Source organism: Corythoichthys intestinalis, chromosome 8 (genome assembly GCF_030265065.1).
Source record: "Corythoichthys intestinalis isolate RoL2023-P3 chromosome 8, ASM3026506v1, whole genome shotgun sequence".
In the NCBI taxonomy this organism is placed as follows: domain Eukaryota; kingdom Metazoa; phylum Chordata; class Actinopteri; order Syngnathiformes; family Syngnathidae; genus Corythoichthys; species Corythoichthys intestinalis.
In genome coordinates, this window is record NC_080402.1 from 14,638,116 (window position 1) to 14,710,204 (window position 72,089).

Consider the following 72,089-nt stretch of genomic DNA (forward strand, 5'->3'; position numbering starts at 1 on the left):
TTGATATATCTTCTCTGCGTTGGGAAATAACATAAGGTGTTAGGAAAAAGATCAATTGCTACCTTGCTTCCCCAAATTGCTTCCTATGATATTTCTAATCGTAGGGAGAGGGATTGTAAGGCTTTAGCCATTTAAAAAAAGGCTCCACAGCCTGCCAAAATTCACTCTACTCATTTTACGCTGCCTTTTAGCTTTATATACTGTATGGGTTTAATGGCGCCATTATAGATTGAACGCGACAATGCGTGAGTGGGTCGTGCAGCGCATGCGTTTCTTTAACGTGATGAATGTAAAAAATATTAAATCTCGCTGTTAACGCGATAAATTTGATAACCCTACCTTAAACTTAAACTAAAGACTCTGGAAGAGTGTAACACATTATGTCTGTAACGTTAAATACAATTAGAAAACGATTTCATTAAAATATGTATATATATATATATATATATATATATATATATATATATATATATACATATACAGTATATTTTTAAAAAAGCATGTCCGATATTTTTTTGCCGATTCTGATACTTTGAAAATGACGTGATCGGACCCGATCGATCGGGATGCCGATTGATCGGGACATCTCTAGTGTTTACAATAATTGGTCTAATCGCAACAACGTAATTGCATGTAAAAGGGTTGCCAATTTTATACTTATGTTAGCTTTCTCTTGGTAGAGACTAGCTCTCTAGCGATACACTTAAAAAATATTACAGTGCACTACAATAAATAAAATACTGGTTTCTGACGTTGAATATCAGGTTAGTTAAAGCTTAACGTCATTACATCCTCAACTGTAATTGACGTGCAACCATATCACACATTGTTTTTGTTCTATACAAGGGTGTAGGTTTGGTCACAATATTGGTAGGGACGATATAACAGCACAACCTGCATGTACAACCCCTAGCAAAAAGTATGGAATCACCAGTCTCGGACGAGCACTTACTCAGACATTTTATCATGTAGAACAAACGCAGATAAAAAGCTGGAAAAAATAATGAATTAGTTCAAAAGCACAACTCTTTAGCATTCAGAAACACTAAAAGAAATGAATTAAAAACATTGTGGCGGTCAGTAAAGATACCTTAATAGAGCAAGTGCAGGGAAATATATATATGGAATCACTCCATTCTGAGAAAAAAATATGGAACCATGAGAAACAAACAAAGAAATAACAATCAAAACACATCTCTAGTAATTAGTAGCACCACCTCTGACTTTTATGACAGATTGCAGTCTCTAAGGCATGACTTAATTACTATTCTTCATCAATTTGGTGCCAACTCTCTTTGATTGCAGTTGCCAGATCATCCTTGCAGGTGGAAGCCTTGCTGTGGGCATTTTTTTCAATTTCCACCACAGATTTTCAGTAGAGTTGAGATCTGGGCTATTTGTAGGCCATGACATTGACTGCATGAGTCTTTCTCCAAGGATTTTTTTAACAGTTTTAGCTCTGTGGCAAAATGCATTGTCATCTTGGAAAATGACAAACATGTTTTCAATTCAAGGGATAAGAAAGCGGTCCAAAATTTCAATGTAAATTTGTGCATTTATTGAAGATTTAACCACATCCATCTCCCCAGTGCCTTTGCCTGACATGCAGCCCCATATCATCAAGGACTGGGGGAATTTTGATGTTTTCTTCAGAGAGTCATCTTTGTAAATCTCACTGGAACAGCACCAAACCAAAAGTTCCAGCATCATCACCTTGTCCAATGCAGATTCTTGACTCTTGACACCTTGTCCAATGCAGATTCTTGACAAGGGTGAGAGCTTGTCCGAGACTGGTGATTCCAGTCTTCAGAATCTAGGGGTTGTACACTTTTACTGGGGACGAGACATTTATAAGAGCAAACAGACTGAGTAAACGGCGGCCAGGGCTATATTTCTCACCAATAAGAACCTTATTAATTGATAGGCTAAATGATTAATGCAAAATAAATCTGTATTGATTTATACTAACTTTCACACTGCAAATTTACAGTATAATGTCTTAATCTGATAATGTTTCTTAAATCTAGTCAAATAATTTTCTTTCTCTTGTTTTGAGTTTTAGAGGCTAGTTAACAGATTAATGTGTCTGATTCTTCCATTTACCTTTAGTAAATATTACAATTTGTTCTTATTAATCCCAAAAATGTTAAAGTCTTATTTTTTCACCTAAATCAAGAAGAAAATGCTTTTAAATAATGTTTTGAACAATGTCTGTTCTTGATTTAAGAACATTTCTTACTTTTTTGTTTTGTTTTGTTTTTGTCAGATTAAACATACTAACTTTTTGCCTAAAATACAGTGCCCTCCATAATTATTGGCACCCCTGAAAAAGATAGTGTTTGTTGCCAAAAAACTCAATCTTGGTCTCATCTGACCAAAGCACACGGTCCCAGTTGAAGCCTGGGACAGTGTGTATTTTTGTGTGAGACCAAGATTGAGCTTTTTGGCAACAAACACTCTAAGTGGGTCTGGCTTGCCACGAAAGATGCGCATGCTGAAAAACACCTCATACCCACTGTGTGTGGGGGTGGGTCAGTGATGCTGTGGAGCGGTTTCGCTTCCAAAGGCCCCTGGGAACCTTGTTAGGGTGCATGGCATCATGAATGCTTTAAAATACCAGGACATTTTAAATCAAAATCTGTTGCCCTCTGCCCGAAAGCTGAAGATGGGTCGTCACTGGGTCTTTCAGCAAGACAATGACCCTAAATATATGGACGTCACTGGGTCTTTCAGCAAGACAATGACCCTAAACATATGGACAAATCTACACAGAAATGGTTCACCAGACCCAAAATCAAGCTCCTCCCATGGCCATCTCAGTCCCCAGACCTTGTTTTGTTGGCAAAATGGGGTTGTACAAAGTATTAACACCAGGGGTGCTAATAATTGTGACACACATTATTTGATGTCAAACATTTTTTTCTTTATGTGGGATTTTTTTCCCCACTGAATGAATGCACTTGTATTGAAGGTTGGATTTTCCCCTTTTTTCCATTAAGGTCCCATATTATTTGAATTTTTTTTTAAATTATTAGAAGCTAAAAAACATCTTTTTCAGGGGTGCCAATAATTATGGAGGGCACTGTAAGTCTGTCAAGCTTATTTTCAGCTACAGTGGGGAGAACAAGTATTTGATACACTGCCAATGGGAAAACCCATTGGCAGTGTATCAAATACTTGTTCTACCCACTACCTATTTTTCTTATTTCAACGAATCTAAAAGAGTAAAATTTACTTGAAGCACTGGGGGATCATTTCACTTATTTCTAGTCGATTGACACTGAAAACCAAGGAATTTAAGTTTTTCTTTTTTTCAGTTTTAAGGAGATAGATTTTTGCAGTGCAAATGTATAGCTTCAGGTGATACACCGTTCGATTCAAACCTTTGTTTTCAAAAACTACTAAAGAAACATTTTGAAAACTTCCATAATAAATGGATTTTATTTGCAAATTTAAATTGCAATATTTGAACACAAATGTGTGTATTAACATACAAAGAAATACAAAATTGTTAATCATATCTTAACTATCCAGGAATGCAAAAAAATAAACATTTGTCTTCATACCACTTCAAATTGTCTGTCTTAATAGATTAAATATAACAAAAAACATCTTAGGGAATAACAAAAATAAATAAAAATGGAGCCTTCCTTCAGGAACAACACTACTGCTTTTGTCCACAAGCACAGCCAAACAAAAAAAATGAAAGCTCCTTTGGGCTGCTTTAAGACCACATAAGCAAATTAAAAATGAAAACTGGGAAGAAGGGGGTAAACCTTGGTTCACTATATTTCTTACAGCTGAGCAGAGTTCTCTATATTCACTATATAAATATGAAAACTAGACAAAGTACATAAATTTGCTCTGCCCGTTTTTTGGGCAAACATTTTGATGATGTCAAAACCAGATATCATGTGATTTACTGCCTTCGTCTTTTTCCACCATGTTCAAAATGTTACATTAACAGGGTTGCGTGCTTGTTGTGGAACATAGTTTGCACAAATAAGAATTCATATTCTCTATTGTTTTTTTTGTTTTTTGTTTGCTTTTTTTTTAGACATCTCAAAACAAGTACAATTACACAAAAACTGCATGTTTGAGTAAAATGAAGATATATCATCCATTCATAGTGCTAAGACTGACCTGTGAGAGGCTGTAACCTGCTACGGGGCACACACACGGACCAGTATTTCCCTGTCAATACAGTAAAAATATTTTTTACCTCTAAACTTTTATCTAAAATTAAAAAATAAAAGAAACATATATATACAGAAAATCCCTTGGGAGAATCACTATGTGTTGATTAATGTATGTTTACATTACACGTTTTGTGCGCCCTGTACAGACCTGAGGGTGATTGTGAACTACTGTTTATCTTAGCACAGAGGAGGAAAAGCCTTCATGGGCCATGCCACCATAAAACAAAATACAGCACCAGACTCAAACACAATAAACTGCAGACTACAGAGCAATCGCCTGACAGAGATCACAACTTAACTGCTGTTGAGAGAGATTACTGAAAAGATTAGTCTGTGTTTGTTTGAGTTCATTTTTACATGGAATGGAATTAATATTGTGTTTGTGTAAGGCCGCTTTAACGCTTTAAGTGCTATATCATATATGCTGATGAAAGATGGTTTGGATGAAAGTCAGCAGTATGCATATCATGTGATCTTAAGATAAAGGAACAGAATTTGTCATCAGCACATATGTCTCGTTGGTGGACTTTATTCTACAACGTACAAAGATTAACTCCAGAGATTAATTCATAATGCAGAAATATTTCAACCACAGCAAGAAACTGCGGGAAAATAAATGATGTTTTTTGACTACCTCAGAAGTTTAAATGTAACCACAAGTGTTGATGTAATCAGATATCGCTTGTAGCTTTATAATGGGCACAGCGCCATATCTTGTATCGTTGCAATAGTTAAAAGAGTAAAGCCAGCCAATCAGTTAGAGAAATAGAAAAATCCACAAATGATCTTACAAGTAACTGTGTAAGTCAAGCCTCGACTTTAAACATTTGATTTATGTAGGATAGTGTAGTAAGTATCATACGGGCAACACAGAACACTCACCCTAACCAAATAATCGTCTGCTCTCAATCATATCCGTCATCAAGGTAGCCATTTGTACGAATTTTGTCAATCAAGACAGGTCCAGAACAAAGACCAGGCAGTCTAATTACATGTAACCCTACACAGGTACATGACCCCACGAGCGATAAAAGTGACAGTTTTGACCCACAGCTCAGTGGGAAAGGTGCTAAATATTGTCCAAGACTGCGTTTGTCGCTGTGGTATGGTAAAATAAAAGTGGTTGGTTGTTTTTTTAAGGTAGCATCGGCATGTAATCATGTATTTTTCGTTGTTGTTTGCTCTTCTCTTCTGTCTGCTTCCTTCCTTTCTGTCCCCCCATGACTCCTTCTTGTTTGCTGCTTTCTCCTAATAATTACAGTGATCACTCTCTACTTCGTGCTTCAAACTTCGAGCTCTCAGTTTATTGCAGATTTTTTTTCCCGATTAAAAAATAAATAAAAACAGATGAGCTGTCCCGAGCCGATCGCGTAGTCTCCCTCTCCCTTCCTTCCACCCTGCTCTTTGTTGATCAGGCAGTGCACTGGAGTTGCTTATTAAAGTTAACAATGATTGACAGACGTTTGGGTTTGATCTTGTGGGAGATGCGAACCTTAAAGCGCCGCATGCGTCAATCATCGTTTAACTCATTCACTCCCAGGCATTTTCACAGGAGCAAGGCCCTTCGCTCCCGGCCGTTTTACTGGATTTTGACTGATTTTGCAAGGCCCACAGAAAATTCTATTCTATTGCTAAATAAACATGGAACCCACCAAAAGAAAGATTAGACTCTCTTCTTTCAGCAGAAAAAAAGTTAGTTCATATCTTTTTTCATTCTTTAGAAATTAGCATTAGAAAATAGCTTAGTTTGAGCAATTTTCCAATTTCTGATGAAAAAAAACAGAAATTGAGCTTTTTGTGAAAGCATACATTTCAAACATAACTTTGACTTTAACACAGCTATTTTTTGCTTTAGTTACATCCCAAACATCTGAATAATGTTTTCCTTTTACAAAATACCATAAACAACTAGACAAATAGAGCTTTTGATCGCAAAGTAACAATTTATTTATACATAACAAAACTATTGAACTGTTGAACTATTTGCGCACATAACAACGGGGAAGGCTCTCGGCTGCTCCCGGTTGAATGAGGTGGCTCCCAGTAATCTGATGAGTCCGGATCAGATCGGTTTCACTTTTTTCATCATCTTCATCGTTGGTTTCAACGTCGGGCTCAGGAGTAACGCAACGTGAGCTCCGCAGAACACGTGTAGAACCTGATGCTGTTGTGGCCATCACCGTCTGTCTCATCAAGATATTTTTTTTAAATCCTTCTTTGAGGATGGTTTCGTTTTCTTTTCAAAACACTCCTTCAGTGTCGTTTCCCTTTTTTTTCCCGATCGTTCTCCACATTTTTCTCACGCGTCTTTACAAGATCCCTCCAAGTTCCGTTTTCTGACAATTTTTCTTCACTTCCTTTCTTGGCCCGAGATGAGTTCTTACAAAATGCGCTACTGCCCTCCAGTGGCCAGTTTTATTTCTTTAAAATTGGGTTTTGAGCTTTGTGCAACGCAGTTTAGGTGCATCAGATCCTATAGATGTCTCATAAAAAAAAAAACAATTTTTAAAAACCTTAAAAAAACTTATAAATACGTTTTTGGGACACTGAAACAACTAAAAGTAGAACGTATTTATACGTTCTTGGGAGCAAATAAGTTAACTTGTTAAACAGTTGCTGTGGCAACTCATTGTGTGTAAATGAGCAGCTTGAGTGGATTTGTGTGGACTCACTCAATGAAGCATTTAATAAAGCTAAGCATTTTTCTACTTCATTCTTGTCTGAAAATAATTCGGTGGGACAGTAACATGTAAAACCTATCATAACTATTACATTTAAAGTGCTTAAAAACGATTTATTAAAATATATATATACATAGTATACATAGTGATCCCTCGTTACTTCTCGTTTCAAAATCCGCGGCCTCAGTCCATCTCAAACTTTTTTTCAATTAAAAAAAATAAATAAATACAGATGAGCTGTCCCGGGCCGATCTCCCTGCTCTTTGTTCGTCAGAGAGTGATCTGGAGTTGCTTAATAAAGTAAACGATGATTGACGGACGGTTCAGCTTTGATCTTGCCAGAGACTTGACCTTCAAAGTGCCTCATGCGTCAATCATCTTTTAACTTGGGCAACAGTTGCTGTGGGAACTCATTGTGTGTAAGTGAGCAGCTGGAGCTTTTTTTTTTTTTACTTTTTTTTTTTTTTAAATGGATTGAGCATTTTCATGTTTGAAAATAAGAAAATAATTCTGTCAGACAGTAACATGTTTCTTATAATAATTATTACATTTAAAGTGCTTAAAACACATTAGCTAATAATATATATGTGTGCGTGTTTTTTTTTTTTTTTTTAAATTCTACTTTGGGGAAAAAGGTAAAGAAAAAAGAGAAAAAAAAACATGGCTTATATGTATTTCTTTCCAGTGATAGATCTGAATAAATACATTGAACAAAACAAAAACAAACCAAAAAAATTATTTATTTATTTATTTTTGGTGGGGGTCGCTACTTTGCAGTTTTTCTCTCATCGCGATTCTGGTCCTCGTTAGCCGCAAAAAAAAAAAAAAACGAGGGATCAGATATATAGCATATATATACAGTATAAATATATATATATATATATATATACATATACACATATATATATGGTTTTGTTTTTTTTTAATTATACTTTGAGAAAAAAAGCTGAAAAAAATGTCTTATATGTATCTCTTTCCAATGCAATGCTAAATCAGAATAAATACATTGAACACACACAAAAAAAAAAGATTTTTTTTCTTTGGGGGGTGGGGGCACTACTTCGTGGTTTTTCACTTATCGCGATGGGTTTTGGTCCCCATTAACCGCGAAAAATGAGGGATCGCTGTAAAACATAACGAACAACCACAATGGAGTATATCAAACTCCAACGTGATACATAAAATTGTTCAGACCATAATGACACTCAGATTCTTTTTCTCCGCATATAAGCAGCTGAACAGGTAAAAAATATAAATAATAATAATAATATAAATACATAAATAAATAAAATACATCAAGTGTGAATGTAAAAAAAAATTAAGTGATTTTTTTTTCATGTGTCAGTAACTTTGTGTTGATGGTCTTAACAATGACAAAAGAATTTGGATTTTATCATTTAATTAAATACTGTAATTTTGAGATTCACTGAAGTCCAAAATATGTGGACTGATTTGGTTTTTCTTGACCACACAAGTGTGTCTGCATACAACCGCCATAACTTGTTCAATATTTAAAATTGTATATCCTTTTGTTTGTGGTCGACAACGACATTGGCTTGAACCACATACACCGACTGTGAGGTAAAACAGAACGTTAGCCAACTAGAAAATGACGTGAAGCTCTCTGCGACCAGCACAAACACGGTAACAACTGCTTGTGATTATTTTCTGTATAAAATCTCTTTCACAAGTCATTCATTAAAATAAAGAAAATTAGCATAAAAAAACTAGCATTTTACCAAATGCACCAACAGTTAGCCTAGCTTAATCATCCATCCATCCACTATAGAACTACTGCCTTCTAATTTATATTTAGCAACTTTTACTTTTACTTCTTAAATTAAACAAATACTTTTAGAGCAATAAATAACTCCTAATTGTATTGTAATAGAGGTCTGCAGACCTAATGGCTTAATGTTTTTTTCCCCTCATCTTGTTTACTAAGGCAATAAAGCACTAAATTTGTATTGTTTGTGTCATTAGAGGAAGTCAATTCAAACCAGCTCATTTCAATTTTGCCTCCTGACAGCTCAGTTTAATCTCAGTACTCTCGGTGGCAGTTTTAGTGCTGCCCTCTTTGGTTCACTGTAAACACCCTCTCAGGTTTATGGCTTACAACAGGGCCTGCCACTAGTCCTTCAGCACCGGCAATACTGGCCTATAAAGGGGTTTGGTGTATGAATCGACAATCACTCTTAAGCGCTTGTATGGTTTTATTGGCCGTGGAGGTGCTGGTGGGGGGTTTATTTAGAAAACGGGCATCATGTTCTGGCAGGAAGGCTGGTTTACGTTTCAGGAACGACAGGGACATATATGCATTTTAAAACTCACATTCGCACTTGAGGTGTGCTGCCAGGAGTTTTCTATCTTATGACCTGCACAGCAGGGGTTCAAATCACTAATTTCATGACAATATGATACGATATGGGCGACGATATGAAGTTTGTCAATTTTAGAAAGTCTGCCACAATTCTGATTCTATTAAAGCTATTTCAAGGGCCTTCAATCCAATGAATACAATTGTATTTAAACATTTAACAATTTCGTTTCACCTTCAGCAATAAAAAAATACAAACAATTTTTGACAATTTTGTTCCCGAAACAGTTCACATATTTTGTTGAAAAGCATTCTTTTTTTTGTGTTTTGATCCATTTTGTTTCGATTGTGCTGAGCAAATCAATATATTGATCAAATAATCGTACCACATCTACTGTACAGCACTTTGTTTAAGCTTGGTTTTTTTAAATTGCTTATGAATAAAGTTGGTACTGTATGGTTGGGTATTTACTTACTTACTAAATTAATCCCAAAATGTGATGTCCGTGTATGTGGACTGTACGTCTTTTTTACATACATTCTTACGTATATATTTTACTGTATATATATACAGTGGGGAGAACAAGTATTTGATACACTGCCAATGGGTTTTCCCATTGTGAGTGTATCAAATACTTGTTCTCCCCACTGTATATATATAGAGTATATGTATATATATATATATATATATATACTGTATATATATATGTATATATATATATACATACATACAGTGGGGCAAATAAGTATTTTGTCAACTACCAATTGTTCAAGTTCTCCTACTTGAAAAGATTAGAGAGGCCTGTAATTGTCAACATGGGTAAACCTCAACCATGAGAGACAGAATGTGAAAAAAAAACAACAGAAAATCACAATGTTTGATTTTTAAAGAATGTATTCCCAAATTAGAGTGGAAAATAATGATTTGGTCACCTACAAACAAGCAAGATTTCTGGTTGTCAAAGAGGTATAACGTCTTCTAACGAGGTTTCACTCGTTACCTGTATTAAAGGCACCTGTTTTAAATCATTATCGGTGTAAAAGACACCTGTCCACAACCTCAGTCATTCACACTCCAAACTCCACTATGGCCAAGACCAATGAGCTGTTGAAGAACACCAGAGACAAAATTGTAGACCTGCACCAGGCTGGGAAGACTGAATCTGCAATAGGTAAAACGCTTGGTGTAAAGAAATCAACTTTGGGAGCAATTATTAGAAAATGAAATCTCCAGAATGAGAATCTCCAGATCTCAACCCCATAGAAAATCTGTGAAGGGAGTTGAAAATCTGTGTGTTAGGGCCTCGGCCCCTCCCTCCTGAGCCCTGGCCCTCCCTAGGCAGGTGTGAGTGTTTTTATTGGTTGCAGGTTGGACGCCAGACGGGTGGAGCGGCCACAGCTGCTGGCAATGACAATCAGCCATCTTCATAAGCCAATGGACGCCACCACCTCGTCGCCCGATCAACTAGTCTGTTTACCACGTCAGTTGCATCTCGCGTACTTAATTATTTATCTGATCCCCGGCTCACGACTTTTATCTTTTCGCCCCAGGTCCTGACTTTGCGCGCCCCTGTCGGATTCCACGCCTGCCTTCCTGCCGAGCTTCCACGCCCCACGTCGGCTCAGCTATCCCGCGCAGAACGATCTACGCCCGCCACGTTATTGTTTGTGCTCGCCAATAAAATATTTCTCGCCAAATGTCTGCATTTGGATCCCCTCTCGTCGCACACCCTAACACTGTGTTGCCCAACGAAAGCCCCAAAACATCACTGCTCTAGAGGAGATCTGCATGGATGAATGTGCCAAAATACCAGCAACAGTGTGTGAAAAGCTTGTGAAGAGTTACAGAAAATCTTTGGCCTGCGTTATTGCCAACAAAGGGTACATAACAAATTATTGAGATTAATTTTTGGTATTGACCAAATACTTATTCTCCACCATGATTTGCAAATAAATTCTTTAAAAATCAAACAATGTGATTTTCTGGGTTTTTTTTCCACATTCTGTCTCTCATGGTTGAAGTTTACCCATGTTGACAATTACAGGCCTCTCTAATATTTTAAAGTGGGAGAACTTGCACAATTAAGCCTGAGTTATACTCCCGCGTTGCGGTGACGGCGTAGCGACTACGGCGTCATTCGACATTCGATAGTTCTGCGGTGAGGGAACGCGTTGCTCTGTAATTCACCGCCAAGCCACTAGAGGGATGTGGCGTTATGTTTGTACGGTTTTGGGGCATGCTTGTTTACTTCCGCTAGTCGGAGAAAAAATAAACAATGCAAGATGGAACTCTTGAAAGTAAATATTCTGCTCATCAACACTGAATAAATATTGAACATACAAATGTTGACGGGCAGGCGACGCAGAAGACGGTTTCGAGGGGGTCTGGCCGACTTTTGATGCCGCACAGAGAGTTTTAGACTCGGGTGGAGAGAGCTAGCTGTGGCGGCTAGCTTCAAACTGGCGTCGAGCACTGCGTTCAAGGTCTGCAAAGCCCTCCAGCCTGATTTGTTTGCCGTGTCCAAACCCCCCAGCCAGTGGGAAGCCATAGCAGATTTCTGGCGTCTAGGGAACTTCCCAAACTGCGTTGGGAGGCTTGATTTTAAGGTTATCATAAAAAGCACCGAGGCACTCTCAATCAGTGATGATGTATTGTGTGTGTGAACTGTCTGTTATTGAAAATTAAAGATCAAAACAACTCTTTTGACACCAAATCTGTGCTTTATTCTTCATATACTTGAAACATATGTACACAGTAAATGATGAAGTGCACCAACCAAAAATACGACATTAAGTGATAAAAAGTTGGCAGTTTTTGGCCGACTGTGTCACCGCTTCGTGTGGCCACTCGATTCCGACCACCCACGTCTCGGTGGTTCTTCCATTTATTTATTTTTTCGATCGCCGACCTTGCCATTTGGCAGTCACAATAATAATTTCTTGACGAGACTTGCTCTTCGATGATACTCCCGTCGGCTTGGTGCATTTTTGCGTGTAGAAAATAATGTTTGATTCTATTCTACAATGGCGGTGTTTTCGCCCGGAAACAACAGTCTGAGCGGACCAATCACAGTCCGTTTTCGCTACGTCTACGCGTCTACGCGACGCGAAGGTTAGAAAAATCGAGAGGTGCGCGTCAGGCTACGGCGTAGGGTCGTAACTCGATTCTTCCTTGACGGCGTAGGTCTGACGCGGAAGTATAACTCGGCCTTTAGACTACTAAGGTTCTTCACACTTTTCACTGGTAACCTTTCAGCCTTTTAACCGAAAATGCCCTTTTAAGCTTTTTTCGGCCAAAAGATTTCAGCGCCAAATTTTCGGTCACATCACTAATATACAGTATATATATATATATTCATTGGCTGTCATTGACGGCATTCGCCGTCCAATCAATTACCGAATAATTACTACCAGACACTGGCAGCCAATTAGTCAAATGAGTCCCCTATCAAGGGTTAAAGTTATGATTGTTCTTATGGTTAATGTTGTGTTGTTGTTATACTAATCAATGAATATTAACGGCGCAAAAACATAACTAAAACATTGCGTGCAGTTACTAAATTTTACAATGGCCACCTTAAAGGTTTCATTCAAGATGATAAATTCTAAAAAGTTGGCCATTGTATTTCAATGCAATGGGTCCCTGTAGTCTCACATAAAGAGGTTTTGAGCAATACAATGAAGTGTAATGGTTTGCAGTTTCCACACATTCCTAATCCAACAACTGCACTTTCACTCTTTGGCCGTTATTGTTGTCATTTGCATTTTGAGTACTGAACATGCGTACTTTCCATGAAAAGAGGGAACTGACAGACAGTAACACTCAGCTGTTATGCACAATAAAATGATGTTAGGCCAACACCAGGAGCTTGGGGGGGAGCTCATCCAAACGTGTGTGCAGCAGATGGTGAGAAGAGTCAAAGGTGCTTCATAATATAAAAGGGGGAAATGAACATAAATCAAGGTAAGACTAGACAGATTTCGGTGTAATGGTAGAAGAATGTGATTGGTTAATTTTGTAATCTAGACACTCTAATTGTTAGCTGTTGTGCACACTTTTGCAACCATAGTATGCTGTTTTTTGTGCCTAAATTCCCATGTATTGATTATTGTCTTATTGATTCTTCATGCAGTCCATGTCACATTACGTAATTTACTTCCACTGACATCCAGTCCATTTAAACTTGAAGTTCAAATCCCAGTTCAAATGGCTTGCACATCTATAACCATCGGCGGCAGTTCATAAATTAATCTAGAAAAGATTTTGAAATGAGCTATAGTACATTCAAAAGCCTTTCTTTAAATTGTTTTATTTAAAAAGACAATTCTTCAAAACGGAAGACTTTGCAATACATTTTCATCTTTACTTTTGACATCATGGGACCAAGACTAAACTGTAAAATAAAATTTTTAAAAAATTAAAAATAATAATAAAAAACTTGAGTCCAGTGATCAATAGATACTGGCACATGGTACAGAGCTACCAAGTTTCAAGACAATTGGTTCACAAATATTGGAGAAGTAGGACTTCAAAGTTAGTGTCCACAATAACAACATCTTCTTGAGTAGACCGTCACAGGCCTTCAGGCGGTTAAAAAAAAAACACAAAAAAAAAGAGCAGAAGATAGGCGTAACCTTAGTTCAAGACCTCATTTGAAAACCTAACCCTAGATTGAAAACCCCATTTAATACTCTAAACCTAGTTTAAAACCCAAATTACAAACCCTAAACCGTGTTTTAAACCCTGCTTTGAATGTTGGCTTTTCTAACTTCTCACATAACTACCACAGTCAAATACGAATTCAAACCTAGGTAGAGAGGGAGAAGGGCAAAGAAACTACGTCTACAGTGGGGCAAATAAGTATTTAATCAACCACCAATTGAAAAGATTAGAGAGGCCTGTAATTGTCAACATGGGTAAACCTCAACCATGAGAGACAGAATGTGGAGAAAAAAAAAAAAGAAAATCACATTGTTTGATTTTTAAAGAATTTATTTGCAAATTAGAGTGGAAAATAAGTATTTGGTCACCTACAAACAAGCAAGATTTCTGGCTTTCAAAAAAGTCTAACTTTGAACGAGGTCTAATGAGGCTCCACTTGTTACGTGTATTAATGGCACCTGTTTTAACTCATTATCGGTATAAAAGACACCTGTCAGTCACACTCCAAACTCCACTACGGCCAAGAAGGACACCAGAGACAAAATTGTAGACCTGCACCAGGCTGGGAAGACTGAATCTGCAATAGGTAAAACGCTTGGTGTAAAGAAATCAACCGTGGGAGCAATTATTAGAAAAATGGAAGACATACAAGACCACTGATAATCTCCCTCGATCTGGGGCTCCATGCAAGATCTCATCCCGTGGCGTCAAAATGATAACAAGAACGGTGAGCAAAAATCCCAGAACCACATGTGGGGACCTAGTAAATGACCTACAGAGAGCTGGGACCACAGTAAGAAGGCTACTATCAGTAACACAATGTGCCGCCAGGGACTCAAATCCTACACTGCCAGACGTGTCCCCCTGCTGAAGAATGTACACGTCCAGGCCCGTCTGCGGTTCGCTAGAGAGCATTTGGATGATCCAGAAGAGGACTGGGAGAATGTGTTGTGGTCAGATGAAACCAAAATAGAACTTTATGGTAGAAGCACAGGTTCTCGTGTTTGGAGGAGAAGGAATACTGAATTGCATCCGAAGAACACCATACCCACTCTGAAGCAAGGGGGTGGAAACATCATGCTTTGGGGCTGTTTTTCTGCAAAGGGACAAGGACGACTGATCTGTGTAAAGGAAAGAATGAATGGGGCCATGTATCAAGAGATTTTGAGTGAAAATCTCCATCCATCAACAAGGGCATTGAAGATGAGACGTGGCTGGGTCTTTCAGCACGACAATGATCCCAAACACACAGCCAGGGCAACAAAGGAGTGGCTTCGTAAGAAGCATTTCAAGGTCCTGGAGTGGCCTAGCCAGTCTCCAGATCTCAACCCCATAGAAAATCTGTGGAGGGAATTGAAAGTCCGTGTTGCCCAACAACAGCCCCAAAACATCACTGCTCTAGAGGAGATCTGCATGGAGGAATGGGCCAAAATACCAGCAACAGTGTGTGAAAAGCTTGTGAAGAGTTACAGAAAACGTTTGTCCTCCGTTATTGTCAACAAAGGGTACTTTGTTATACTTATTTTCCACCATGATTTGCAAATAAATTCTTTAAAAATCAAACAATGTGATTTTCTGGGGGGGTTTTCACATTCTGTCCCTCATGGTTGACGTTTACCCATGTTGACAATTACAGGCCTCTCTAATATTTTCAAGTGGGAGAACTTGCAAAATTAGTGGTTGACTAAATACTTATTTGCCCCACTGTATTACCTTGAATGTTTGACCAAATCACTCTTGAGGCACTCCTGCCAGCTTGTATGCAGTAAAACATTCGTCGTTTTTCCACCTAAATCCGGCGTTGGAATGCAGCATGTGTTTGACATTATCACAGTGAAAGCAAACCGCTTTGCCTGTGTCGGCCCCCAATGGGAAGGTGTGGCGCAATGTTTGTGGGAGCTGTCTTGTCAACTGACGGTGAAGTCTATGTTTGTTGTTAGTTTGACATCAAACCTATTACTGTTTTTCTGTTTTTTGTCTGTTTTTTTCAACAGTACAATTCTGGCAAGCACAACTTCCAGTATTTTTACTGTAAATGTAATGTCTTTTCACTTCTAACACCCATTTCAAGGTCATACTGAAGACCCTCCTGAAAGCCAAGTGGTCTTTATTTTTTGGAAGTGGTGTGACGAAAGTAAAAGGAGCGAACAAATTTCCATCAGTCTTTCTCCTCGTCTCCCTGCCAGTTCTTTTGCAAGCGAGGAAGTTTCCCTCTGAACTCTCCGCTGTTACCTCCTCCCTGCCTACCTCTCACCTCCTCTCCTCCCATGCTGGGACACCCCCTCTGCCCTCCCCCAGCTGAGAAAGTGGGACTCCCTCCGTCCCCTCTAGCTCTCTCTAATGCAGGATTTTAAACACAATACAGCGCCGGCGGCCTCAGTCGTGCCCTGGACTGTAGCGGAGGGAGCAGCTTGAGCGAGCACAGACATGGATGTCAAACTGCTGCCACTGTTACTTCTGTTGGCCGTGATCATACATGGACCTACAAGTACCGGTGAGTCTGAATGACAAAGTCTGGGTTTGATTTCATTTATTTAGGTGGACTGTAAAGCCTTTATAAATGGGAGGTAAGAAAACATTGTTAATCTGGATATTAAGGTTTTTTTTTTTTTTTTTGAACATATACAGTATGTGTCAATAATAATAATAATGTTGTTGTTATCCAAACATGATTTGATTTGATTTGATTGCGAAGCCTCACAAAAATGTCACAGAATCTCAAATGTGAAATGTTTTGGTTAATTCAACTTGTGAATGTTGATAGTTAATTCACTACTGCATGTGTTACAAGTACATCAATACCATCTGATGAAAAGCAATTACATTGAGGAACACAATTAATGTTGAGTTACTAATTTTGAGGTGCGGAATCCAAATCTACCGGGTTTTTTTTTAATCGCCTTTTGTTTTTAAACTAGATAGCTATACTATAACTATATATCCCTGTTTGCTTTAAAAACACACACATGCACACACTCAAAAACAGCATGCTTAACATGTGTTTATTCAATTAAAATGTTCAAATGTTGAAATACAATGAAAATGTGAAAGAAACAGGGATGACTGTAATGTTTTTTAGCATTAGCACTATTTTGTTGTGTACAAATAACAGTATAGTGAGTAGGTAAACTGTGGAGGAAAATAAACTTGACATTATATATATATATATATATTTTTTTTTTAATCAGCCTAAAAATGTATCTTCTATTTTAATTATTCCAGTTTTTTAAAGGTTTTTGCACATACAAGATTTACATGAAATGTGTTTTTAATAACAAAATATACTTTTCTAGTAACAATTCCTGAAATCAAATTTGTGTCCCCACTTTAGCGTTTTATGTTCTTTGCCAGGTGTCAAGTCAGACTGTTGAGCTGGCTGGCCTGCACTATGTTAAGCTTGTTTTTTCTGCCCTGCTAGCACCCCCAGATTGCATATTAAAGACTTGTGTGCATTTGGCTTTTCTCTTTGCTTTCTTTTAATTAGTTTCTAATTAGGGATAAACAACGCGCTGGTGATAGCAGCGGATGCTCGCTCCGGGCTTCAGTGTGCGTGCTGCATAATGATCCCCTAGTTTGCATTAGAATGGGGCATAGTCATTAGGCTGATATTACTTGGGACTTAGCCATATGTTTTGGCACATTTGGTGTTGAGTTATAAACATACTAGGAGGGTCTTAGTTTGATTAGGAAGACTAGTTTTTTACATAATTAAATACAGTTGTATTAGTATTGTATAGAGCCTTCATTTAAGTCATTGTCTGCCATTAACGGCACTAGACGTCCAATCGATTTGATTGACATAAATTGGTGGCGTTCGCCAAGCAATCATAAATACTGTAATTTCAGTAAAATAGTGTAATTTCTTTTGTTTGACCATGTTTATTACAAATAATCAATACATAAGTACCAATAACCAGTGACAATAATCAAATAAAAGAAAAGAAGAACAAAATGAGTATTCGGAAAGGAGTGAGAAGAAGTAAAACTTATTTACTCCCACCTCTTGTCCTTAAGTTCTGACATATCAGTTCCAGTCCATACATTTAAACATCTAAATTCTTATTTAAAACATATACAATCACACCATATAACCCTCCATGTCACCTATACACAAGTGTCACAAAGCCCAGTCCATAAATCAAGCCCAGAAAACATAACTAAATAACCCGAATATCCCACATCACAATATGTGTCACAATTACACCCTAGTTGTTATCCATATCTCCCTCATCCTTATATTTTTTGAAAATCATACCTTTATACAGTTTCTTAAATTGACCAATATTTGTAAATTCTTTCAAATCCACACTTTTCACAAAAACTTTTCCTTGTTGTCCGATATCTGGGTTCTTTGAAGTCCCAATATCCCTGTAAATTGTAACTTTTTTCATAGTTTGTAAACACCTGCTGAATATTCTGAGGTAATCATTTTTTCTAGCTTTGAACATTATTTGTGGTGTTTGGTATTGTACGATGACAGGAAACGAGCAATTTTGACTTAAAAAATTTGTGTGTTTGTATTATCCTGATAACCAGCTTTGTGAATGAGCTGTAATGCCCTTTTTTGAAGTATATTTAGTAAATATAGCGAAGTTTTGAAATTTTTGCCCCAAACCTCGGCAACATATTGCAAATAAGGAAAGACTAGTAGTAACCTGTATAGCGTATGGAGTGATTTTTATCTACTACTTTATTTATTATTACAATGTTTTTTGAGATTTTGCCCCGTGTATATTTGATATGTTGTTTCCAGTTAAGTTTTTCATCTATTTGTATCAACATTGTATTAATTTATAGTTGTATTTCATTACAAATGAATGAAAAATAATACCAAAAATATGATAATGAATTATAATTACCCAATTTAGAGTGAGCCCTGCTTCTACTGCCTATAATTAGCTGGGGTAGGCTCCAGCACCCCAGTGAATCTCTTGAGGAAGGTCGCCACAGATTATTAGGATAGACTATAAATAGATTATAAAGGATAGACTATAAAATACTACTGCTCGTCTACAAAACACTTAATGGCCTTGGACCAAAATACATGCTTGACTTGTTAGATTCCTATGAGACATCTAGACCCCTAAGGTCGTCTGGAACGGGTCTTCTGCATATTCCAAGAACAAGAACCAAGCAGGGTGAGGCAGCATTTAGTTATTATGCTCCTCACCTCTGGAAAAAGTTACCTGAACGTCTGAAGTATGCTCAAACTGTTAGCTCTTTTAAATCAGGGCTAAAAACGCTTTTGTTTAGCACTGCATATCCATAACTGGCTATATATTTCAATCTACCTGCTTTCTATTCCTCTTGTGCTTATCTCCATTGCTGATTTCAATTATTATTAGTAGTAGTAGTTTTTGTTATATTTTTGTTTTATTTTTATTTATTTATTTTTATTGTATTTGTGATTAAATGCGATCTTTTGTCTTGGTTCTTACGTTGTATTGATTTAAATGTGATTTTTATGATCTTCATGTGATGTAAAGCACTTTGAATTTCCTTGTGTTGAATTGTGCTATATAAATAAATGTGCCTTGCCTTGCCTATTATTTTACTGATTTTTTTTTTTTAAAGTACTAATATTACTACAATTAAGATCTGGCAACCATATATGTTGACATCACATTTTAGGTCACGTACACGGGCGTAAGTTTGCATAGGGACAGTAGGGACTTAACACTACCAACTTTTCAGGATGCTCCAATTGTCCCCACCAACTTTTAAGCAAACTTTTTTGCATTATATAAAGACTTCAGTTATCTAGGTAATTTAGATAGTCTTCCCAAATGTTGTCAGGATAGAATTAACCCTACCATTATTAAGCGAAATATTTATGTTATGTTTGGACTGACATTTGCCCCTTGTCACTTGCTGAATGCGACAGTCCATTTTTTTCTTAAACGCACATTTGATTGGCTGATGACTTGACCACCCGCACACTCACAGCCCCGACAGAAATACAAAATGTCGACAACATGCCTCTGCCCCCTTCGAAGACGAGGAATATTAGAAGTTTTTTTCAGGCAGCAGCAGTAGCTGCTGTAAGTAATGTAAAAAGACGTCAATGTTGTGTGGAGGTGGGGAACACACCACTAATTTTGCTACTGAAAGTCTGACGTCCATCAGAGTTAGAACAACATTAAACTGTGTGAATTTGCTAACCTGCAAAACTCGAGTAGGAAGCTGCTTAGAGAGAAGTGTATTCTGCATGTGTTTTCTAATGTTAACGTTAATTAAATGGTGAGAAAAGTAATGAACTGAGGTTAACCCCCTTTTCTCCGATTTTTATTGTATCTATGTGGTCTTAAGGAGCTTTCAATTATTGTTGAGTTTGGCTGTGCTTGTGGACAAAAGCAGTACTATTTTACCTGAAGGAAGGCTCCATTTTTATTTATCTTTGTTATTCCCTGACTAAAGCTTTTCAGTTAAATTTAATTTCTTTATTTAGATTGACGATGTTGAGTGGTCTGAAGACAAATGTTGATTATTTAGCATTCCTACATCGCTAAGAGATTACTAACAAGTTTGTATTTATTGTAAGGCTGCAGCTATCGATTATGTCAGTAGTCGATTCATCGATGAACTAGTTAGTTCGAATAATCGATTAATCGGATAAGGAACATGAAAAGTTAAAATACCTGAGCTGAGCCTCAAACGGTATTAAAATAAATAAATCAATCAATAAATCAATAAATAAGGATCTATGTACAACAAAAGAACAATTGGCTAACTTATATAGCAAAAGTCCGCTAGCTTAAATGCTATAAAATGCTAACTTTTTTTTTTTTTTTTACAATGCTCTTAACAAATGGTTCAGACACATTCCCACAAAAAACTGTCTAAATATGCCTATGAAATAAATTATGAATGCATAAAAAACATTACCTCACACAAAAACTCAGCTTACGTTGGTCTTACCAGGTAGCAGTTGGATTCAGCCATGTGAAATGAGGTGGACGAGAGGGCAGTGTATCCACCCTAATCAATAAAACGAAATGCAAACACTTTCAAAATAAACCATTACAACGGCACTTTAATTAAACAAATACGCGAAGCAATAAAATTTAATTCGAATATTTTTTTCTATTTGAATACTCAGGTTAATCGATTAATTGTTGCAGCACTAATTAATTTTGTGTGTTGATATAAGTTATGTTCAAATATTGCAATTTAAATTTGCTAATTAAATCCAGACATTTATTCTGGAAGTTTTAAAAATGTTTCTTTAGCAGTTTTGGGGGAAAAAAAGGGTTAGGTTAGTCAGGTTGTGCTGTTTTATTGTCCCTACCAATTTTGAAATAAAACCTATGCCCTTGGTCACGTAGATGGCCTACATAAATAGCCAAATAAATCACATACTGTAGATGTGATGTCCACATACTGTAGATGTGATGTCCATGTAGTTGGACACCAGGTTGTTATGATTTGTTTTTTAGTTAGCAAAAAATAGTAACTTGCCCTTTGAAGGGTTAAAGTGCAAAGGCAAATGCTCACTTTAAAAAAAGTTTGATCGTAAGGCCTTTTTAGAACCCGGCCGCAAGCTGTCTTATGGAATGTGCTTATCATACTTTGATGTCTGGCGTTATCAGATTGCATCTGCATTACTGCGCGGGGCCCCGCGAGCCTCCATGCTGGTGGCACACGGGTGATTTGTAATCATTTTAAGAATGTTCTTTGGGTGATTTCCACTCAGGCCGCGTTAGCCGCGGAGGGCTCTTTTATGAAAGAGGGCGACATTAGAAATGGGGTGTTGAGGACCCTTTAGTGGGAGAGTGGTCAGGCTGAATACGTTCTGAGTGAAAAGCTAAAATTCTTGTGTGGAAAAAAAGAGCGTGGGCAAAAAAAAAAAGGACTAATCTCTTTTTAATGAATATGTTTTCAAGAGCAATCGCAGATAAAGTTGTATGTTCCCATGCTTTGGAAAGATGTTACAGTGGATTAAACACGCTTTTAGTACGTCTAATGAGGGAATTCAGGGGTGTAATCGCCTGTTGTATAATTCGATAAAAAGTTCTATCCTCAACTGAGTGGTCTGATAAGAATTTCATTCATCAATCTTTTGATTTTCATAGTATAAAGTAAGTAAGATTGACACACACCATTTTTTGTCATTGGTATTTCACATAATGCAGTGCAATTTTGTTTTTAGGGACGGATATTACAAAGTGGTGTGTGTGATGGTCTAGAACACTCCTCCTCAAACTTTGAAGAAAAAAATACCACTTGTAGAGTAATTGGCTCTTACACTAAAACAACATTAAAATACAGAAGTACAGAAGGCCCAAGTGGTCATCAAAACAAGACAGATTAAAGATCATAGACTAAAGTTGTAATGTTACAAAAATTATGACATTTTACATAGAAAAGAAATATAATTAAGGTACTCATTAAGTCATGTTATAAGGTAAAACATAAAATAATGAAATTAATTGTGACATAAGGAGAAAATAAGCACTGTATAAAAAATTAAAGAAGATCATAGACTAAAGTTGTAATGTTACAAAAAATTATGTCATTTTGCATAGGAAAGAAATATAATTTTGGTACTCATTAAGTCATATTATAAGATAAAAAAAAATAAAATAAACAATGAAAATAACTGTGACATTTTGAGAAAATGAGCACTGTATAAAAATATCCAAGACAAGACAGAAGACAACCTTATTATCCGTATACAACAAAATTTTATATTTAAAATATTTATAAGAATAAAATTATAATATGTGAGAATAATCATTTCACAGGAATAAAGACAAAATATTTGAAGTTAAAGCAACACTAGGTAGCCTTTCAACCTTTATAAAATATTTTCATAACATTTGTGATAATATGTCGACTGACAGCTAGTTAAATGACACTTTTATATTTTGAGGGGGTCTGTATTGCTTTCACCGGCACTAACTTTGAGGAGGGTGGCAAGAACCCTGCCACACAAAAAAAACCTACAAATATGCTGACTGCTTTACGGCGTACATCACTTCCTCCTTTCCCCATTCATTATAAAGACTGAAGTCAATGCCAATGCTTTCACGAAAATTCTGCAAAGATGGCAGAGCAACGAAAGAGACAAAAAGTTTTGTCTGAGGAGGAAAAAAATAAAGCCTCACCCCAACCCAACTCACCAGCACTGACAAGTTCGGGTAGGGTGGGGTAGCTACACTAAACCACACAGTTATTAACTGTCATATGCTATTATTTAGCCAGAACTGGATTCATTGTCTTATTACTATTCATCCTTCACACAGCTGCTGGAAACAGAAATGTTGTTTGTTCCATGTGCAGGTGACCGGGAGATTGATTTTGGGTGGGGTGGGGTGGGTTGGGTTGGGTTGGTTGGTTGGTTGATGATTTTACGTCACTTTGCGCTTGTGCGCTTGTCCTTATGGGAAACACAGCGCTGGGCCTTATGGAAACCAAGGCAAGGTTTGCCTTAAGGCAAAACACTACCGCTTTTGTCCACCGGTGTCGCTAAAATCGACAAACGGAAAAATTATCAAGTGTTTCTTAAAATCGTTAGCATCGTAGGAGAAAACTAATGTTTGCACCTAAGCTAAATAAACATGTTCAGATAAAAGTGTCAAAACAAGCAATACAAAACAAAATGCAATGCAAATGTGTTGAACTTAAAAGTTAAATACAACAAAACTGTACTCATACCTCCAGTGCTTCCTGTACTACACTTTGAGAATCACTCGTCTAGGTACAGGCGTGTTATTTTTATAGTTGTATTTTGTCGTTCTGAAATAACTTTTTGTTTTTTTGGTAAAACTTTTGTTGTTTTTGCAGCAAAACCCATCAGTCTTGTGGAAAGATGCTGGTGTCGTTCAACGCTAAACACGGTTCCTCAGCGCTCCATCAAAGAGCTCAAGTTCCTCCACACGCCTAACTGTCCCTTTCAAGTCATGTGAGTACAAAGAATAGAAGATTAGCACCTGAAATAAATGTATGCTGATGGTTTGTCTGATATGGGTATTTCAGGCAAGATAACTGACTTGGCCAAATATTGCTAGTGACATTTAAATCATGTCAAGGTTGTGCAGTCTATTGAACTTTAGTTTTGGCAAACTTCTTTGCAAAGAGCAGGTCCAGTAAAAGGCTGAAGCAGCTAGGCAACAACGCAAGCAAACAAGACATGTTTTATTCATTACTTTGATTAGATTTTCATGTGTTCACATAAAATACTCTGCCAAGTTCTGACGACATGAAGGGGTATCTAGCCATCAGGACAAGCTGGATTTCACAAATTCCAATACAATTCAAGTGAGTGCTAAATCACAGGTTGCCAAGTGGTACAACACTTTTGTACTAACTCAAAGAAAAGTGTTTTTTGTTACTTGGAGATCGACATGTGTGAGAATTCAAATTGTGCAAATGCAGAAACAGAACCTCAAGGCAGAGATACAGCATTGCTACAAAGAAACCTTTGCCAAGAGAATTGTCCAGTCTAAAACAAACCAATTTCATGTTAAAAATAAACTATAGTCACAAACAATGTGCAGCAACCATAATTCTGTTGCAGGGCACATCAGTATCAGCTACACATCAGATATCCATTAGCACTGCCTAAACTAGGGGTGTCAAACTCCTCTTTGTCGGGGCTCTGTTTTCCTTTGGAGAGCCATTTTGTCTGCCAACTGTGGCCACCACAAAGAATTGACTACTAAGTAATTATCAAATGAATTGACAACTATTTTGATGGTATACAGGTAGTCCCCGCATTACGACGTACTAGACTTATGTGATTCCGACTTTACGACGCCAGAGTCTAGTCCGCATCTTGTCTCCAATCGCATACATAGTACCTTATTGTACCTCACAGTATCTTATTTTTTACTTTATTAATATGATGTTTTCTGTCCTCACTAAACGTAAAGTCTTTCAGCTTGACTGACAGCAAACAAGGCAATTGTGGTTTTTGAAGCTTTTTACTTCCTTAATTTTTGAGAATTTGTAAAGCTCTGACATACAGTGGGGCAAATAAGTATTTAGTCAACCACCAATTATGCAAGTTCTCCTACTTGAAAAGATTAGAGAGGCGGCCAGAGGCCTGTAATTGTCAACATGGGTAAACCTCAACCATTAGAGACAGAATGTGGGAAAAAAAAAAACTGAAAATCACATTGTTTGATTTTTAAAGAATTTATTTCCAAATTTGAGTGGAAAATAAGTATTTGGTCACCTACAAACAAGCGAGATTCCTGGCTGTGAAAGAGGTCTAACTTCTTCTAACGAGGTCTAACGAGGCTCCACTTGTTACCTGTCTTAATGGCACCAGTTTTAACTCATTATCTGTATAAAAGACACCTGTCCACAACCTCAGCCAGTCACACTCCAAACTCCATTATGGCCAAGACCAAAGAGCTGTCGAAGGACACAGAGACAAAATTGTAGACCTGCACCAGGCTGGGAAGACTGAATCTGCAATTGGTAAAACGCTTGGTGTATAGAAATCAACTGTGAGAGCATTTATTAGAAAATAGAAGACATACAAGACCACTGATAATCTCCCTCGATCTGGGGCTCCATGCAAGATCTCACCCCGTGGCGTCAAAATGATAACAAGAACGGTGAGCAAAAATCCCAGAACCACACGGGGGGGCCTAGTGAATGACCTACAGAGAGCTGGGACCACAGTAACAAAGGCTACTATCAGTAACACAATGGGCCGCCAGGGACTCAAATCCTGCACTGCCAGACGTGTCCCCCTGCTGAAGCCAGTACACATCCAGGCCCATCTCATTTCACTAGAGAGCATTTGGTTGATCCAGAAGAGGACTGGGAGAATGTGTTATGGTCAGATGAAACCAAAATAGAACTTTTTGGTAGAAACGCAGGTTCTCGTGTTTGAAGGAGAAAGAATACTGAATTGCATCCGAAGAACCCCATACCCACTGTGGAGCATTGGGGTGGAAACATCATGCTTTGGGGCTGTTTTTCTGCAAAGGGACCAGGACGACTGATCTGTGTAAAGGAAAGAAGGAATGGGGCTATGTATCGAGAGATTTTGAGTTAAAATCTCCTTCCATCAGCATGGGCATTGAAAATGAGACGTGGCTGGGTCTTTCAGCATGACAATGATCCCAAACAGACAGCCAGGGCAACAAAGGAGTGGCTTCGTAAGAAGCATTTCATGGTCCTGGAGTGGCGGAGCCAGTCTCCAGATCTCAACCCCATAGAAAATCTGTGGAGTTGAGTTGAAAGTCCGTGTTGCCGAACGACAGCCCCAAAACATCACTGCTCTAGAGGAGATCTGCATGGAGGAATGGGCCAAAATACCAGCAACAGTGTGTGAAAAGCTTGTGAAGAATTACAGAAAATGTTTGGCCTCTATTATTGCCAACAAAGGGTATATAACAAAGTATTGAGATGAACTTTTGGTATTGACCAAATACTTATTTTCCACCATGATTTGTAAATAAATTCTTTAAAAATCAAACAATGTGATTTTCTGGGTTTTTTTCCCACATTCTGTCTCTCATGGTTGAGGTTTACCCACGTTGACAATTACAGGCCTCTCTAATATTTTCAAGTGGGAGAACTTGCACAATTAGTGGTTGACTAAATACTTATTTGCCCCACTGTACATAGAGTATGTACACTAATGTTCGAAACGACACGGATTTTAACAATAAAACACTTGACACAAAACAATTGGGGTTCAAACTCCCATCTAATCTGATCAATATGTAAATTTAGTACAGTGCTGGCCAAAAGTATTGGCAACCCTGCAATTCTGTCAGCTAATGCTCAATTTCTCCCAGAAAATGATTGCAATTACAAATGCTTTGGTAGTAATATTTTATTATACTAGCAATGAGGCCAAACAAAAGTATTGGCACCCTCAGCCTAATACTTGGTAGTATAACCTTTACACAAAATAACTGCAAACAACCGCTTCCGGTATCCATCAATGATTTGCTGGAACTTTAGACCATTCTAACTGCTCCAGGTCTCTGAGATTTGAAGGGTGCCTTCTCCAAACTGCCATTTTCAGATCCCTCCACAGGTGTTCTATGGGATTCGGGTCTGGACTCATTGCTGGCCACTTTAGACGTCTCCAGTGCTTTCTCTCAAACCATTTTCTAGTGCTTTTTGAAGTGTGTTTTGGGTCATTGCCCTGCTGGAAAATCCATGACCTATGAGGGAGACCCAGCTTTCTCACACTGGGCCCTACATTATACTGCAAAATTTGTTGATAGTCTTCAGACTTCGTAATGACATGCACACGGTCAACAAGTCCAGTGCCAGAGGCAGCAAAGCAACCCCAAAACATCAGGGAACTTCCGCCATGTTTGACTGTGGGGACCGTGTTCTTCTCTTTGAAGGCCTCGTTTTTTTCCTGTAAACTCTATGTTGATGCCTTTTCCCAAAAAGCTCTACTTTTGTCTCATTTGACCAGAGAACATTCTTCCACAACGTTTTTGGCTTTCTCCTGTAAGTTTTGGCAAACTCCAGCCTGGCTTTTTTATGTCTCTGGGTCAGTAGTGGGGTCTTCCTGGGTATCCTACCATACAGTCCCTTTTCATTCAGACGCCGACGGATAGTATGGGTTTACACTGTTGTACCCTTGGACTGCAGGACTGCTTGAACTTGTTTGGATGTTAGTCGAGGTTCTTCATCCACCATCCGCACCATCTTTTGTTGAGTCCTCATCTCTTGTCAAGTTTTCTTTTCCGTCCACATCTAGGGAGGTTGGCCACAGTGCCATTGGCTTTACACTTATTGATGACACTGCGCACGTTAGACAAATAAACATTCAGGTCTTTGGAGAGTGACTTGTAGCCTTGAGATTGCCCATGGTTCCTCACAATTTTGCTTCTTAAGTCCTCAGACAGTTCTTTGGTCTTCTTTCTTTTCTCCATGCTCAATGTGGTACACACAAGGACACATGACAGAGGTTAAGGCTTTAATCCATTTTAACTGGCTGCAATTATGATTTAGTTATTGCCACCACCTGTTATGTGCCACAGGAAAGTAACAGGTGCTGTTAATTACACAAATTAAAGAAGCATCACATGATTTTTCAAAGTTTTTTTTTTGAGTTTTGTGTAAAATGATAGTGATTTTTTTCCCCTTTCTCTTTTGTGTTTTTTCATTGCAAGCAAAATAAATGAAGATATTACTACCAAAGTATTTGTAATTGCAATCATTTTCTGGGAGAAATTGAGCATTGGCTGACAGAATTGCAGGGGTGCCAATACTTTTGGCCAGCACAGTCGATTAAATTAGCCTAATTTAACAAAAGTCAGTTATCTCAAATGCTACGAATGCTAATGTATTTTCATAGGAAATCGCTCACACATAACTCCACAAACTAGCGCTAAACTTAATTACAAATGCATACACAAACATATATTAGCTGAAACAACTTACAGCCTTATATGGGCCATACCAGAGCACAGCTGTGCTTTATCCATGTCAGATGAGACTGCAAGGCGACAATCCAGCCAGACCCAATTCTGCCACCTGAGGGCAGTGCATCCTCCATCATTAAATAAAATACAATACTTTTCGACTTTTTGGATGGTTATTTTGCGGTGCTTAAAAGGTTAATTCCAACTTACGTGGAAATTCGGGTTACGTCGCCAGCGCAGGAAAGGAACTCGTCCGTAAACTGGGGACTACCTGTATATCTGATGTATTTCAACATAAAAAACAGGCCTAGGCCAGAATTGAAAGAAATCTGAATTGGACTCTTCACGCTGCATTAAAAAAAAAATCAGATACGAGTCACATATGGGCAGAAAAGTCAGAACGGACATGAAGTCTGAACATACTCTGTGATATTACAGTGCTGAACCTTCTTTTTCTGTGTTAAAAACCTGGAAAAAAGGCCTGACTTTAAAGCCCTCTGAATGAGGAAAGAAGTGGCGGCCGGAGCTTAGGGGGGCTATTTATGTTATGCGAAGGAAGCAATAATTAAGGGTCAAAGTCATTACCTTTGTGTTTCTGCTGACCCCCTGTGTCCCTTTTTTTTCTTTATCTGCTGCCTGCGCAGCACAACAAGGTCCGAGTATAATGTCATTGGTCTGGAACACATTAACTCAAAAGCCTCATTCATTAGTTTGCTATAGAAAATTGGGTAGCAGAAGCCTCACAGCCAAAAGGCTGCCAAATGAGGAGGGGGTGACTTGTGACTGTTTGCAGCGTGAATGAATAGCAAAAGGTCGCACAGGACACAGCGATGCGACTGGCCACGGGAGGAGTCAAAAAGTCATTTAGGCAAGATGAGAGGCGAAATTCAGCTCTCTCTGCTGATATCGCCATTGAGACACGTGAAAGCACACTAAAGTAACATAATACTTCTCTGTGACGCCCCCCCTCCTTCTCAAACAGTGTTCCACCATGCTCCCCAATATGACCCTCTCCTCACTCATCTCAGCATGCTATTGGTATTAACTTGCTGTGAAGTAATTACTATCTGCCGCCCTCAAATTCTAGCCAAGTCAATTAGAGGTGAAGCTCCGAATTGCCGGGCCAGACGAGCAGACAGATAAACAGGACAGAAGAGGACACATCAAAAACAGGATGGAGGTCCCCTCATAAATGAAGAGGGGAAGTAGGGAGAGAAAGTAAACACAGATCCAGTTACGGAGCTTCATGCTGACATGTTGGTTCAAGGGACTGGAGGTTGATTCTTGTGTAGATGCGCCTTGCCATTTGGTCAAGTGAGGTGATGAACACAGAAGGTGGCCGGTCAAAGTCGAGACGGGGTGTTTCATTTGTGGTGCAGTGTGATGGAGATATGCAAGGAGGAGAAAGACTCCCCTCACAGGTGCTAAAACTCACAGATGACCTTTTGCCACAAAGGTGTGAGACCCCCACGTTGGCCGGCCCCAGACTTGTCTTGCTACAAATCTTCAACTAAATATTTATATAGTTTTTCCATCACTCACGAGCTTGCGCACACACAAGTACTTAATTATAGAATGCAAACATGCAAACATGTTAGCTAGCACTAAGCAGTCCACAACAATTAACTTTTTTTTAACACTCTTTTTGACCTAACAATGGTGTGAATTCTCATTTTTGAGCCTCTTAATAGCAAATATGCTAATGATATATAAATGTATACGTATATTTCTTTAATTTACATTATTTAATTAAAGAAATATACAAAAACCTGGAAATGTTTTCATTTCTTTTTTCAAATTAAATTCCAAAAAAGGAAAAAAACAGTAAATATTTTCTTTTTGTTTATAAAATTTTAAAAAACATTCGTTTTTGTTTTGTTTTTTAAATTAAAAGGGGGGAAAAAACTTGAAAACTATCTGATTTCTGTCGTCCTCAGTCTTTCATTGAGGTATACAGAAATGTTATTTAAATTTAATTTCAGTGAAAACCACAACGTCGATGCACGTTTTACTTTCAGCCATACAAAATGACATGCTGTGCCAGATCTGGTCCCCGGGCCTTGAGTTGGACACCTGTGTATTAAAGAAACAATAAATGCAATAAATACATTAAAAACAAAAAATAAAAAATAAAAATAAATAAATAGAAATAAATAAATAATTAATTTAAATATATATATATAAAAAAAAGAAAAATAAACAAATAAAAATTTATAAAAAAAATAAAGAAACAATAAATGCAATAAATATAGTTATAGTGCTTGAACTAATTTGTCAATAGACTCAATTTAGTTCAAGTTACATTAAAATTTATTAAAGATTTATTAAAGAATTTTGAAAAGCAAAGGCCCAGATATTAAAATTCTTTTTTTTTTTTGCGTTTCTTTAGCGCCCCACAAAGCCCAAACCATTTAACCGAACGCCACCACTCAAATATCAAAATGATCGCAATTTTTGTGTGACGCAGGTAATTTTTTGAATGACCCCCCAAAAATGTTCATTCGCCCGTGAACGTGGGATTTTTGAAGGCAAAAAAAAAAAAAGATTTTCAAATGTATCTCGTCCTACAATTTTTGACCAAATTGCATAATTTACACATCACAAATTACAGGACAGTAAGAGGCACAAAAGTTGTATACAGAATTTGCCAAAAGCTTACGGTTCGCCCAAAATTCGCCAAAAACTGTCCCATTCATTTCTAAGTGGATGCCATTGACAGCCATGTACGTCCAAATTTCCCATTCATTTTCAATGGCAGAAAAACATAGGTCCTTGTGATTTTTGACCATTTACCATGACAGCCCATTGACATTCAACTGGCGCCCAAGTAAGTCGATCGCCATTGACAGCCATGCACGTCCATGCCATTGACGGCCATGTACGTCCAAATTTCCAATTCATTTTCAATGGCAGAAAAACCTGTGTGGTTGTGATTTTTGACCAAAAACCTACTATACAGCCCAGTGACATTCAACTGGCGCCCAAGTAAGTCGGTGCCATTGACAGCCATGCAACAGGACACGTCTCCGAAATGTCACCAAATAAACAGGAAGTGAGCTGATATCAACGGGACATGTCCCCGAAATGTCCTCAAATCAAGAGGAAGCGACCTGATAGATCTGTATCTACCACAGCAAAGCATCATCGTCATTTCTCCAGAAATTGCAGTTTCTAGTTAGAATTAACACAGAGCTGTATTTAAGCCACAGATTAAATATTGACACTGTGCTTCGATATGAATAGAGTTAAATGGTATTAAAGGTTGTTCATAATAATTTTAAAAGAAACAGCTTTAAAACATTAAATCTGATTCTTTTGTAGTTCAAGTTGAATACATGTAAACTGTACTTGATAAATGCACAGTAGCGGATTTAAAAAAAAAAAAAAAAAAACTCTTTTGAAGATTAAATTCACTAAGTCTTTCACATACCCCTCGAAGTACAGGCAGTACTCATATCACACTTTCACAACTACTAATGCAACGATTTTACAGCTGTGTAAGTGTTTTGTGCGGCGTCTGTGTATTCTATTTCTTGCTTTTTATTAAATTTGGGAGGTGTGGCTTATAAACAGGTACGCTCTGTCGTTGGGAATTATGAAAAGGAGCATGAAGCATATTATATTGCATCATAAGGTATCCAGAAAACAAAACAAAATCCTCTGTTTTGCAGTTATTTGAAGGTGATTGGGACAAAGTTAAAACGCACTTTTCACAAAATAATAGTGTAATGGTGAATCCGTGATTTTTTTATTCTAACAATAATAAATAGATTTTTTTTCTTCGGGAGATGGAGACCCCTTCTTTTGAAGCCTAAAAAGGTGTAGTTGGGCATTTTCAAAAAACACCGTCTAAAATAACCCTAATTTGTATCCGCTAATCATTTGGTTCAATCGCAGTTAAATTGAACCACCAGTCAGATCAAAAGAACTCTCCAAACTCAAGGTTTACATCAAACCAAAGTGCACAGATGTTTTCGACCCTGTGTTTTATCACAAGATTAAGTAGAACATAACCCAAGTTTTTATTTTTTTTTTTTGTCTGCCTACTCTCATGTTTGAGTACAGCTAGTGGCAAGCCACGCCTGATGTACTGTCAGTTGAAATAGGAATATAAAAGACGAAAATTATATTTCCAGAAAATAGATATTCTGCTTTACTGAAATCATTTTTCCAAGTGTGCAGATCCATTACAGGCATGATCCATTTTAACCATCTTGAATCAAAGACAAAGCATGAAAAGGGATTGTCAGGATTTAACTAATTTGAATTACATGTTCAGTTGATTTTTAAAAAAATGTACTTGCACAGCTCATTCGCTCTACTGCTGCAGCTGCTCGCCGGTGGAAACAGAAGAGTGTTAATTTCTCACAGCTGGGCAGGGGTTGACAGCCTGTCATGCTTATTGAGCGTCACATTTGCAGATCACATATGTTGCAAGACTTTTACGGCTTAGCTAAGGTGCTCGCGTCTGCCGTTTTTGTTAAACGTGTCTCATCATTTTCAATCATTATTTGATATCAAATCAAAAATCCCTTCAGGACATTGGTGCTAATATTGAAGCTGTCTTTGATATCCACACAAATATATTGTTGTGATTTATAAGCTACAGATAAGCTAAAAATGTCCAGAACCAGCACATAATCCTTTAAGTGTTTGCACAGCAGTAGGTCATTAACTTGACCTTTTATCACCTCACAAGATGATATTTATACCCCTACGGGAATAATGAATCTCACCTCATGTTGTGCATTTATGAACGTTTGTCTTCACATCACTGGCTCTCAGTGTTCCAATTCTTCAAGTTGATCTTGCCAAAGAAGCTTTTAAAATGTTACTCTTTTTGTTTCACAGACAATTTATTGGGAAAAGGATGCAACATAACAACCACGCAATGTTAAATTCATGTCTACAATAAACCTGATTTATATAAGTCATCAAAAAACACTTAGGCTCACATGTAAACTAGAAGCAACTAAGCAAGACGCAACCCAAGATGAGGGTCAAAGTTGAATGTAACACATACATTCTTCCATGAATTTATGTATCAAGAAAGAAGACACCAGATTAGAATATCACTCAACAGAGCGCATACTGTGCTGTGTATGTGATGAAAAATCATATAAGAAGTTACCGGTAGCACTTTCAGTTTGGGAAAATGGTTCCATTGTGGCTCAGATGGCAAAAGGAATCTGTAATTTAAAATAAATAATGACTTGTCCTATTTCAGCTGTGGACAGACATGGGTATACTATATCTCACTGCCTTACTTTATCAATTGAATATAAAATTAGGGGAGAAGGGAAAATATTGTTGTTACTTGTCATTTTTGTGCAAAGTCTTGCAAACTAACCTTTAAAAAACTGCAGTGAAATATTCCAATTCCACTTGTCTTCATCCTACAGTGCCAAGCTGAAGAGCAACAGAGAAGTTTGCATCAATCCGGAAACCAAGTGGCTGCAGCAGTATTTAAAGAACGCCATTAACAAGTAAGAATGATAAAGATGGACATGAATAATTACAACTTAGAGCATGTACAGAACCAAAAGAAGAAAAAAAAAACACTAGGTTGTAATTACTCAACCGAAGCATGCGGCTGGTTGGTGTAAACAGCCTGAATTATTAGCTGTGAAATGATGAGCACTACGTTAAGATGAGCGATAAATCAGACTGTGGTCCGCCTGCTTCTTCCTTTCTCATAACCTTGTGTCTGGACATCACAGGCATCATCATCATCGCATTTAATACACTTAATCCTATTATTTTTAATACACATTGCTGCTACTGACTGCACTAGACAGCCAAACTATTTTGACTAGAAGAGGCTGGAAGCGAATGACCGCTACCAAACAGCTTAGTCCAAATGGATTGGGCGTCTAGCACCTTCACTTGCACTGGAAACATGTGGATTCACAGCCAGTCTTCCCTGTTTAAATGAATTGGACATCTGCAACTATTAATGGCTTGGAAATCTGCAACTATTAATGGCAGCCAGTGAGTTAAATACTGTGAGGTTTATAAAACAAAAGAAGAAGAAAAGAAAGAAACTAATGTTGGGGGCCATAAATAGAGTGTATTTTCATTTTTCTTCATGTGACTTGTATTAATTTTGGTTTTATTAACATTTTATCAATTTATACTATACTATACTATACTATACTATACTATACTATACTATACTATAGACCCTACTCACCGACGTCACAGAATGAGGTGTCGCTGTATCTGGCAGTTTATAGAGCAATTCATGGAAGCCCCAGTGCTTTCAGACGCTGTAAACTCATTGGATGCGTTGCATAAAAGGCATTATGTGGAAAAGCTTCAGTCTATCCATTCGCCAGATCCATATTTGATGCCTAAATCGATATTTTTCGACCCGCTGTCTTCGCCCTCTCTGCCTGACATCTGCTACCCTGATATCTACAACTATCTTGTCCACACAAAATCAGCCTATTCTCACAAAAGTTTGAAAAACTTTAAGAGCAGCACTCTAAGCAACATTACCCTGTGTGATTTCTAAAATGGCGACAATCAAAAAAAAAAAAAAAAAGTTGACTGCGATGGCCGACGCTTCAAGGATAGGTGGATATTGGACTATTTCTTCAATAAAACGCGCAACAACTGTGTCTGCCTCATTTGCAAAGAGACAGTCGCTGTTTTCAAAGAGTTTAATGTGACGCAATAATATTACCGAACAAGACACGCTGTCATGTACGACAACATTACTGGGAAGATACGCAGCGAGAAAGTATAGCAACTAGAAGCTAGTTTAATTTCACAGCAGCAGTATTTCGCAAGAGCCCGAGTGCCGAAAGAGAACGCCACAACGGCGAGATTGTTGAAATTATGAATGAATGGAAAAAAAAAATAAAGTAAATGTGGCATTTTTACCAGACCAAATCTGGCCCCCTTCGCAAACGGTTTGGACACACCTGTTTAACTGATGATCCGTAGACGAGGCCAGCTTCTTTCACTTGGTACCAGCTAAATATTATTCAAAATGTAATGATGGTGGAAGAAATAAGCATCTTGAATTTGACACTGTATGTTGTCGGCGATTAGCCTCGCAATGATCTTAATTGTGGTTGTCAGCCCAAAACCCCCTAAATATATATTAAATGCATCTTACCAGATATAAAATGACTACTACATAATCCGTGGTAATTGTTTGGAGCCCAGTTTTCTCGTTGAACTGCAGCAGTCCATCTCGCTCTCCTCTCCGGGTCTCTCGGAATTCGGTAAAACTTCAAGTCTCTCCGTCTATCTTCTCTGTTACTGCAACCAACCGCCACACACGCCTTCACCATTATGATTATTAATGTTAACGAGCAGAAAAACACGCCATAATAGGGGGAATTTACGTAGCGTTAGTGCGTATACACGATAAGTAGACGGACAACATGGCGCGGAGGCGTGGTTGTGACGTCATGTGAGTAGGGTCTATAGTATACTGGTCCATCTAAAAAAATTAGCATATTGTGATAAAGTTAATTATTTTCTGTAATGTACTGATAAACATTAGACTTTCATATATTTTAGATTCATTACACACAACTGAAGTAGTTCAAGCCTTTTATTGTTTTAATATTGATGATCTTGGCAAAAAAGTCAAGGAAAAACAAAAATCCCTATCTCAAAAAATTAGCATATCATGAAAATGTACTCTAAAGAAGCTACTAACCTAATCATCTGAATCAACGAATTAACTCAAAATCCCTGCGAAAGATTGCTGAGGCTTTTAAAAACTCCCAGCCTGGTTGATTATTCAAAACCGCAGTCATGGGCAAGACTGCCGACTTGTCTGCTGTTCAGAAGGCCATCATTGACACCCTCAAGCAAGAGGCTTAGACATAGAAAGAAATTTCCGAGCGAATAGGCTGTTCCCAGAGTACTGTATCAAGGCACCTCAGTGGGAGGTCTGTCGGAAGGAAAAAGTGTGGCAGGAAACGCTGCACAACCAGAAGAGATGACCGTACCCTGAGAAAGATTGTGGAGAAGGGCCGATTCCTCCAGACTCGAGACTGAGTCTGGAGTAGAAACATCCAGAGCCACCGTGCACAGGTGCCGCATTCCACAGGTCAAGCCACTTTAGAACCAGAAACAGCGGCAGAAGCGCCTGACCTGGGCTACAGAGAAGCAGCACTGGACTGTTGCTCAGTGGTCCAAAGTATTTTTTTCAGATGAAAGCAAATTTTGCATGTCATTTGGAAATCAAGGTGCCAGAGTCTAGAGGAAGACTGGGAGAAGGAAATGCCAAATTGCCTGAAGTCCAGTGTCAAGTACCCACAGTCAGTGATGGTCTGGGGTGCCATGTCAGCTGCTGGTGTTGTTCTACTGTGTTTTATATAGGACAGGGCAGCTAGCTATCAGATTTTGGAGCAATTCATGCTTCCATCTGCTGAAAGGCTGTATGGAGATGAAGATTTCATTTTTCAGCATGACCTGGCACCTGCTCACAGTTTCAAAACCACTGGTAAATGGTTTACTGACCATGGCATTACTGTGCTCAATTGGCCTGCCAACTCTCCCGACCTGAACCCCATAGAGAATCTGTGGGATATTGTGAAGAGGAAGTTGAGAGACGCCAGACCCAATACTGTGGATGAGCTTAAGGCAGCTATCGAAGCATCCTGGGCCTCCATAACACCTCAGGAGTACCACAGGCTGCAAAAGGATTCCTGACCAACTACTGAGTGCCTAGCTGATATAATTAAGTGAAGGTTGACTTTTTCGTATTAAAAAACACTTTCTTGAATTGGTCGGATGAAATATGCAAATTTTTTTAGATAAGGATTTTTGTTTTTTCTTTACTTTTTTGCCAAAATCATCAATATTTAAAACAATAAAAGGCTTGAACTACTTCAGTTGTGTGTAATGAATCTAAAATATATGAACGTCTAATATTTATCAGTACATTACAGAAAATAATGAACTTTATCACAATATGCTAATTTTTTGAGAAGGACTAGTAATAGGTACCACTTTATTTGACAGTATTTGACTGTCATAATACCGTCATAATTATGACATGACACCGTAATGAGCATTAATGAATGCTTATGACAGATGTCATTAAGTGCAATCTGGCAAATTATGTCACTAACTCTAATTACAACAACGAAAACACGCTCTCCTTCCGCTCCCATATCGACAACATTACCAGGTCAGGTACTTCCACCTCTGTAACATCTCTCGTCTCCTTCTTTAATTCACCCCCCACCCCACCACGACTCTCATCTGCAGTCTAGTCACCTCCCGGATTGACTATTGCAACTCACTTCTCTACAGACTCCGAAATAAATCCCTCCAGAAACTGCAGCTCTTCCAAAACTCAGCAGCATGCTTCATCACTCTTACCCCTTCCAACACCCCCATCCTCCGTCAACTTCACTGGCTCCCAATTAAACAAAGAATTATGTACAAGATTCTCCTCATCACCTTCAAAGCACTTCACGGCCTGGCCCCATCCTGTATGTCCAACCTTCTCTATATATTAACACTACCCCCCGTTCACTTCGTTCCTCTTCTTCCCTCCATCTTTCTGTCCTTCGTGCCCGTCTCACTACCTTCGGTTCTAGAGCCTTTAGTCACTCTGCCCTCCAGCTCTGGAACTCCCTACCCCCAGAATTTCGCTACATATCCACCCTCTCACTTTTCAAATCCAGATTCAAAACTCATCCGTTCAACATGGCTTACCCATCTTAATTTTTTATTTTGTTTTATCTTAAAGTCTTAATTTTACATTAATCTTTAACTTGATTTTATCTCAATGTCTTAATTTTTAATTGATTGTATTCTGCTTTTAATTTGTGTTTGTTACTTTTAAATCTCTATTCTACAATATCCCTGAGTGTTTGAAAGGTGCTTTGAAATAGAATGTATTATTATTAGTAGTAGTATTAAAATTATTTATGTCCAGTTCGCATCTTTCACATCCATTCAAAAATGACATCATTGGCCGGATGACACCTAATGACATCTGTCATAAGCATTCATTAATGCTAACGACAGTCTCATATCATAATTATGACAGTCTTATGAACCCACTGTCAAATAACGTGTTACATTACATATCATATCATATCATATCATATCATATCAGATGCTAGTCTGTTAGCCAATGTGGCGGTGCCCTTAGTACAACAAAGAGCTTTTTGTGTTGAAAATTCTCGTGAATAATGGCTCAAATCCCTGAATTCTTTACAGATATGGATGTAAAACAGTCTCGATTCTTGGTGAAAACAAAAACAAACAAACAAACAAACAAAAAGGGCAGTTAGCATTTATTTTACAAAAATATGACGAATGTGATGCTACTCTGTTAGCCAATGTGGCGGTGCCCTTAGTACAACAAAGAGCTTTTTGCGTTGAAAATTCTCGTGAATAAATGCTCAAATCCCTGAATTCTTTACAGATATGGACGTAAAACAGTCTCGAGTCTTGGTTAAAAGCAAAAAAACAGGCAGTTAGCAGTTATTTTACGTAAATTTTGTGAACTATGACACCAACGCTGTAGCGGCTAAGGATGCAATGATACAATTAAGTCACGGTTTGGGACGATTTTTGATACAAGGGACACGATTTTCGATTGGATTCAATAAATTTAATGCTCTGAAACAAAAAATACAACTGTTTTATTATTTTTTATTTTTTTATGTTTTTCGTTTTGCTAACAAACAAAAATAACAATGCCATCATATAAACATGCATTATAGTGCATAATATTTAAGTGCTTGCTTCTTACTGATCTGAAGAAATTTTGCATAAAAGTGCAGAGAACAATCTTCACTGTTTGTGAAGTGCGGCGGGGCACACTGTTGATTGCTATTACTCTCTTAGCAGCTAATGAATTAATAATATTTGCAGCATTATCTATAGTCAATGGTATGGATTGATTTGGCCTACTTAACTTCCATTCAGTCATGGCGGTTTTTATTTAATTAATCTATATGACCCAACATGTGATATCCACGTAGTACGTGGACAGCAGGTTTTAATGGGATTACTTTTTTTTTTAATCCTAATAATTGTCAATTGCCTTATAAACACAAAAAGTATGGACTATTAACTTTAAAACACATTCCTCACACAATTATCACCACTAATTGCACATTAGCAGCAGATTGCCCAGGGCAGTGGAGGGAAGTAAAAAGTGTAAAAACAGTGGCAGAACATTCACATTTTAACAACCCATGTCTGTTGTTAAAATGTACACATTCCTCAAGAAAAAAAACTCACTGTGTCTGTTGATCGTTCATGCAGAAAAAGATGCTGTTCATTGTTTATTATGAGCGTCACTTCTCAAATGTTTTAAGTTGGACGAAAAATGTGGAGTTAATTTCGATGAGTTATTGTGGCTCAGACATTTTGAGGGAATTGCTGCTGCTGACTTTTACTCTCTACATGAAACTCAGCATGTTTGGAATCACATGTGGCGACTGACTATCAAACATAACAATTCCTAGTGTGTTAGATGAGAAGATTGTGCTTCAACATGGGACCAGATGTACATTATTTATTTTTATTGGTGAACTTATTGTACGCTCGTGACACGTCATATGTAAACAATTTCTATCTCCACCTGGTAGCTGAAATATATCATATTACATCTGTGAGAGACGAACTCATGTTTGTTTTGGGCCACATCATATCCATGGTTTTCTTCAGAAAGCCGTTATATCAGCAAAATCTTTAACTGTTTGGCTGCCATTGACGGCCAATCCATCCTGACTGGGAGGGGCTGGCAGCAAGCATTCGATCGCTGCGTGATTTCACTGGCTGGGAAAATTGGTCAACTAATCAATAAGTAATCAGTTATGAAATGAATCACCAACTAATCTGATAGTCAATAAATTGTTTGGAGACATAGTTGACCTTAAAATTGTTCAAAAGCTCTTTTTGAGCCTCCTAATAGCAAATATTTTCTTATTTTTCATTTTTATTTCATTTTTCAATAAAAACAAAAAGGGAGAAAAACAACAAATATTCTATTTTTTTAATTTATTTTTAAAAATGTTTTGTTTTTAATTAAAAAAAACATAAGGTATTATGCTTTTTAATGATTTCTTTTTTTTTAATATTCATTTTAAATATTGTTAAAAGGAAAACAAAATGGTAAATATCCTAATTTCTGGTGTACTTGATCTTTCATAAATTTTACAATAAGAATTTATAATTGGAGTTATTCGATATTATCGTGTAGCCGATAATATTGGCCGATAAAAGCATTTTAAAATTATATTGGATAATATCAACATCCGTTTTCATTATCGGTTTTGGGCCAATATGCATGCTGCCTTCAAAGTGAATATAAAGGCCTTCTGCAGTTGTACAAGGGCTGGTCACAGCTTAGCACTGCAGTTATGCTTATTGACCATTAGATCTCTCCAAACTAAGATGCTTGGGATTTGTTATGTGAACAGGCCATTTACATTCATGGTCCAAAAATTGAATGAACAATGAATAAACAAATGAAGAAACGTTTTCCCTAACTTCAGTTGAAGTTATCTTATTTTTTACAGAATGTTTATTTGAAAAACCTTGAAGTTGTTACATTTATCATTACTAAAGCATCCAGTGGGGCATCCACTATAATTAGCCTTTATATGTTAAGTCCACGACCTCATGTATCGGTATCGGTTTGATTTCGGTATCAGATTTTTAGATTTGGAAAATATTGGGATATTGGTTATTAAAAAGTCCTGATTGGACAACTCTATTTATGATAAGATTTCATTCATTTTAGCAAGAAACAAAGTCCACACACATGATTTATATATTTTCACGGGCCATACAAAATGATGCGGCTGGCCAGATCGCGGGCCATTTTGGTAATTTAAATCATTGAAATTTAAAATTAGCTATTACAAAATTATTATTTCTTAATTGTTTTTTTATCAAATACTAGGGCTGTCAAAATTATCGCGTTAACGGGCGTTAATTAATTTTTTAAATTAATTACGTTAAAATATTTGACGCAATTAACGCACATGCCCCGCTCAAAAAGATTAAAATGACAGGAGTGCAATGTCCGCGTGTTACTTGTTTTTTGGTGTTTGGCGCCCTCTGCTGGCGCTTGGGTCCAAATGATTTTATGGGTTTAAGCACAACGAGTGAGCATAGTGTAATTATTGAGATCAACAATGGCGAGCTACTAGTTTATTTTTTGATTGAAAATTTTACAAATTTTAATAAAACGAAAACATTAAGAGGGGTTTTAATTTAAAAAATAATCTATAACTTGTACTAACATTTATCTTTTAAGAACTACAAGTCTTTCTATCCATGGATTGCTTTAAGAGAATGTTAATAATGTTAATGCCATCTTGTTGATTTATTGTTATAATAAACAAAAACAGTACTTATGTACCGTATGTTGAATGTATATATCTGTCTTGTGTCTTATCTTTCCATTCCAACAATAATTTACAGAAAAATATGGCATATTTTATAGATGGTTTGAATTGCGATTAATTACGATTAATTAATTTTAAAGCTGTAATTAACTCAATTTTTAAAAAATTTAATCGTTCTACAGCCCTATTAAATACACATAAAAGTCAAATGATCAAATCAATCAGCATTATTAAATCTATCTGAGTCATTAGCATGCACCACCGTGTCCCCACTATATGACAAAATAACATCAACAATTTTCTGAATGTGTTCACAGGGTGAAAAAGTCAAGAAGACGCAACAACAAAAAACACTAGTCTGAGGGATGTCTTCCATCAGGTCCAACACCCTCAGGTCCATCTAACCTGTGTACCTCCTTCCCACTGCTATGGATGTATGTAAACACGCTGTATTTACCCGTCCACTTCTCTGGACTGCTTGCACAAGAAGCACTTCACCGCCAATCCGTGCCACCCGTCACAGGCCTCTCTGGACACCCACTGAGTCCCCCCATGACCCCCTCCACGGTAGCACCAAGTGCAATTAAAGCCTGGTTTGGGACGATGGACACAAGATGATGTCACTTGTGTTTGAGTGAGTGCTGGTTGATCAGCTGAAATGATATCATTGAGGGAAAATTCTGTTGAGTGAGGGTTTTAGGATGATTATAACTAATATTGGCATGCCAATTCCAAAATTGGAGTCGGGTTTTTTTTTCTAGCAAGTCAAGTATTTTCCCCAGCGTTTATGTACTTGGTTGCCATACTGTTTGTGAAAACATAATTGCGTTAAATAAACACTGCAGTCAAGGCTGTTTCTTTTATATCATTTCATGTCAATATCAGGTGGAATGGAAAAGTATCTGAACCTTTTGGAATTTCTCACATTTCAACATAAAATCACCATCGAATGTGATCTGATCTTTGTCAAAATCACACAGATGAAAAAACTGTCTGCTTTAACTAAAACCACCCAAACATTTATAGTTTAGTTATAGTTTTTCATATTTTAATAATGAGGATGGTATTCCAACAATGACAGAAGGCGGAAAAATAAGTAAGTGAAGCATCACATTTAATATTTTGTGCCACCCTCCTTGGCAGCAATAACTCCAACCAGAGGCTTCCTGTAGGTGCAGATCAGTCTGGCACATCGATCAGGACTAATGCTGGCCCATTCTTCTCTACAAAAGTGCTGTAGTTCAGTCAGATTCCTTGGATGTCTGGCATGAAATGCTGTCTATAGGTCATGCCACAGCATCTCAATGGGGTTCAAGTCTGGACTTTGACTTGGCCACTCCAGAATGTGTATTTTGTTCTTTTGAAACCATTCTTAACTTGGTTTACTTCTGGTCTGGATCATTGTCTTGTTGCAGCATCCGTCCTCTTTTTAGCTTCAACTGTCTGACAGACGGCCTCTTGTTTCCAGCAAAACTTTTGAATTCATTCTTTCATGAATGTTTGCAAGTTGTCCAGGCCCTGAGGCAGCAAAACAGCCCCAAATCATGATGCTCCCTCCACCGTGCTTCACGGTGGGGATGAGGTGTTGATGTAGGTGAGCTGTTCAATTTTTCTTCCACACATGACGTTGTGTGTTACTCCCAAACAATTCCAACTTTGGTTTCATCAGTCCACAAAACATTTTGCCAAAACGTCCGTGGAGTGTCCAAGTGGCTTTTTCCGAACATTAAACGAGCAACAATGTTTTTGTTTTCAGACAGCAGTGACTTCCTCCGTGGAGTCCTCCCATGAACACCTTTCTCGGCCATAGTTTTACATATAGTTGATGTGTGCACAGAGATATTGGACTGTGCCAGTTATTTCTGGAGGTCTTTAGCAGACACTCTAGGGTGCTTTTTTACCTCTCTGAGTATTCTGCGCTGAACTCTTGGCATCTTATTTGGTGGACAGCCACTCCTTGGGAGAGAAGCAACAGTGCCAAACTCTCTCCATTTGTCGACAACTTCTTTGACTGTTGATTGTTGAACATCCAGACTTTTAGAGATTGTTTTGTATCCTTTCCCAGCTTTATACAAATCAACAATCCTTGATCACAGGTCTTCAGACTGCTCTTTTGACCGAGCCATGATGCACATCAGACAATGCTTCTCATCAAGACAATTGTTACCAGGTGTGTGTTTTATAGTGGGCAGGGCAGCTTTAAACCACTCATCAGTGATTGGGCACACACCTGACTTAATTTGTTTGGTATAAATTGGTTTCAATTGCTCTTTAAGTCTCCTTAGGCAGAGGGTTCACTTACTTATTGTTCCCCCTTCTGTCCTCATTAAAATATGAACACGTATAAATGTTTGGGTGCTTTCAGTTTATGCAGTTATTTCATCTGTGTGATTTTGACAACGATTGGATTAAATTTGATGGTGATTTAATGAAGAAATGTGAGAAATTGCAAAATCTTCAGATACTTTTTCATACCACTGTAAACATACAAAACAGGCATATTTTTGTGAAGTACAGTATCTTTCATATTTCAAAAACTTGACATGACAGAGAAAAAAACTCAAATTAGTTTTGGAGTCCGCACCCAAGTTAGTTATAAACAGCTGAAACAACTAAAAAGTAAAAACCTCACTCAACAAAAATTGTGTTCCCCAGTGTAATGTGCGTAGATAGTGTGTGAATATAAATACACTTTCAGCTTCCTGCATGAGTAATGAATGTGCCGACCACCTCATGGAAGTGAATGGTCATGTTTAAGTGCCTAGATGGCGATAGAATGACAGTGAATAAGTGTCCTTTAAAAATTCAGATTCCTCAAAGGAAATATAAGTGGTATGATCTTCATTAGCAAGTTCTATTATTACAGCATTTGTTTTTCTTTTATGCTTCAGGGTCTAGAATGTCCATTAAGGTGTTTCCTGCATTAAATATGTGAAAATGGCACTGTTAAACTAATCAACAACCACTGACCATATGGTGCTTCATATTATTTTTACAGTAAAGGCCAGAGCCATTCTTATTTGAGTGGTTTGTACTGTTAATTCCTGCAAAACTATAATCAGCTCACGCCTATATTTTTATGAGAGTTTACTGATGGCGATATGTGGAAATGACAACTGAACTTCATGTTAATGTCACCCAATGCAGAGAAAAGTGATGAAGAAAAGGTTTTGTTGTATGTGTGTTAATGCAGCTTTTACTGACTGAACATATCAGTACACAGTAGAGACCAAATATTTATTCAGTGCAACAGGCAACAAGATGTAACCTCAGCTAAGAGATCAGAATTCCAAGTCTGGTTCAAGTTTTGATTGTTTTTAGATGACGGCAGAAACCGAATTAAGAAATAAATGCGAGTTGACTGCAGATCATCAAAATAAGGGTTTGTGTGAAAGTAGTGTACTCAGAGGCGTCGCGTCCCATTAGGCAAACCAGGCAATTGCCTAGGGCCCCCAGCCAGCAGGGGCCCCCAGAGGGCCAACAGATTTAGCACACGCAGTTTTACTGCACTGTCGCAGCAATCAATACCATGGAATCATTTGGCAGATTATCTAATAATTCTGTTATCAATCCCAATCAGCACTAACCATGTCACGTAGATTATAGATGTTTAAGAAAGTGCAATCAGCTATTAATACCACATGATTGTTTAAAGAGTGACTCACCAAGTACTCTCTGGAAAGTCCTTGCCGAGTTGTTTGACGTTGATTTTCACAGGCCACCTCATTATTCATGTGACTACTTAAAGAAATGGTGATTTTTCCAAAAAAAAGCCTATTAACCGGTCTATCGTATTCCTCGTCGAATACTCTATAAGAAAAATATAACATATGTGCATCTAAAATAATCCTAAACGATGTTATTATCAATTATAATACTCCTTTTAGTAAGGTTCCTGGGTATGCGTACGTTCCCATAGCAACCAGTCCTGTTATTGTCCTACGTCACAAGCACTGCGTATTCTGGGAGCGAGAATAGGCGTAAGGTACGCATTTCGAGCAGAGCAATCTGAGTGCGTCCATGAACGAACGTAAGTACATCCATATGAGTCAGTGTGTAAAGTGTTTAGTTTTCGCCACTTTTATGGCCAAGATGACCCCCCCCACCTTTGTGTTCATTATACTGTGCGAGTATGTACAGTGCCCTCCATAATTATTGGCACCCCTGAAAAAGATGTTTTTTAGCTTGTAATATATTTTTTTTATTCAAATAATACAGGACCTTAATGGAAAAAAAGAGAAAAATCCAACCTTCAATACAAGTGCATTCATTCAGTGGGGAAAAAAATCCCACATAAAGAAAAAATTATTTGACATCAAATAATGTGTGTCACAATAATTAGCACCCCTGGTGTTAATACTTTGTACAACCCCCTTTTGCCAACAAAACAAGGTCTGGGGACTTGATGGCCATGGGAGAGCTTGATTTTGTGTCTGGTGAACCATTTCTGTGTAGATTTGGCCATATGTTTAGGGTCATTGTCTTGCTGAAAGACCCAGTGACGACCCATTCAGCTTTCGGGCAAAGGGCAACAGATTTTGATTTAAAATGTCCTAGTATTTCAAAGCATTCATGATGCCATGCACCCTATCAAGGTTCCCAGGGCCTTTGGAAGCGAAACAGCCCCACAGCATTACTGACCTACGCCCATACTTCACAGTGGGTATGAGGTGCTTTTCAGCATGCGCATCTTTCGTGGCACGCCAGACCCACTTAGCGTGTTTGTTGCCAAAAAGCTCAATCTTGTTCTCATCTGACCAAAGCACACGGTCCCAGTTGAAGCCTGGGGCCGTGTGTATTTTTGTGTGAAGTATGGGCGTGGGTCAGTAATGCTGTGGGGCTGTTTTGCTTCCAAAGGCCCTGGGAACCTTGTTAGGGTGCATGGCATCATGAATGCTTTGAAATACCAGGACACTTTAAATCAAAATCTGTTGCCCTCTGCCCAAAAGCTGAAGATGGGTCGTCACTGGGTCTTTCAGCAAGACAATGACCCTAAACATATGGCCAAATCTACACAGAAATGGTTCACCAGACACAAAATCAAGCTCTCCCATGGCCATCTCAGTCCCCAGACCTTGTTTTGTTGGCAAAAGGGGGTTGTACAAAGTATTAACAACCAGGGGTGCTAATAATTGTGACACACATTATTTGATGTCAAATAACTTTTTCTTTATGTGGGATTTTTCCCCACTGAATGAATGCACTTGATTTGAAGGTTGGATTTTTTTTCTTTTTTTTTTTCATTAAGGTCCCATATTATTTGAATTTTAAAAAAAATTAGAAGCCAAAAAAGACATCTTTTTCAGGGGTGCCAATAATTATGGAGGGCACTGTATGTGTGTCACGTGACAGTGGCTGGTGATCTGGCATTTTTTTAATTGGCAAAATGAAGAGAAGTTATCCTTCTAGAAGCGAAAAAAAAAAAAAAAAAAGAGAAAAGGAAGCAAGACAGCGGTGAGCAGTGTTGTTAACAACGGCGTTACAATATAACGGCGTTACTAACGGCGTTATTTTTTTCAGTAGTGGATAATCTAATTAATTACTTTTCTCATCTTGGCAACGCCGTTACCGTTACTGAGGACGGAAAGGCATGCGTTACTATGCGTTACTATATTTGTCAAAAAGTCTGAGGGAGACGGACTCACCGAGACGACAGAGCAGAGCAGGAGTAGGGAGGAGGCAAGAAAGTTGTGACGCCGAGCAAACGCGATGCTAGGTAGCTCCAATAATACATGTTGTAGCCGATAGCTAGTACAAACTACGCCCGCATGTTATGGTAGATATGGTAGACATGATAGATATCACATGTACTGTACATAGATATAACTAGATGCAAAATGACAGACATGGCACTAAATGAGTTAGTAGACAGCCGCCATCTTAAAGCAGTACTTTTTAGGACGGCTCTGTTGTAGAGAACCTTCCTAGCGAACCTAAGTAACTTTTTATCTAAAATACTTCTAAATCGGCAAAATCTTGACTTGAATCTATCTTTAAATGATGAAACAGTTTTAAAACTTTCATATGTCATAAGTAGAGAGAAGGGAACTAATCCAATAATGGGAGCCATTTTAACAACTTTTAACAGCTGATTCAGGGTAAAGGGTAAATTAGGGTAAAGAATTGGGCTCGGGCCAATTGTACTCAAAACCTTCACAAAAAACTTCAACTAGTGTGGCCAATGTTTTTTTTTTTTTTTTTTTTTTTGGAGGGAAAAAAAAAAAGTAATCACCAATTACTTGGCCAAGTAACTAATTACTCTTACATTCAGGTAATTGAGTTACTAACGCAATTACTTTTTGGGAGAAGTAATTTGTAACTATAATTAATTACTTTTTTTCAGTAAGATTAACAACACTGGCGGTGAGTGTACTATGTTATTGTAGTTTTGTGTCCTAATGTAGTTGAAGCACTGCAGACTAGTAGTAGTAGTAGTATTTTTATGTCCTAAACCAATTAACTGCCTTGACTTGTTGTAACTAGCTTGTTAGCATTTGCTAACAGCATTGCAGCATGCTAGCGTTTCGTCATACATAAAGATGTTACCTAGAACATAAAATCAGTGTTTCAAATCAACATACACACATTTTCACCTGGGAATTTTTTCAGAAGGTGTCAGTCTCCCTCAGGGCAGCCGTGGTTACAATAGAAGCTTACATCCACTGAATGTGGAGTGAATGAATAATGCAATGGTGGGGGCACTTTGAGTGTCCTAAAAAGCACTCTATGAGAGCGAGGCGTTATTAGACTTGTATTAAACATGCTATTGCTCCAAGTCCAACTGTCCCCCTTACTTGGAAACGCTCGAAGGGCCCTTTGTTGCCTGGAGCCCCCGGGGACCCTTGCTACGCCTCTGACTATACTGTATCAAACAGCTGAATTAAAATTCAAAAGGGAATGGTAAACAGAACGTTGTGATGATATTTTATTATTCTAGAAATACATACGTTTGAGCCACTTTATTATCATATGTCTTTTAATGTTACAGTTTTTATTTTTGTATTGAAAATAGGCTCGCTGAATGCTTTTTTTGAACATGGAACATAAAATACAGGGGGGAAAATATGAAATGAAGGCTAGAATGTCATATACTCCAAAAAAAATGTATTACATTTATGAATGCAATTTGTAATCAATACAAAACAGCATGAAACTTATTCCAGCACTAGCGGAATTTTTTTTTTACAATGTTAAAAGCCAGCCAAGCTAATTAAATTCTGCCTTTCCAATTGTTTCTGTTCTCTCGTCTTCTATTCATTCAACTGTAATGGTGTCCAATGTGAGAATTTCACTATTCCATCTTGTTTTAATCCATCCAACACATTGAGAATTAAAGATAATATTATTGTGTCACGATTGTAAACTAAATTCAGTCCAGCCACACCAAACGTTTGATTAGCTTTTAAAACCCTTGCTATTTATACTTAGTGTCAGCGACGGTTGTGAGGCAAAGCAGAACAAAAACTACAGTTTGTAGTCCAAGCAATTGACATGTGCTTCCTATTAGGACACTCCCTGCACCCCATAGACACTGTTTTTTCTTTTTTTTAAATACATTTATTTGAACTGGTGGTTGTGGTCTTTTGTTAATTTTATTTGTTGTGTTTGACAATTGGCAGGCTGCTAGCTAACAGGTTATAATCCAATTAAGTGGCAGAACTACAACAAGCATAAGAAATATGAATGGCTGACAATTTAATGTCGTACTAATTCTTACCCACAATGTTGAGTAAGCAAAAATGAATCAATGAATTAAGGCCAAATTAAACCGGACGCGTCTACGGTACGATTTCGCCAAACTTCGTGTTGACTGCGTGCTATGCAGTACGTCAAAAATTGGACAAAACATACCAGCTGCGCACAACTGCAGTCCGGCAGCTCCGTCCCGTCGTGAGCTCCCACGCGATAATGTGGCATTAAAAACAACTAGAAACACACAGCATCTGTACTCAAAAGAGAAATATAGAGAAGTGGACTTGATTTGACTGACTTGATTTTTTCCTCAATTTGTTGGCGTTATTTACCATGGGTTTGTGACACCCCGATCACCTCAACAATCCATTCTCTACTAATTACTGTTTTAAATTAAATAACTTGCATAACTCACTATCAATCCTCACAGCTTCTGCTATGGCATTCCATGCAGATTCCTTTTTAAACTTTGTGACTTTTCACCTCTATAATGAATCGTTCATCGTCCATGTTCGCTGGTGTTTATACCGTGAATAACCACCTGGCCTATTGACTGCAGGCCTGGCTCCGCCCATTTTGACGAATGCGTCTCCGGCAAAAATAGAAAATAGCCCAAACCATCAGGCGAGCTCCAGCACGTCGGAGATGGGCTGCAGTAAATCCGTAGCGCTGACGCGTCTGGTATAATTTGGCCTTTAGATCAATGTGGAACGATGAATGCATTAGCGAAATTAGAAACAATATGAGCACGTTGTTATTGTACGTTCATGTTGAGTATATATTTGCAACATCAAATATTTACTAACACAGTCCCACACGGAAATGAATGCAATTTTATTGATTTAAGAACTGCAATATACTTTGTATCATTTTATCACAATGCATGTTTGTAATGACACTTTGTGTGTATATTTGTTTTTGCATTTACAGCGATCCCTCGCTACTTCGCGTTTCAAACTTTGCGCCCTCAGTCCATCGCAGATTTTTCTTTTTACAATCAAAAAATAAATGAAGAAACATCGTATTTTATAGAGAGGTCCCAATCCGATCACGTACAGCCTTTCACCCTCACTCCTGCTGCTTTTCTAACTCACCAGGGCAGCTGCAGTTTGCTTGTTAAAGTAAACGATGAGTGACAGGTTTTTAAGCTTTTGATCTTGCCAGTGAGCGCTGCCTTCAAAGGAGCCGAGCTGTTTGGCTTGTTAAACATGAGCGGTAGTGTACTGTGGCAACTCATTGTGTGTGTGTAAGTGGTCTCAGCAGTGTTAGCAGATTTGAGTGATTGATAATTGATAATTCAGTGAAGTTAATACCCTGTTTAAAACATCATAATTATTACATTTGAAGTGCTTGAAAACCATTTATTAAAACATACATGAAAGGATTTTTTTTTACTTATACATTGGGGGAAAAGAGGGGAAAACATGTCTTATATGAACCTCTTTCTAATGCTAAATCTTAAAAAAATACATTGAATTTTTTTTTTTTTAATGTAAATAAGCTCCGTCTCCATTTCGCGGATTTTCAATTATCGCATAAGTGCTCCCCATTAATTGCGAAAAACGAGGGATCACTGTACTTGTTTGTGTGCAAAAAACATGTTTTTTACTTTCGGACACAAAGAAAATGAAATGTGAACTAACTTTAACATTTTTGTAATCTGCTTATTACACATTTTATTAACCAATCCTATTTTTGAGTTTGTCTTTTGTATGTAAATCAAGATATTTTTTAAGATCTCATACTCCCTTTTTCAATAAAGTCACATGGAATTTAGCTGTTGCTTTGTAAATGGTTGAAATTGGAGGTTTGAGATGAAGAATACACAGTGGAGACTAGGGATGGGAATCGAAATCCGATTCCAATTCCGAAACGGTTCCTAGTGTTTCGAGGCCTCGACATCACAATAAAAAAGCCTTAACGATCCCTTTAACAATTCCTAAAGACGCATATTGCGTCGCGACTGTCTTGTTGTCTAGACGCATCAAACTAGCATGGCGCGAAGAACCACCCTCTCCAAAGTTTGGCTACACTTCACCAGGAAAGAAGGTGAAAATGAAAGGTAACGATGGTTTAGCACGAGCATTGCAGCCGTAAACATAACAATGACAGCACGTAGGTTCAAACGCTCGAAAGTGCGTCTTCACTTCACGAGGAAAAATTACAACAAAATGACTTGCAGTCATTGCAAGGTGGAGATAACTGCACCGCGAGGGAAGGTGGAGATAACTGCATCGGGAGGGAATAGACTGCACTGTCCTCACCGAGACAGGTATACAGCTAGCTAAACTCCGAAATGACGATACAGAAGACGTTGGTATAATTTGTTGACTTTATTCAACCATCACTTGAAGAGTGAAACTAAAAATAGAAATGAAACAAATCAATTTGGCCCCCAATAACAAACAGGTTTGCATCGACGTAAATCAGCGATGATTAGCTGCTAATTCAGTCATAACAAAACGGTTAGCATGCGTTTGCTAGCATTAGCACATCGTTCAAACCACTACACAACTGGATTTAAGTGTCCGAGTGGGAACACACAACAACACAAAAGATGATACATACAGGCGTTGCCTCTGTAGATATTTTACAAACATTAACAAAGAACGTAGGCTCGTAGCAGTGCTTCCCTCTCTCACTAACTCGCTCACTCGCTTGGATGCGGCATTTCTTCTTCTTCGCGAGAAAGAGCACTCTTCTTCACGTGAGCGCCTTCTTCTTCGCATGAGGAAGCGCAAGGGCGCCCCCACTTGAGCGTGAAATCACGATAAAAACTAAAAGGCATGCATTTCAATATACTCGTAAACAATATACTTTAAGAGGGATCCCCAAACTATGGCCCGCGGGGACATTTGGTCCGGCCCCCTGAAGAATACCAGAGAGAATTTTAAGGTTTTTTTTTTTTTTTTTCGCAATAGTGTTATTTATTTTCTGGACTTTTTCTGTGAAGAACTCAGAGAGGGTTATTTGGTTATTATCTGTTTGATTAATAGTGTTATTATTATTAATTATTATTATATTATATTATTATTATTATTTTATTTACTTTTGTTCCGTGAAGAATCCAGAAAGGGTTATTTGATTGAAAAACAATAATTTTTTACATTTAGGCACTCCTGCAATCGTCACACTTTTTCTGTTACAAACTGACCCCGGCCCCTCATCAGAGAAGAAAAGTTATGTGGCCCTCACAGGAAAAAGTTTGGGGACCCCTACAAGTTTAACACATATTGCCAACGGCAGACCAACAATATATATGCCAATATATACCAATACTTTTTATTTCTATTAGAAAAATGTTTCAATAAAATGTTACACATTCTTGTGCATTTGCCACTTATTGCCACAGTTAATATTGAGGCTTTGGGCCTCTTTTGACCTCGTTGTGAGTTTGTAAGGTTGTGACTTCTGATTAAACAAAGTCGATGCCAATCAAAACGTTTGTTCTTCTTTTTCCCCAAATTAGAATCGATAACAGAATCGATAAAGAATCGAATCGTTAAGCAATATCGATAATGGAATCGGAATCGTAAAAATCCTATCAATTCCCATCCCTAGAGACATAACATAATAGCGAGATGGTACTTGCCCATCCACCAGCAGGATTATTAAAACAAATGGCCTCCTGTAAAAAAATTTTTTTAAAAATAAAAAATAAAGATCCTGTGAAACATAGTGAATTGTACTGTATAGGAGTTTACATGGGGAATGATCCACATTCTTCATTTCCAAATGTGACAAATTAGCAGTTCCTACAATGTGTGTTACAGTAAGTGTTGCAGCTCAAGGCAAATTGTTAGTAATTTTTCCATGATATTTCTCTCTCTCCCTCTGTTAAACTTTTTTTTTTTTTTTTTAATATATATTGCTTTCTGCAGTCTTGATATCAGTGTCTTGTGGAATTACGGCATTAAATGAAAAAAACAATTCACTCTCTCTCTGTCCTACTTTAGGTGTGCTATAAATTTAGTGTTTGCAACTTAAGCGTTACTCCATGTGCAACTATGAGTTAGAGTCCCACAAGCCACTCACCTCATTGCATGTCACTGATACCTAGCCAGATTTTTAGCAGAGCACAGAGCTCTTTTACTGACCATCTAGCAGACATATGTTCATTTGAGGAAGGGCTTTTCGAACCATGTTGATCTGTTTTTAATGTAACGACTAAATACAGATGTTACGAAAAAAAAAAAAAAAATAATAATAATAATAGAAAGTGAGGAAACTTAATTTACTCCAAGAAATGTTGCATCCAGAGGCGGAACTTAGGGGGGTACTGGGGGTGCAACCACACCCAGTTTGCTGCCGTGAAGTGGCCATGGTTGGGCGAGAGGAGGGTTAAACGGACAGGTAAGATGATGTGCGGGGCTGTAATGTATTGTTTAAAGGGATTCTGGGATAGAAAGACTTGTAGTACTTAAAAGATAGACGTTATTATGAGTTGAAATACTTTGATATTGAAACCTCTCTTGATGTTTTCATTTTCAAACAATTTGTAAAAATTAGTTTAACTAGTAGGTTGCCATTGTTGTTGACGTCGCAGGCCGATGACGTCACATGGTTACGCTGCCGGGCTTCCAGAGTATGACTTTAGTGACATAAACCCTGTTCAACCCTTTTCATTTGAACCCGAGAGGAACATTAATGAGCATGACAGCACTGTCAGTATTTCACAAAACGAGCAGAAAAAGCAGAATAACAGGAAAGACGGGATGAAAGAGTAAGGGAGGGGAAAAACAGTGTTCTGCCAAAATGCACTGCACCGGCGGAACGTCCTACAAGAGGCAAATTTGACACCCAAAGTACTACCGTACATTCAGCTTGTTTTGTTTGGATGCCTACAGACATAACATACATGCCTTAAGAAAATTCTTCAACGAAGAATTATCAAATAAGGGCGGTTTAAACATGCCACGTGACTTATGTGGTCAACAGATCAAGAATCTGCTTTAAAGCTACCACAATAAAAACAAATGCTTAAAAGTATGAGAGGGAAACACAAGCAAAAAGTATTTTGAGGTAATGAAACGATAATAAAAGCCTCAATAAAAACAAATAGTCAGTACTCGCCACTTTTTAACCGAAGTGCGCAAATGTTGGACGTCTCACGGCGTAGAAGGAATTACAGAACATCAGTAGTGTTCCTCTAGTGACAGTGACAAACTACGTCATCACGCCGAGCGTCCATTGCGCGCATAAAACATGGCGCCCCCTGTAGGTCAAAACTTGTAGTAAATATTATAGACATTTAAATCAATGGCAATATTTGATGTGTTTATAATAACATATTTTAGTAAAAGAGAACAATTGAGGTTTGTTAGAGCCTACAAGTCTTTAAGTCCGAGGTTCCCTTTAAGTATTAAAATATCTTCTGACAGCTACTTGGTCGGTTGTCTGGAGGGACCCACAAAAATAATTCCACTTGCACCCCACAAACACACACACACCGGACAATCGTCTTGAGAGGCCTGCAAAAAGGTGGAGGTGCCTGCGAATGTCCAGTAACATCCCTCCTTAACCCCTGTTGGACGGTCCACTGTTTATGCTCATTGCACCCGGCCCCTGCTCACATTTGTTCCACTAATGGTTGCATTGTTTACTACGCAAGTAAAATACTTTATTTTATTTTGTGTAATTTTAATGACTGTTGCAGGCAAGAAAACCAGAAAATTAATCATTTTAAGAAATTGAAGTACAACTAAAAATACACTATGTCAAAGGCTAGGTTCATACTACAGGTCTTAATGCACAAATCCGATTTTTTGTCATATCTGTTTTTTGACCATTGAGACCTTTCAACTACTACGCATGCGCACTAATTCGCAGTCCGACATGCACTGAGCAAGACGACCCGCATGCGCAGAAGCATCAAAACAAAAGACCACACATGCTGGCTGTCATCTGTCATTCCAGGGCTTTTCATATTTTGCTTTTTAAAAAGAGGACATAAATAATCCCAGTTTAGGTTTATATTCAAAGTATATGGATCGATAGCATGCACGCACTGTCCGTGCATGTCACATACGGGCAGGTTGCCCCGACTCTCGGCTGTGTAACCAATGTTGAAATATTGCTTATATGGACCAGACAGAAAACCGGTCATTCTCAGGCTTATCCGCAACCCATTTTTATTTTTTTTATGACTGTTGTCATGTCCGACCCTACCTAAAAAGCCGTGTTCAAGGCAAGCTAGGCGCTAATAACGCACAGCTGCACCGCAACCGTCTCGCTTTTTGATGACGTATTTGCTGCATGAATTCCGATTTATGAGACTGGACAGTACAGACCGCCGCGACAGTCTGGAAAAATGTGGCCCAGATCGGATTTGAACCACATACGGAAGTGACCCAGATCGGATTTCAAATGGTCCAGTTCTATGTGACTTGTCACGTTCAGACCATCAACTTAATGCCTCACTCGAGTCGGAAAAACACGAAAAAATCAGATTCATGCATTAAGACCTGTAGTATGAACATAGCCAAAGTGATTTTTTTAAACAGTTTGACTGTGGTTAGTAGCATCTGCCTCAAAATTAGGATGTTCTGGGTTCAAATCTTGGCTCGGGCCTTGCTGGGTGTAGTTGGCATCTTCTGACACTTCTATTGTGGATCATTTCAGGTACTGCTTGTATGTGAACTGTATAAGCCCTACGATACTGTAGCAAAAACTAGTTGTGATAGACTCTTAATGCGGACAAGCACTACATAATATAGAATAATAGGATGAAAGTCTCTTAGAATGCTCTTTTTAAATCAATAAATTACAACGTCTAGTTCAGTGGTAGGCAACCCGTGGCTCTGAAGCCACATGCTGCTCGTTGAACCCTCTGACACTGCTCAGTTATTAAATCAATTAAAATTTGTTTAAAATTGACTCTGGCGCTTACGAGATTCAAAAAAATAAGTTTAACTTCCCTTCAGTAGCCAGATGAAGACGGGCTCACTGCTTTGAACACACACTCATGCATTTACCAACCATGTACAGTAAAGTCATGGTAGCCACTCGGAAGGTGTACCCATAAGTCTTTGTGCCATTCGTAGGCCTTCAAAGTAGCAATTGCAATTTTACATAGTTCACTCAGGCATGTCGTGAATTCACCAACTATGTAAAGTCATGGTGCAACTCGGAAGGTGTACCTTCAAGTCAGTCAAGACTTTGTGCCTGTGAATGACCTATGATCTTTCAGTCCAGCTCACGAAGAAGGGAGCAAAAAAAGTGTTGCGTTTATATTTGTTTTCAGTGTATACAGTATATCCCCGTTACTATGCTGGTCTGAGATTTTAACACCTAGGTGTGTTCATTTGTGCTGGTTCATTATTCTCGAGGAGCACCAAGCAACCCACGGAGCTCCACTGTGTCAGCTCTAATCAAGTGGAGCCACGCTGAGCAGATTCATTTCATGGTGCTGCACTCTCCTCTGACCTGTGGCCAGTCATATGAGCAACACGAGACACTTTTTGGAGCTGGACCAACTACTTTTCAAGGTCAAGGTCGCATGTTTTGAGCCTTTTGGGCCCATTCAGAAATGATTATTGGATTTCTATACTGTGCTTACTCAGCTGAGGCCTAGCTACAGCTGTATGATGGAGGTGGTGGACACATGTACAGGATGTTTATGAATATGGCTTTTAGCAGACAGTCAGACATGCTCCATTTAAGAGAGGAATTTTGATTTTATTTATTTTTTCACAATGTTAGCTGCTTAAAACTGTCTTAATAAAGCTATAGATACAACTTGACAAATCAGGTGTGAGTCATAAAATATGTCTCGAGGGTTCTTTAGAGTTGGTTTTCACATGCATGCTTTTTCCATTTGAGAATAATAAAACACAGACAGCAGCAGGTGAAGTAAACTAATAGGTTTTTAGCAAAACAAAAGGCATAATTACCTCACACAGTTTGGATCTTGCATGACATACACATAGTCCATGCTTACTCTCTGATAGACTAAAATATTATATCGTAATCATGCATTAAATATGGAGTCAAAATTTATTGTTGAGGTAAGCAGAGATGGAAAAAAAAACATTTTTACTACATATACAGAACTATTTTTTTTGTACTGGAGTGAAATTATGCATCCTATAATTTAACACAATGTTGAATGTGAGAGTAATCTTTAAAACAATGAACTTTGAAGGGGAAACCAGACAATTTTTTAAGGATTTGTGCAACCCCAATTACAATGAAGTTGGGACATTGTATTTAACATTATTAAAAATAGAATACAGTGGTACCACGACATACAAATTTAAAGGGATCCTCTGTTTTTAAGACAAGTAATTCTTAAAAGATATATGTTAGTATGAGTTATAATAATTTGATATTAAAACCCCTCTTAATGTTTTTGTTTTAATAAAGTTTGTAAAATTATTTTAAGTGATAGGTTGCCATTCTTGTTACGTCGCAGTGCATGACGTCACCGGTCCCGTTGCCGAAATTCCAGCGTGTCACTCGTTAGCTTTCCCAACATGTCGTCAGTTCTACCCTTCCTATTTGAACCAGATCTGAAAAGTAAGAGCAGGACAGCACTGTCGGTCGTTCACAAGACGAGCTTCAGGAAAAAATGCGTGCAGCAAATACCTGATAAGACAAAAGTTGGGCAAAACTGGTGATGCGAGAGAGTCCTGTTGGGAAGTCCGGTTGGGAGCGAGAGTGTATGCTGTCCGGTTTTATTAGCAGATATTCAAGGTAAGCATAATGCGTTTTCAAACTTATCCCAATATAATTATGTAGATTGTTAGCATCCAGAGCTGTCGTGTGCTTACAGTACAGGCCAAAGAGCACACCATGTGTAATCCATGTCTTGTACATTACAACGCGTGGTAGCTAGGATACGTGTATAAAAGTACCAAAAACAGGAGAAGCTTCCACTTATGCACATTTATTCACAAAAAACGCGTTCCCTGACAAACTCCCAACACTTTTGTGAGGTCCACGTCAGAGTCACTGTCGTCACTGTAGCGTGCCATTGTGCTTTAATTGTTTAGTATGATTTGGGGAAAACTCCCACGAAGAATAGGCAACAAAAAAGATAGCAATAGCAATCAAAATCCGCGTTTTTTACTCACTCGGAGATCCAGGAATTAGACCGATACCATGGCAATGTCGCAGCCGCGATTAGGCCATCAAGTCCACAAAATAGACTGATCCGAAAAGCCGCTGTGGGACCGACGAATCAAAAAAAAAATGAACAGATCCGAAACCAATATTGCAGACGCGGTGGGACCGTCGGATCCAGAAAATAGACGGATCCCTTACTTGACTGAGGATCCAGGAAAAATGTTCAGGCGCTAGTTGTAACGCGTGGTGGGTAGGATACGTGCATACAGGGACCAAAAAGGGGAGGCGCTTCCACTTATGCACATTTATTCACTAAAAATAATTCCACCTTGACCACTCACTTCACTCCCCTTGTTTCCATTTGACTGGAAATTGCATCCAAAAGCAGCACATCGTGGCATTTTACTTCACGAGTTTAGGCAGCAATAAGCAATTGTTGAACACGAAAGATGCCAATGACGTCATCACTGTGAGCCCGCAAACCATGGCGCCAATTAACGGTCAAAATATGGACTAAAAATGATAAAATATTGCCATTGCTTTAACATTTTATGTGTTTCTAACAACATATTTTAGTTCAAGAGAACAATTGTGTTTTATTAGAGCCTACATGTATTTAAGTTAGAGGATCACTTTAAGTCGTTCCAGGATCTGGTTTGTGTGTCGAACTGATCGTATGTTGAGAGGGATTTCCTAATAAGAATACATTATACTTATATTAATTCGTTCCACAGCCCCAAACCTAGGATAAATCCTTAATAAATACTGCAGATACAATTACAAATAGCAATTACACATACAAAACAAATAAATTATATAAAAGTTTTTATTGTCTTAACCTATAGAGACTAGGGGTGCAACGATTCAGTTAGCCCACGGTTCGGTTTGAACCTCGGTTCTGGGATCACGGTTTCGGTTTGGTTTCGGTTTGCGTTTTGCATGTTTTTTTTTTTTGTTTTGTTTTTTTTAAACTGCCTTTATTTTGCTTTTTAAAAAATGAAATAAACACTTAAAATAAAAACATTTTTGACTGTTAAAATGCTTCTTAGCTCTTTGGCTAGTGTAGTGACTGACTACTGTAATACACACACAGTAGTAAAAAAGTTACTTGGCAAAGTAACTGGTGATACCTTTCATGGTTTTTAAAAAAAAAACAAAGTAACCTTTGCTATGTTTGTAGGTTATTTAATGTTGTGAATCAATTGTTAAAGTTGATAAAATTGCTCCCGTTTTTGCATTAATTCCCCTCTGTCTACTTTCGACATGTGAATATTTTAAAACTGTTTCATCCTTTAAAGATAAGACTCAAGTCAAGATTTTGCCGATTTAGGAGTATTTTAGATAAAAAGTTGCTTAGGTTCGCTCGGAAGATTTACTACAACAGAGCCTTTCTGAGAAGTTTACTGCTCTAAAATGGCGGCTGATTACTAACGTTACCGAGTCTGTCATTTCGTATGTAGTTCTATATGCATGAGATATCTAGGCGTAGATTGTATGCTGTCGGCTACAGCCAGGAAATATTGGAGCCACCTAGCCTAGCATCGCGTTTGCTACAGCATCTCAACAAACAGTCTTCCCTCTCCGTGTCTGACTTTTCTCACGTCATTCAACCAACGTATTAACGAACATTGTCTCGTTGCAGAAACGGTGACCGAATCCGAACGGATGAAAAAAAAAAAAAAACGTAATGCACAAAAAACGTGCAGATTTTGAACGTAACGTACGGCGTACACATTTAAAAATCAGTGCTCACTTGTACAAATTACGACGAGACCGTACAACTTGACAGGTATGAATTATAGTGGACCGTCACAGTTAGGTAGTAGCACTCTGTAGCACGAGACGTCCAACTATCAGTGGTCAGGGTGAAACTATGTGCTTTAGCGAAATCATCTTCGATGGCTTTGCGTGCCATTTCATAAATGTCGGGGATTACGTTGTTGGAGAAATATGTCCGCAAGGGAACAATACAACGCGGGTCAAGTGTTGCAAATAAATTAACGAAGCCCGCCGGGTGTTTTCACTGGTGTTATCTTCTGGGTTGTCCTGCCCTGAGAAAATGATATCTGTGGGTGATGCCGGCTGAGGTGCCGGAGTCATGTTATAAAAGTGTTGCCATTAGCATGGGGAACAAGCGCTGAGCAATGCTTGCAAATTTTTTTTTTCAATATTTTCTCTCCCTCCGCATTGTAGTCCACGGGGAAACCAAAATGTTGCCACACCGCAGATTTGAAAGAAGCTGGTGCTTCCTCAAAATTCGGTCTCTCCACTCGTCTGCTCGCCAAAGCTATTTGTTTTCTTTCTTGTTTCACTTTCACTCCGCTCGTAAGCGAGAGAGGGCGTTACTCGGCTTCTATTACACAGGTGCTTGACAGCGATCCGACATTTACTTGCGGGGCGGGAATTTCTCCACAGCGGTGCTTCACGTCACACACAGGCACACAGAGCTCGATCAATTCATTCCACAAGCGTTCGGAATACATTAATTGCAAAACCGAAAAGGCGCGGTTCATCAAGGCGTATTGAACCGTACGGTTCGGCTTTGAACCGCAAACCGTTGCACCGCTAATAGAGACTGGAAAACAGAGTTTGGAGGAGAAGAGCGTGTGTGAAGGTAAAAGAGGATACGGTCAGCCGTGTTCTGCCTAATTTAACAAATGTATTAATTTAGACATGTAAAAAAAATAAGTTATAAATAATTAAGACATTTTTTAAAGCTTTTTTATTGTCACCTTAACTTATTGTCGAACGGAGGTCAGAGGAGACAGCAGGTGTAAAGGTAGAGGAGGATAAGGTCAGCCATGTTCTGTCTAATTTAACAAATGCATTAATTTAGGCATGTGAAACAAATAAGTAATGAATAAATAAGACATTTTTAAAGTTTTTTTATTGTCACCTTAACTTATTGGCGAACGGAGGTCAGAGGAGACAGCGGGTGTTGAGGTAGAAGAGAATTTGGTGAGCTGTGTTCTGAGTCGTATTGCCTAGCTCAGGGGTCGGCAACCCGTGTTTTGAGAGCCATATGGGGCTCTCTAGCGCTGCCCTAGTGGCTCCCTGGAGCATTTCCAAAAATGTTTGAAAATGGAAAAAGATGGGGGAGGGAAATAATATTTTTTGTTTTGATATGGTTTCTGTTGGAGGACAAAGATGACACAAACGTTCTTAACTTTTTCCAATGCTATAAAAATGTCTAGAATAAATTTTAAATTTCAATATTTCTGTCAACGAAGATTTGCGTCACAGCCTGCGACACAAGTTTCTATCAGCAGGGCGGGATGCCAGGCAGATGACTATTGTAAACAAACCGGCGGCTGTGTGATGGGCCATGGATCCGAAAGGGAAAAAGAGAAAAATAACTGAGAACATAGGATTCAACATTTCTTGGACCGAATCATTTGCATTCACTGCCAATGCATGTTATGATCCTGTGCCATTTTCAGCATTTATGCCTTCCTCCCTGTCTGCAGGCTGCAAGGGTGCGAGAGTGACCGGGCTTCTCAAAGGCGAGGCTAACTGGCAACACCTGTGGCTTATTGATTGGCCTTTTTAAGCCAATAGTTGTCAAATAACAAAAAGAGTAATGTAGAAAGACATTTCCAAGGAAGGCATGCTATAGTTAATGCCGAGTACCCAGTTGTGAGTGAGAGAAAAGGTGCGATTGAATTACTTCTGAAGAACTTAGAGGAGCGCAAAAATAGATTTAAGATTGCGTCGCAGAAACTCCACTACTGCTGCGAGTTTTGTTGCAACCCGGGAGATAATAAAGCGTGGAAAACCGTTTACAGATGGTGAGTACATGAAGGAGACGTTCATCAACATATCAGAACACCTATTTGCAGATTTCAAAAACAAAACCGAGATAATACAGAAAATCAAAGACATGCCCAGATAAGGGGCTTGTGATGCATGTTCTATTTTGTTGTTTTTCGAAACCTCAAAATAAAAATGACATCAAAATTCGAATTTCTTTATTGCATTTCTTTAATTTCATAAAAGCAATGAAACAATTCTCAATGAAAAAAGCTCAATCTTGGTCTCACACAAAAATACACGGCTTCAACTGGGACCGTGTGCTTCGGTCAGATGATACCAAGATTGAGCTTTTTGGCAACAAACACTCTAAGTGGGTCTGGCGTGCCACGAAAGATGCGCATGCTGAAAAGCACCTCATACCCACTGTGAAGTATGGGGGTGGGTCAGAGATGCTGTGGGGCTGTTTCGCTTCTAAAGGCCCTGGGAACCTTGTTAGGGTGCATGGCATCATGAATGCTTTGAAATACCGGGACATTTTAAATCAAAATCTGTTGCCCTCTGCCCGAAAGCTGAAGATGGGTCGTCACTGGGTCTTTCAGCAAGACAATGACCCTAAACATATGGCCAAATCTACACATAAATGGTTCACCAGACACAAAATCAAGCCCCTCCCATGGCCATCTCAGTCCCCAGACCTTGTTTTGTTGGCAAAAGGAGGTTGTACAAAGTATTAACACCAGGGGTGCTAATAATTGTGACACACATTATTTGATGTCAAATAATTTTTTCATTATGTGGGATTTTTTCCCCACTGAATGAATGCACTTGTATTGAAGGTTGGATTTTTCTCTTTTTTCCATTAAGGTCCCATATTATTTGAATTAAAAAAAAAAATTATTGGAAGCTAAAAAACACATGTTTTTCAGGGGTGCCAATAATTATGGAGGGCACTGTATGCTCAGTCATGGGACCCAACTGTTCGCCCGTGTGATGTTCCAAAGAGGTGTTTGTTAGGCGCTCTTCAACTTTTGTATTATGTTGCAGCCATAATATTCTAAGTTAATGATTATTTGCTAGAATGTTGTTGTTTTTTTAAACTACTAAAAGTGTATCCGTTTTAACATAAGCAATAGAGAGTTGTTTTCTTTTCATCTTTAACATTAGGAATGTACTTTTCCTTGTTTAACTTTTGCACCTGCATAAAACATGATGTTGGACTTAAAAAATGAGATGTTAGATCATATTTTTTAGTAAATCAATTGTCATTCACATGAAAAGAACCTTCAGGTTGAATCACCTGAGCCATAAAACGTAACCATTCCCGACAGCAAATTGTCGACCGATTTGCTCTCTGAGGTTTGTGTAATCCTGCATGATTTGAGGCTCTTGACTACATCTTTGAACAACTTAATACCCACCCGCTGAATGCCATTTAATAGGAAACATCTTGGCTGCAGAACTGCACTGAACTGTTTATGTGTGTGTGTATGTGTTCACCTGGTATTGCTCATGCTGTGTGTACATACAGTAAAGCTACTGTACAAGCACTTGCCCTTATAATTAAGGACAGAATGCACAAGTCTGTCGGGTGTAAATTACTGCAGTGCGTTGTGGAAAGGGTTTGACTCAGTTAGGTCATCGTCCAATAATCTGCTTTTCATTGGACTTTAGGAAAACTGATATAAAGAGGACAGTGCTACCATGACCAGTTCATGTCTGTGAACATGGAACTAATCCTGAGAGAGGGAGTAATCACAAACACACATGCTTCCGTTCTTGGATTTGGCAGGAGAGTTAGAGTGTGTCATCTCTGTGGTCGCAGGGTTGATGGTTCAATCATCTGCTGCCCTGTTGGAACACTCTAGATCGACAGCTGACTGTAGCAATAACTTTACGGTGTAAGGTATCATGGAGTTGTTCTTGCTGCTGTTTTGTGCAAATTGATCAAACTATGGTGTTTTGTCAGTTTTTCTGAAGCCTGAGAAGGAACATTTGAAGACATAAATAAAGGTGGCTTTTCTTTTTTTTAAACATCGATCATTGAAAATTGGCAAGTGTAATAATAACATAATGCAGTATATCAATGTATACCATGAAACTCGTTTCCAACTGTTTCTTTCCAGGCTCCAGGAAAACTGTCAAAACAACAGTTTGATGAATTTTTACTAAACGGTAGGAAAAAATCAACTTGGTGATACCTTATACCAAAGAGTTATTGCTACGCAGTTTAAGCAGTGTGTGGGAATGTTCTAACAGGCAGACAGTATGTCTGTCAGGTTCCACAATTATGGTCAAAATAATAGATATGATTAGTTTTTTTATTCTTATTGTAATCACCATTTTTAGCCACAGTATTTTAGAGAAAATATTGGTATTTCTTCTTCAGTAAAAAGTATTTAATGTAAAATTATTGGATTATGAGTTTATAAGAAACACATTAACACTTTATCTGACAGTGGCGTCATAAGACTGTCATAATTATTACATGACACTATCATGAGCATTCATGAATGCTCATGACAGATGTCATCGTGTGAATTTTGAAAAGAAAAATGAAAAAAGTAATAGTAAAAGATGGAGTTAGGGCGCTTTCACACTAGATCAAGAGGATCAGGGTCCAGTTTGAGAGCTACCTCGCAGCAACACTTGCAAATGATTTGTTGAAAAAAGTGCAGCATTCACACTGCGCCAACCGAACTTTCCAAACAGCATCACGTCGACTAAAGGTGCACTCATTGATTGGACAAGAAGAAGAGGAAGTACTTCCCATATTTTTTTATTTTGCAACGATAATATAACCGTGCATCTGTATGTGTCAATTTTTTGTAAACTGATTGTTTTGTGAAGCAGAAGTTTGTATGCATTTAAGTTCGAAAAAAAAAAAAAAAAGTAACGTAGCATAGCATAGCATATAGCAAGTCGCAGCTCAGCTAGCAACGAGGTGTTTTCCGAAATTTCCAGGTTCGCGGTGAGTCAGTAACAGGCACACTTTTGCAAAATAGACAATGTTTATTGATTAGAAAATGCAGAATAAATGAGATTTATTGATTACAATCCCACAAGAGCAAGCAACAAGTATCAAAAACAAGCAAAAACAATGGTAACGTGACGCTAGATTTGAGTTTGTCAATCCCAGAATCCCCGCGTTATCGTTACAGCACAACTAGTTGTCCCTAGACTGTCACCCCCAAGGGAGCAGTGATGGCCAAATGAAGCTTCTTGAAGCAATGAAGCTTTGCAGCCAATTAGTTCAAAGCTTCATGCTGATTCATTTGGTCTTATGACAGTCTTATGATGCCAATGTCAAATGAAGTGTTACCGGTGTTCTGCCAAAATATCCTACATCGGCGAAACGTCCTACATTAGTCGAATTTGACACCTAAAGTACTACCGTGCGCTCTTAACTTGTTTTGTTTAGATGCATACAGGAATAAGGTACTAAAAAAATGCCTGCAGAAAATACTTAAATGTAGTTATATCAAATAAGGACGGTTTAAACACGCTACGTGACTAATGTGGTCAACTGCTTCAAAGCTAACACAAAAAAAACACAATGGTTAAAAGTATGAGAGGGTAATACATGCAAAAAGTATCTTTGAGGCTGTGAAAAGGTTCTAAATAACTAAATAAAAACAAAAATAGTGAGTAATCACCGCCTCTAACCGATGTGTGCATGCGTGTGAATGCATGCGCAAGCGCCCTGAGCATTGTGTAGGACGTTTCGCCGCGTAGTAAGGAATGGCCGAACACCGGTTAATATCGTTTGGTGTAAATATTCCATAATACAATGAGGACAACTGTGGTTTATAGCCCAGTGTGGCTTATCTATGAATAAATGCCTTTTCGTGTCAAACGCCGTTTTGGTGGGTGGCGTTTTATAGTCAGGTGTGCCTTATAATCCGAAAATTATGGTAATCGTCTGTCATCTTGCCATTGTTGATTTTGTATCGCATCTGCGCTGTACTTTGGCTTCCAAGGATGCCCGGCGTGTCCCGTCACAGCCTAGAGCATCATAAAGTAGCAAAAGCGCACCCTGCTCCGGTTGCATTCATAAGCAAAGCAGGGTGCGTTTAAAGCGGACTGAGACCCACGATTTTTGAGCGGACCAGAGTTTTTTTGTTTGGTCCGAACTAGAGTACAGATGTGCATTTACATTTACAAAACAATCGGACTATCTGAGAAAAAGAACTCTGGTCCATTTAGAATAGACCAAAAAGTGCTTAGTGACAACATTTGCCGGATGACACTTAATGACGTCTGTCATAAGCATTGATTAATGCTCTTGACAGTGTAATGTCATAATTATGACGGTCGTATGACAGTCTTATGACGCCACTGTCAAATAAAGTCACCAAAAATACTAATAACAAAAAATCTGTAACCTGTAAAAGTCTTTAACTACAATTTTAAAAAGTACTGCCTAGACAGTAAATGTTTAACTCATCACATGATCTTCATCACCTAATTTTTTTCTTTGCAACTAAGCAGGTAAGTTTGTAAGCACCTTTGTTTTGTTTTATTTTTAACCATACAAAAAAACTGCTATTAACAAACAGAAGATTACAAGAATGTTACCCTAATTTTCGGACTATAAGGCGCACCTGACTATAAGCCAACACCCACCAAATTTGACACAAAAATGGCATTTGTTCATAGATAAGACGCACTGGACTATGGACCGCAGCGTTTCTCACTGTATTATGGGATATTTACACCAAAAGATAATAACCAGTAACACTTTATTTGACAGCGGTATCATAAGACTATCATAAGACAAAATGAACCACCATGAAGCTTTGAACCAATTGGCTGCAAAGCTTCATTGCTTCAAGAAGCTTCATTTGGCCATCACTGCTCCCTTTGGGGAGAAAGTCAACCTCTTCTGCCAACCTTCTTTCAACACTGTTGTCCAACATGCCTCCTAGCATGCATTGCAGTGCTACAGATGTAAATAACAATCAAAATTCAATGTTCTGTGCTAATTATTTCTTCAGTTACTGTTCCAGTTGTTTCATTAATTGCTAGCCATGCATTTTGGTAATACATTTGACAGTGTTATTTTGTGTCATCCCACAAATTATCTCACTTTTGAACGGATGTAAAAGATCCGAGCAGTTAGTGACATCTGTCATAACCATTCATTAATGCCCATGATAGTGTCATGTCCTAATTGTGACGGTCTTATGGCAGTCTTATATTGCCACATGTCAAATAAAGTGTTCCCTATTAACCCAAATAAATCAAATTAAGCTGCACTGGACTATAAGCCGCAGGATTCAAAGTGAGGGGTAAAAGTAGCGGCTTATAGTCCGACAATTACGGTAATTGTACTTGGTCAAAAACGTAACATTATTTTTGCAGGTAACATAATCACGGAAATTTATGGAACATAATTTTCTGCGATTGTAATTCTGCTCTCTGGCATTTACAATAGTTTGATACAAGGGCATAGGTTTGCATAGGGACGGTAGGGACATAACACTACCAACTTTTCAGGATGGTAAAATTATACCCACCAACTTTTAAGCAACCTTATTTGCATTATATAATGATTTCAGTTATATAGGTCATTTAAATTGTCTTCCTCTATGTTGTCAGGATAGAACTGACCCTACTATTATTAAGTGAATTACAGTACTTTCATTATGTTCAGACTTACACTGACCCCCTTTCACTCGCTGAATGTGCCAGTCCATGTTCTCCCCTCAAACGTACATTTGGTTGGCTGATGACTTGAACACCCCCCCCACCCCTCACACACCCATTCACAGGCCGACAGAAATACAACATGACTCCTCCCCCGCCCCCTTCAAAGACGAGGGATGTTTTTTTTCTGCCAGCAGCAGCCACTGTAAGTAATGTAAAAAGACGTCAATGTCGTGGAGGTGGGGAACACTTCACTAATTTTGATACTGCTACAATGCTTCAAGTCGAGTTTACTCACTGAGATTTCTGAAGTAAGAAAGACAGCTAGCTGAAAACAAGCTTAACAGACTTATTTTAAGCAAAAAATTTGTATATTTAATCTTAAATGAAAAACTTGGTTGTCAGAAATGTTCTTAATTCAAGAATATTGTTCAAAACATTATTGGAAAGAATTTCTTTCTTGATTTAAGTGAAAAATGACCAACTTTTAGATGTATGGGCTCGATACAAACAAATAGTAATATTTACTTGAAGTGAAAGAATCTGACGTATAAATCTTTTAACTAGCCTTTAACACTCAAAAAAAGATGGACAAAATTATTTGACTGGATTTAACAAAAAAATCAGATTAAGACGTTATAAATTTGCAGTGTGAAAGTTGCTATAGGTCAATACAGATTTATTTTGCATTAATCATTTAGCCTATCAATTAATTAGGCTCGAGCGTTTACGATTTGCGACAACGCAGCTATATTGGAAGCACGTCTGCATCACGGTACATTTAAACTTAACGGCGAATAAAATTCAACTACGAGTGCCAAAGATGGAAAAAAGTAAGGAAAACTTGCCAGTTCGATACAGAGACAAACTTGTTACCACGGCGAAGGACAGATATGTGAGCAAACTTAAGGATGTGAACAATGTTGACCCTTACGAGCAAGCCGAACACAAATGGAGTAAAGATGTCGACAAGCTTCCACCACTCCGCGAAATGGACATCATGATGTATTTAGTGTAAGTTACTACACTCATCAGCAATTCCGAAACTACAAATCGCTACAAAGCTACGAACAGTTTTGCCGCGGATTGGTGCAGGACCTGCACATTATGACCGTAGCAAACGGCAACACCATCGTTCTTGCAAAGTTAGGCAATGTGTGTTTACATTTTCATTGTCATGAACATCTGAATTTGGGCTGTGCTGAGCTGTGATAGTTAAGTGACAAATCAATGCTGTGTTTTAGAAAACAGATTTGTTGCAGACAATGTAGCCAGTGGACAAATTCTTTGCCACTATCTCACGGCAACATGTTACAGCTTTTTCATTTAGAAACGACAGGAATTATGTCTTATGAAGACAATGCACATGGATGCATGCTAGTTGTTTAGCTGTAGCTATAGCTAACAACAGGCCGACTTAGCGCATAAAGTTACCGAAATTTGCGTAGACAAACGAAATTAACTTACCGGAGTGGAAGTGCATAGAGCAAACTCTGTGTGTAACTGGAGAATCAAACGTTATGCCCTTCCTTCTGATCGAGGCCACCCATGCCATTCTTCGACGTTTGGTAAGTTCAGATATGAGCTTTCCCTCGCCTTTTCTCCATGTAGGGATCCGGAAGAAACTCAATGGGGTTACTTCGAGCTGTACATTCCCCTTTCTATTCGATCGGTTGTTGCAATTCTTTACCAAACAATAATTTCCAATCATTTTTAAAGAGCGACCTGAGTCGAAATGCCTCACTGTTTATGTTTCTCGGAGTTCTGACACCTAACTTCCTTCTTCCAACATGGCGATAGGCGCGGAAACCTCGCGAGTGCCACGTCATACGCTCGAGCCTAATTAGGTTCATATTGGTGAGAAATGTAGCCTTGACCACCATTCACCAAATATGTTTGGTCTTATTAAAGTCCCGTACCCAGCAAAAAGTGTACATGCAGGTTATGCTGTTTTATCGTCCCTACCAATATTAAGACCAAACCTACGCCCTTGGTTTGATACCAAAGACTTGCATAAAATCTACTATCAAATTAGACAAGGGGCATTGATCACTTAGCGCTCCTGCCATCCCACACTCCCCTGACTGTGTGGTGACCCCGCCACATGCACAACAGCCATGGTTACCTCCCACTGACAACCATCTCCAGCGCTAAACATACAAACTATCTACAATAGCTGTCAACAAACAGTCTCACTGTGACAGATGAGGAGCGCGGATATGTGAAAAGGCTGCAAGAAAGACAGATGGCGAGAAATGAGGATGAAAGAAGCCACGTCTCCCACAAGACAGTCCCACTTCATCAAACCCAAAGGTTACATTCACCTACACAGCTCCAGTGTGAATTGGGAATGCCCTGTGGTTCATCATGGTCAAGTATTCAGGGGTTCTCTCACCTCTAAATGTTGATCACTACTAGCCAAATATCTTGTGTTTGAACAAGAAACAAAGAAAACAGAAGTGGACAAAGTAAGAAGAACATGAGATAAATATCATCTTTAATCATCTACTGTTAACTCCAAGCTCAAGAAATTAGAATGCAATGCATCCTTGTATATTTGCATATACTGCAAAACACAAGAATGAGGCCAATGTAAAAAAAAAAAAAAAAAAAAGACAACATTGACATCAATCGTGCCTCATTTTAGAGGAACTCAGAAAAAAGGCGACTATGATCCTCGTTTAATGAATCGTTGCACTGTGCTGCCAGCTTCGGTGGACCGTCTTTGTTGCCTGCTTATCACAGTGCTCTGTTGCCATTTAACTGACAAGCATCATTAACTAAACAGAGAGTTGACTTCCCAGCTATTTCCTCTGCAAAGGCGAACAAGGCCTGCAGGCAATTATCAGCACAATTCCACTTTAAAATATTTCTTGTGTTAGGGCTTGGCGCACTGATGAGCAAAAACAAATGTCCTGATTCCAGGTAAAGAACCGTCAATCTCAAATTACCGTAATTTTCGCACTATAAGGCGCATCTGAGTATAAGCCGCCACCCACCAAATTTGACACAAAAACGACATTTGTTCAGAGATAAGCCGCACCGGACTATAAACCGCAGCGATACTCACTGTATTATGGAATATTTACACCAAAAGATATCAACCGGTAACACTTTATTTGACCATGAAGCTTTGAACCAATTAGCTCCAAAGCGTCAGGAAGCTTCATTTGGCCATCAATGTTCTCTTGGAGAGTCAACCTCTAATGCCAGCTGCTGTCAACACTGTTGTCATCCAACATGCCTCCTATCATGCATTGCAGCGCTACAGATGTAAATAAATCGAAATTCATGTTCTGTGCTAATTATTTCTTCACTTAGTGTTCTAGTTGTTTCATTAATTGTTAATGGAATTTATTACCACTTTATTTGAAGGTGGCGCCATGAGACTGTCATAAGACCATCATAATTATGACATGACACTGCCGTGAGCATCAAATAATGCTTATGACAGATGTCATTTTGTGTCATCTGGCAAATTATCTCCCTTTTGAATGGTTGTAAAAGATCCGAGCTGGACATAAATGGAGTTAGTGACATAATTCGCCGGATGACACTTAATGACATCTGTCATAAGCATTCATTAATTAATGTTATGTCATAATTATGACTGTCTAATGGCAGTCTTATGACGCCACTGTCAAATAAAGTGTTACCTATTAACACAAATAAATCAATAAATAAGCCGCACTGGACTATAAACCGCAGGATTCAAAATGAGGGGAAAAAAGTAGCGGCTCCTAGTCCGAAAATTACGGTAGATACTGACATCAGACAAAGAGAAAATATTGTCCACAAATGGTAACTTTATGAAGTATAAAATGTAGGGCTGTCAAAATTATCGCGTTAACGTGCGGTAATTAATTTTTTAAATTAATTACGTTAAATATTTGACTCAATTAACGCACATGCCCCGCTCAAACAGATTAAAATGACAGCAAAGGGTCATGTGCACTTGTTACTTGTGTTTTGGGGAGTTTTGTCACCCTCTGCTGGCGCTTGGGTTCGGATGATTTTATGACCATGAGAATTGTGTAATTATTGACATCAACAATGGCGAGCTACTAGTTTATTTTTAGATTGAAAATTTTACAAACTTTGATAAAACGAAAACATTGAGAGGGGTTTTAATATAAAATTTCTGTAACTTGGACTAACATTTATCTTTTAAAAACTACAAGTCTTTGTATCCATGGATCGCTTTAAGAGAATGTTAATAATGTTAATGCCATCTTGTGGATTTATTGTTATAATAAACAAATACAATACTTTTGCACAGTATGTTGAATGTATATATCCGTCTTGTGTCTTATCTTTCCATTCCAACAATAATTTACAGAAAAGTATGGCATATTTTATAGATGGG

The 72,089-nt window shown here is 38.2% G+C and overlaps 1 protein-coding gene across 1 annotated transcript; it reads left to right on the forward strand.

Moving 5' to 3' along the window:
• Positions 1-16,234: 16,234 nt before the first annotated feature.
• Positions 16,235-45,772, forward strand: cxcl12b (chemokine (C-X-C motif) ligand 12b (stromal cell-derived factor 1)). The gene is made up of 4 exons (XM_057842429.1): positions 16,235-16,354; positions 23,647-23,764; positions 33,617-33,700; positions 41,884-45,772. Exons 1-4 carry the CDS (start codon positions 16,288-16,290, stop codon positions 41,921-41,923), a joined length of 309 nt encoding a protein of 102 aa, XP_057698412.1. The 5' UTR covers positions 16,235-16,287; the 3' UTR covers positions 41,924-45,772.
• The last annotated feature ends 26,317 nt before the right edge of the window (positions 45,773-72,089 follow it).

Coding starts and splice junctions, on each gene's coding strand:
- cxcl12b (XM_057842429.1), top strand. CDS start 16,288: ATGGATGTCAAACTGCTGCCACTGTTACTTCTGTTGGCCGTGATCATA. Junction 23,765..33,616: donor AACTGTCCCTTTCAAGTCAT/GTGAGTACAAAG, acceptor TTCATCCTACAG/TGCCAAGCTGAAGAGCAACA. Junction 33,701..41,883: donor TTAAAGAACGCCATTAACAA/GTAAGAATGATA, acceptor ATGTGTTCACAG/GGTGAAAAAGTCAAGAAGAC.